This window comes from Osmerus eperlanus, chromosome 21 (assembly GCF_963692335.1).
Source record: "Osmerus eperlanus chromosome 21, fOsmEpe2.1, whole genome shotgun sequence".
Classification (NCBI taxonomy): Eukaryota; Metazoa; Chordata; class Actinopteri; order Osmeriformes; family Osmeridae; genus Osmerus; species Osmerus eperlanus.
In genome coordinates, this window is record NC_085038.1 from 5285427 (window position 1) to 5357515 (window position 72089).

Sequence of the window (72089 nt, forward strand, 5' to 3'; positions counted from 1 at the left end):
ACAGGGAGATGTTAGGGTGGTTCTCTCCCCCTATCATGTGTCTGTCTGCCAGGCTGTGTCTGCCCCAGTGCTCCCTTCTCAACAGACCATCACCCCACCTAATGACTCCCATTCATTATCAACCCCAGGGAACACATATGCTCCTAATGATAATAGCGCTCATCTCAAGGATGTATAACTGTGAGATTAGCTGAAGCACACTATTCCCCCATGGTTGTGTGACATGTTATGAGTGGAGAGGAAGGTCAGACTTTTCACAACAGAGGCAGAAGGGTGTAGTGTGTTGGAGAGGAGTCTGGAGTGTTGTATCTATGTATGTGCCATATTAAAGTGATTAAAGTGACTGCACAAGGCCAAGGTCAGACCCCATGCTACAGTTGATAATTTATCACAAATGAAGTGATCTACTCTCCATTGGCACTGCCGATTGTGTACTCCATAGATAAGCCTATTTTTTTTTTACAGAACAGGTCTGTTAGTTTCTAGTTATAGTAAAATGTAACAAAATATTGAAACCCCTTATCTGGTTCTACTGTAATATTTATTGTAGAATCCTGCCCTCTGGTGGCCATTTTGAAGTAACACTAATCTACTTCTAATGTTTCATATGTTGATTCTTCCACAAATGTATGCTTCTTCATCTAAAGTAGATTTTCTACCTGACCACCTTGTGCTGTTATGCTGATCCTTTACTTCCCAGCCACGTCGGTGACCACTGCCCAAACACCAAAGCAGACCTCTGCATACTGTACTAATTCAGAACTGTATCTGGGTTTCACCATCCATTCAATTGCACATTTTGACTTGTATGATATCACTATTCTCAATGCATAATTGTTTTTAGCCTATGGTCTGCACCTCTCTGTATCTCCTCTGGAGGAGGGATCATCAGTGTTTTCTCTTTTATCCAGGGAGTATTTCCTTGTCTTCCTTGAGAGTTTTAGGTTTGTTTATGTGCAGTATTGCTGTAGCACTACGTCAATGGAATTGTGTGACACAAAATGCTGACACCTAGTGGTGATGGAACATGTTATTTTAAAACCAGAATTGAGCATTTGAAAGAATCAGTGAAAATTATGAACGAAAAACGAAAGACTTTGTTTTACCCAAAACGGTGGAAAGAGCACGGATTAGGCTAATCATGATAACAGAGAGAAAGACTTCTTGATTTTCACCCACATTGTTCCTCTGTGAATGTGAGCGACAAAAGAAAAACTACGCGATCACAAACACCATACATTGTAGGCCTACGTTAGAGCCGATGTGTTATCGAGAGAAGTAGATTACCGCGACACCAATTCGCAACACCAACTAGCTACTTGTTCACGGCGTAATTGAATTCAAATGCAGTTAAACGTCTAAAAAGGCCGCCCCATGTCCCAAGGCAAAACACTTATCTGAGAATAATGTTAACAAACATTCCTTTCAGACTGTTATGCTTTCCACGGTCCTGGTCCAGCTCTCATGCTCCCGCATGAGAGCTGCAGGAGGACACCTAAAAGACACCATCACCTCGGCAAGAGCACAGCATGTAGGCCTTGTTCGTCCCAGTCTCTCTAGAGCTTCTCCCAAGAGGATGACCACCTGCATAGTGAATGTCCAATGTCCGTTTTGTGGCAAATGGTGAGAGAATTAAGTGAAGAAATAGAATGAGGCTTTGGCAGACATTTCCCAATAGCCTACTGGTGACGATCCTGCATAACCTACCCCATATCTGGAAGTATCTTACATATTCCTGAGACTGTACACCCATTCAGTAGATTAGTCATTTACTAGGACAAATTACACTTCTCTAAGAACTTGTGTGCATATCTAGTAGTGGAAGTAATCTAATGAATGTGTACTTCTGTTCCTGCCCCTAGCACCCACGGTGCTGGGAAAGGATTCCACACACACAGAAGACCACAGAGGTAGCATTGAGGATGCATCCTTAGTTTCTGATGTCACTGTGGTGTCAGTGATGATCAAATACCAAATAATATATGAGATCTAGATAGGCCTTTTATTCCAGAACTGTGTGCAGAAAGTCCTTTGACTCTGTGCTCTCTGGAGTGCTTTATTAATTATTTAGCTAATTTCCTCTCTAGAGCTTAGAATCAAGCTTCATTATTCGTTAAAACATCAAATGTGCATGTAAAATCGCACCATGCATATAAATATAAAATGTTCATCTGGGTAATCAGGTTTCTATTGCATGCACATATCAAACAGTTCCACTTTACACGTGTGAATGTGCTGGTCTGTCAAGGCAGATGTATGCCATATGTGCTCTATTTTCTCTCCAAAAAACAGGACTGAAAATAAACAATTTGAAGACCTAAAGCAGCCAATAAGATTATCCAAGAAATGCTTCTGTTTTCTTTACCTTCATTGTCTTAATTGATTTCTTAAGCATACTTAAGAATTATGGGTTAATTCTGACACAGTGTATCTTGCTATTTCAGGGGTAAAGAAATATGGAACATGCTAATTGAATATCAAATATACTGTTTTAAATGGTTTTGTTGATTTAATTTCTACTTACCTGGGTGAAATGTATGTAATATATGCTTTTTAGTGCAGATTCTTTGTCTCTTATGCTTGAATGCAGACACAAAAATGAATAATAACAAGAAATAGACACAATTGAATATTATCCATCGAAAGGAACACATTAAAGTCGTTCTAGGGAGTCACAAATGTTTACAATTCCCCTAAGTGGAAAATAATATATCAGACGGTTTTAATGAGAATGAAATCATGGTTAATTGTTCATTTAAACATGACCACAAACAAGACCAATATTTTCGACACTAGCCCACCTCTCTGTAGGCTATGTGTGGATATCTTGGTGACCTTTATTCATGTTTCTGATTGTGGAAACTGGGCTGTGGACTACCAGTATATTATCTGCCTTTTAGTTCATCAGTCACAAAATGATTGAAATCATTTCAACATCTTACTCAGTACAAATGGAACCAACATTTATTTCCCAACGTCTGAAATCCGATTTCAAGACAGAGCCTGTGATTTATGGAGTGAAAATGAAAACGATCGGTCAAGTGTATCTTTCTGAATGTCAATCTCTCTATCGTTCTCGTCTTTCATACAGTTTCCTTGGGAGAGAGAAGATGTGTGATATGACAGCCTTCAGCCATGCCTGAGCACACAAGCCATCTACTCCACAACGGAGCAGCAACCGTCAGGTATAGAGTGCAAACGTGTTCATTTTCAAACCTCTCGCCAGAGCTCCTGAAAAAAGAAAAACCCAACATGAAATATGAGCCTTGCTACCCGATGTTCTACAATGGAAATGATACTCGCAAAAAAAGGGACAGTACAGACAACCCAGCCTGTCATATCTGAGCACCGCATTAAAAGTGTAATAACAGTTTAAGGATACAATCCATCAACGCTGTCCTTTGTTGCGGCAAAAAAGTGGATCCATCTCTTAGGTCATCATTTTCAGCATATTAGATGACAAATAATTGCCCATTCATCAATAACAATAGATGAAAGCTGAAATGATTTATTGCAGTTTGGCTGGCATTATGATAGAGCTCCCAGGTCACTCAAGCGCTGCCAGAGCAGAGAGAGAGAGAGAGGAGAGCTCCAGAAAGAGAGAGAGAGAGAGAGAGAGAGGGAGAGATATAGAGAGAGAGAGAGAGAGAGAGGAGAAAGAGCTCCAAAGAGAGAGAGAGAGAGAGAGAGAGAGAGGAGGAGAGAGCTGAGGAAGTCCGTATCTAATTTTCCCAGGGCACACCAACACGTGAATAGACAAAGAATAGGAGCACCTCGGACAAGGTGGATGGCGGGCTGACAGACAGGTGATTGGTGGTGTGTTTCTTCATGAGCGGCCGAGCGAGGGGGAGGCTTGCTCAGGCAGCCCCCGTGCCTGCAAACCTCTAAATCACACTGGCCCCGCCCGCTCCAGGGCAATCACTACCTGGTAATGAAGTGAAATTGTTCCACTGATTCGACATTAATGAGGAGTGCAGAGGGTGCTCGGTGAGACTGCTGGCAAGTGGGCTCTAGGTGTCCTCGTTAGTCCACAGAGCCCCAGCACTAGTCCTCGCTCCTCGGGGGCCCCAGCCCCGAGGTCCCCAGCCCAGGCTGGAGCTTGAAGCGTGAGGACCTTAGGAGCCTCAGTAGTTCCCACCTCCACGCAAGCTATGTCTTTGGATAGGTAAGGTTGGGCTGCCTCTTAAAGGACTGTTTGATGATTGCATTTTCAGTCTTGAAAGACGAAAGCTGAAAGACAGAAGTCAATAGCAAACGCAATGTTTATTTATTTCTTTGCCTTGGGTCGCCTTTTATTAATGGTTTGTCGCTCTACCGTCAGTCACTCACAGAGGATATCTTGCACAGCTGCTTGTTGTGCTCATGCAATAACGCTATCGATCCTTTAGTTCACAGCAGATCTGTGCAACTTTTCTCCTTCCATCTTGTACCACAGACAAGTGCATCATTCCATCTCGTGCTATCAGGGCTGTTTCTCTTAGGTGTTTCTTTTGTGTACCGTTTATTATCCATCAGCTGTCCCTGATCCTGCTTGTAATGGCTAAGACTGAACTATTTGTACACCATGAAGCAGCCCGCCTGGCACTCAATTGCAGTTATCAAAACTCATCATCTCTATATTTCTCTCCTGAGCAGCTTAGCTGGCAGGAGCTCTGTCACTGAAGCCTCGGGTTCCTCAGCCAGCGTCTCTCTCATCTAATCAATAAATCCTGTTACCGTAAGAGGTCATTTATCTTGTCATCTTACCAGGAAAGGGAGCCAGACTCCCTCTTGCTCACTCACGGGTGCATTTTGGGAGTCTGATTCGCAGGAGACAGGAGTAGAGAGCCAGCCAAAAGGGCAGGAACTAGAAGGGGTTCACCATCTCTGGCCAGGTGTGTGACAGCAGACAGACCACTGGTAGAGGAGATCTCTGCTGGGATTGTCAGTGCAGGGAATTCTAGTGACTAAGTGTAATACCTTTTGTGGGCAACTTCCCTCAGTTCAGTGCCCTCACTACAGCTGTGTCGTTGGGACTTCCTACGGTTCAGAGTGTCCCCTCTTCTGCTTCTGTGAGTTCTATTATTCTGTTCGCTCTCTCCCTGCTGAGTAATTGAAGTAATTTCCCACCTTGGCTATGATGAATGTGTCCTCGCTTCCTAGCCTGCCCTTCTACTTTACTGAGCTTAATTAAAGAAAACATTTCATGATTGCCTATTTTTCCTCATGTGTGACAACCTATTATTCTTCCTACTACCTGATTAGAGAGTTATTATGCTTAGATTTAGATTGATTTAACAGGGCAGCCTAATAAAGGACTACTTGGTTAGATTTAGAGGGAATTGCAGGTTTGAGACGGTCAGAATGTAATTGTTAATACTGGTTCATGATATGAGTGTGCTAGAGGAGGTTCCAGGCAGCCAGGAGGCTGAAATTGAATTAGGAAATTAGAAGGTCACTACATGGACAACAGGTGACATCATCTCTGCACAATAGAGCTGTCACGGGGGGGGGGGGGGGGAGGGGGGGGTGGGGGGGTTATCTGGTCGATTTCTCCACAGTGATACATCACATCCATCATGCCCAGCTGAAACTGACATATTTCCATCGTAACAAGATTAATCTCCCCATCATGAAGAACGTTTTCACAATCATCTGTAAGTATTGGACTCAATTAGGCCATTGTGTTTTTAGTTGCATGGGGACTAATTTTACTGAATGTTGCTTCAGTGACCCTTAAGAGTTTGTTCCTGGATACAAATAGGTTTCCGTTGTCAAAGGTTTCTACACTTTCTTTTTTTACACACATTTTGGTGGATGAATGCAGGATTTTCAAGGTCATTAAGGTAGTTAGGGGAGCTGGGTGAGTTGTGCAAAATGAAAATGTAAGAGTTAAACTAATGATAGCAATACAGAAACCCAGATTTGAGCTAAATCAAGTTGCACTCTTTTGAATTCACTTGAAGTTTGGCCTAAATGATGGCAAAGCCCTTGTGCCCTTGCTTAAATCTAGTTAGTCTAATCACACATATCAACGTGCTTGAGCAGTATTTTGATAAATGACGCGATTAGAGGTAAAATGAACAATTTCACTTCAGGCGTGTGATGAAAGCATTAAGATTTCACATGTGCCACCCAAGCACACTAAAGTCTATCCTTTTCTCTGAAATAGAAGGGTGTCTTGTAGAGTCAAATATGACCTGGCTTTGACTTATATGCATTTTATAATTTCTTTCCATCTTATCACAATTGTATCTTGATTTTATTTATGTGCAGTTATAGTAAAATAACAGTTTGTCAGGCTTCCTACTCTGTGTAACTCTGGAGGACTATGGAGAATATCAGCTGACAGGATTCGCTTGGAAGTTATAGGTAAAAAATAAAGACACGTTTTGTGTAATAATCTTTTGGTCAGTGTTAAGATTTGCGTTTAAAATTTGGTGTATGCATTATAGGCCCAATACGTTTGATGTGTGCAGTAGTGCGAGGCAAGTACTTTGATAGAGGATGCGAAATAATGCAGATAAATGATAACACGTCAAGACCTGATGCTCTTAAATGAACCTATTATGGTAGTAGATGTGTGTTGTGTGTGTGTGTCATGTGTGTGTGTGTGTGTGGTAGCAGGGGGATGGGAGGGGTGACGTTCATTGCCTCATTACAAAAAGTGTTCAACTTGTCAGTTAAGTGAAAAGACCTGGAATGATTTCCAGTTTATTTGTCATTTCAGTTATTAAAGCTGTCTGCTTGCTGGCATGAGAATGAATGGAGGACTCTATACAGAGTAAATTGTGCACAGGCTTCCGCAGATAGATCTCCTATTTGTCCAGTGAAGCAGCGAAAATAAACCTTCAAGTGGCCCTCACATGAGAGCAGAGAGGATCAGGGATCCATGATGTTTATTAAGCACTGCTAAATGAAATGTTGCAAGCGGGGAGATAAAGCTAAACATTAAAAAATAGATTTAGAAAAGGATTAATAGCGTTCTAACGCCATTGATGATCACTCACTGAAGACTTCATTATTGCAATTAATGGCCCCCTAAGCTACTTGACCTGAGCGTCCAAATGAGTGTGAGGAACCGTTAAGACTGATAGATGAACTGCTGTTGCCTCAACTGCTAATTGACAGTGACAATCAAGGGGTATTATAGACGTGAGACTGAAATATAGGCAGACAGGGAGAAAAATAGGGATGTTTGGCACTCACGGCACAAGCTCAACTGTGTATCAAATAGTGTCGTGTGGCAGGATAAGAGCAATGTTTGTTCGTAGTAATGTGAAGTCATACATCTGGATATGTTATTACACAGTAAGAGCATGTCTCCACCACAGTATCGTGGCACAAGGTGTCTGTTTGGAAATGTTGTGACTCGGACACACCTGCTGAAGCGGTTAGGGAATGACAGGCGTTCTACATTCCTTTTGGATCGCTGGAACGGAAGGCAGCAGCGTCTGTGTGTGTGAGCCGCTGGCTCCTGTGGGTAATATAAACACAAGATGTACGACACCCAGGTGAGCCATCCCTGGGCGATGGGAAGGGGCATGCACAAGCAAACATAAATGATAGCTCCCCGTGTTCGCCCATTGATTCGCTTTTCGGGGAGTGACGGGGGGACGGGGACGGGGGGTAGAAAAAATTGCTGAACACTTTCCTCTCATACATCAGCCAAGTCAGGCATAAAATAGTCAGTGTGGATGGGCGATCATGAACTCTGGCTGATGAGGAAGTTTACCACAGTTAATGTGCGCCCAAGCCTCACTTTTATCTCCCTGACACCTCGTATTGCAACTGTAATTTATGGTAATGATGTCCCTTGACATAATAGCAAAAAGCAGGAAACATAAAGATAAGCGGTGCATTGGTCGTTGTGTTTACATGGACATGACATTATTGTTGAAAGGGGGGTGTGGGGGGGTAGAGGGAGGGACTGTGATGTATTTGAGTAGAATTGATGCAGTCTGCTGAAGCAGAAAGTTCATCTGAAACACTGTGACAGTCATTTCATGTCCACTGAATCTTGCTGGAGGAATGGTTCTTTGGAATGGAACTTTTCCTAGCTAGCATGTGCTAATGACAGCGAAGGCTTCCGTCTCATCTCCATAGTATTAATAATATTGAGTATACACTGTAAAAACTGAAAATTTTACATGTTTACATTGTTTACAATGTTTACATTGTGTAGAATGGAATATTCTGTTAAAAGCCTACTAAACAAGAAAGCCAAATAACAGCTGTGATCAGATCAGTGCAACAAAGACAGGACTCCCCTTGCCGACCCCACTGGTCATGGCAGACACAGTGACTAGAGAGAGTGGAGATGGAGAGCTGTTTAAGATCATTTGCTGTGGCCAGTGAGAGTTAGAGATGGCTCATTAACGCCTGGCGTGTAGATAACGCTGGAAATTGACAAGCACAAAGTATGGGTCTCTCTCCCCGTTTGGAAAGACCACGAGGAGGCCAGAGATTGATGTTCCTACGCTCACTGACTCTACTTTTCTACGTATTCCGGAATTCCCAGAGCTTGGCTATTGTTTCTAAGCGTACCCTCAAGGACAGCCTTCACAATTTGACTTGAGCAATGACAGATGGCCTCGAACATGCTACATGATGAATAACAGTGCAGCACTGGGACTTAATCCCTCTAATTGTAACAGCTACATTATCATGGAGATTAATGGGGTTGTCAAAACTTGACTTCTCCACCCCATTCACCCCCTCCCGCCTGTTTATTTTTTTAACCCTTTTTTAATTTATTTTTTTAACCACTTTTCATCTGTTAAAAAATGCTGCATCAAACAAATTTATTCTAATTATCCCGGCTCCTCTTCAGCTTTTTCTTTCACTCTTGAACCTTTTGCTGCAAATTAACGTAACAAAAAGTCTATTAATTAATGTTTGTGGCTTTTAATTTCTGGCAAGGATTCTGTCTTGAAGCAGCTGGCTGTTTAGGCCCATCGCTGTTGAACCCATGCCAAAGAAGTGCAGATGTAATTCTGTTATCTCTTGCTTAGTCGTTTACGCAAATTAATTTGAACAATTAGCCCTCTACTGGTCTTTCATGAATCATGCAGGAGAAGCTGCCAAAAGGAGCCCACTGCTGACATGGAAGAACCACTTAATGTCTGTCTCTACCATCTCAAAGGTAGATAATGTGCTCTGCTTTGCCACGGTTAGGTAGAATTTTATCTGATAATAACTGTATTTAGAGGTTTTTCTTAATTTGATCTAATCCCGTTCTGATATAAAGTTTTGCAATGACACGGTTTTCAAAAGAAAAAATCCCTAGCTCTATATAATATCACTGCCTTGGTCTCTGTGGGTTTGGATTACTCTGTCTTCCTCCAGATGACTGTGTCTCTTCCTCACCTTATGACATTGCCTGAATGGAAGTGGTTCATAAATGGAACAAGTTGCAGAGAGCATTCCTTTACTTGATTATTTCCTTATCTCTGGGTGTAACATGTCCAGTGCACCGCTTAGATCACGCTGACAGCTAATTTGATACACTAAAGAACAAAGTAACTCAAAATTCTGAGGTTGTGTGGTTTGATTAAGGTCTAGTTTAGGATTAACCATTTTTTGAGGTGTCTTTTCCAAATGTGGTTAGAGACTATTTCCAGTGCTAAAACATTGCCAAATCAAGTCAGTTTGGCTCATACGGTAACTGTGTGTTCTATTATTACCCTTCATCACCAGTAGAGGGAGATTTCAATCTAGGGAATATCCCTTCTACTCTCCTCACCAAGTTCGGTCTGCATGAATCTTCTCCTGGCTGTAGTGTAGGAGCTGGTGCTGGATAGGAAGTGTCGAACGGGCTTGTATGGCGGCCAAGCTAACGAGCTGTTACCAAAATTACTCTAAAATGGAGGTTTAGGATGTTATTGAATAACCAGGTTTGTCCTTTGAAAGGGAAACTTGTACATTATCTGTAAATGCTATGCTAACCATGTTTTAAAAAGATATCACTCCAGTAAGTGCAATAAGTGGAATCCATACCCTTTACTAATGACATGTAATTTCTGTGACATTTATGTGTTGTTACGCAAATGTATCAGGCGCATTCTCCAGTAAGTGCCTGCTAACTCAATTGTACTTGTATATTTCTTCTGTTCAGTGTTTAATGTCCATTAAGAGTTGAGACACCATGACTGAAAACTGAAATGGTGTGCAGTGGCCATACAATACACAACACCATCAGTTTTTCATGGGCTTTTTAAGAGCAATTACTGCACATGTCTTCCTTTTAATTGTATTTCCTGTGTCACTCTCTTATAATCAATTACATCAAACAAGGATAAAATGACCATGTATGGACAGAATCTGATGTTCAGCTGTCACAGGAGTTCACTACATGTATTTAAAATGTTGTTTGATTATCCTACAACGCTATAACTTTGTTATTCAAACAGAAATACGGTTTTATAAATTGCTTATGCTTGTCAACCCCCATATTTAACTTCAGAAGAAAGTCATTGTGATTCAATTTAAATAATGGGAGAGGGGGGGTGGGTGTGGCTTCTTGAAAAATAATTTCAAATCAGTATACCCCACATTATTGTTTAAACATAAAGTATTGCGGGACTTAGGAGATCTTTATGTCTTTAATACGTGGACAGTATGACTGAAACACAGTATTTACTGCTCACATCAGAGTATAATGTATAATGCAGCATGAAAAATGTACAGGAAGTGGATGTGTCTGGGGATATGGTCAGCAGTACTGGAGTGGACTGCGTGGGAGTGGGAGACAGGAAGGAGGGGCAGGGCTTGTGTTTAGAAAGGGACTGCCCTGCATAGTGCTTTAATGGCATCACAGCATCTGATGTGATTTGTTCAGGACTAGTGTGAGTAGTAGCAAGCAGCCACATTGCATTATGTGACTTTGGACAAAAAGACAATTTTCCTCCCCATATCCCACTAATGTAACAGTGTTGTGCTGTGCTACTAGAACTGCTACTTCTACAACTACTACCACTACGACTTCTACTACTACCACAACTCCCTACTGCTACTAATGGACACGTCTAAAAGTATCAGCAGTAGTGTAGTGCAGCAACGTCATTGTTACCCACAACGATGCTCAGCACATTTATATTCTCATTGCCTGTAATCATCTAAATGCAAAATTAGATGAAGTTTCCAAGGCAAAGTGCATTGTCTGAAGCCCTTGCATTTTGTAATGGCGCTGTCATAACTATTCTTCTCTATTAAAAGCTAAATGAATCTGAGGCACATCTTTTAAACTAAAGCTAACAAATGAACACATTTTCCATCATCAAACCAGCCCCGACAGTGATGTATGGATTTCAAGATGAGCTCTGAAAACCTGATGGATTTGTGATCTTATAAATGCTCAGACAAACTAATGCATGTAATTATATTTTCCATTTGAAGTCTATTGCAAGACATCTTATTACAATATTATTAGTCAAAATGGCCAAAAAATGATACAGTTTGCACATTTTTCTTGGGGCAATTATAGGAAGGTGATTTCTTTGACTGGAATAAAAACGAATTCAATTTGTTTTCTTGCTCAGGAAGACATTATTGGCTATTGCCTTGTAAGTGTTGGTAATTGTAGAAAATCTTATTTACCAGACTTTCGTGAATAACCCACTGCCAATAGAGATTTCCTGTGTTGGGCATGCAAGCATACAGATATGCTGTGTATGTGTCTAAGATTCATTGAGCCCATACAGTGTGTGTGTGTGTGTGTGTGAAAATGAGGAGAAAGCTGTAGAGAGAGGCGTGTGTGTATCAGAAACACAGCAACCTACAGAAAGAACAAGAGACACAAAGAGAGCAAGGGCATGTGTGTGGTGTGTGTGTGTGGTGTGTGTGTGTGGTGTTTGTGTGTGGTGAATGTGTGTGGTGTGTGTGTGTGGTGTGTGTGTGTGGTGTGTGTGTGTACGGTGCATGTGTGGTGTGTGTGTGTGGTGTGTGTGTGTGTGGTGTGTGTGTGTGGTGTGTGTGTGGTGTGTGTGTGGTGTGTGTGTGTGGTGTGTGTGTGTACGGTGCATGTGTGGTGTGTGTGTGTGGTGTGTGTGTGTGGTGTGTGTGTGTACGGTGCATGTGTGGTGTGTGTGTGTGTGGTGTGTGTGTGGTGTGTGTGTGGTGTTCCTGAGAAGGCATGGGAAACATGTTAGGAGCGGCAGCAAAGCTCATTAGCTGTGTATCAGGGGACCTCAGGCTCATACCAGTCCCTGAGCTCATTCCTGGGCTTGGGCGCAGCCTGGACAGCTCTTCAACACAATCTTGGTCTCCACCTAGGACGTACCACACAATACATACAGTGCCGTATGCCGTGGGAGTCTTCTGGGCATGCTCCTTATACTATCTTCTGCACGTTCACATGAAATTATCAAGTGTGTAGGCCCACTATCAACTGACAATACGGAATTCCAACAGACAAATTGAATCGTGTGTTAAAACCCACACAACACAAAAACCTTGCCTGCTTCACTACAAAGTAGTTAGAGAAGTAGGTCAATCACACAGAGAATACATTTGTCATAATCCATTGTGCTACAAGTAAAAATGTCCGTGGACGTCAGAAGGGCAAATGTCACGATTGTGAAGGGGAAAAAAGTTGCCGTACTGTATTTGACCCGGTGGCACAGTTTCCCCGCTAGCATTGTGAGGACATCGTAGGCGCTGGTCCTGAATTCAGTCGCAGTAATTCCACTGTTCTGCTCCAATCTGAGTTTAAACTGAGGCCATGCTCTGGTGCTGAAATATGTGGACAGAGACGTGCTCTTTATAGTGCCAGAATTCAAAGCATAATGAATGTATTAAAAGATAATGAAACATACTTAGGTGCCTTATAAAACTTTCTTTATTACAGCTGCATTATTTCACACAGTGAATTGGGAGCTAAATCCATGCCATATTTCCTCCTCCTTTTTGACAAATGAGATGTTCATTGACCAATTATCGTTTTCAGGATCGCAAATGTGTTAATAGAATTTGTCACTGTCTTCTTTGTGTGTTTAAAACCATATTAATCAACTGATTAATTGCCAAAATATTACTCATGGAACAAGCACCATGTTTCTATTCCAGAACAACGCCCTACAACATGACTGAATTTGAGTTGAATTATGACATTTAGCTTAGTTAATGTGCAAGAGCTTGACATTGAAACAGGCCAGGCTAGCTCAGTTAGGGTTTCCCAACAAGCACTATAATTTCATCCTTTTTTATCACTGTTGTATGTAACATCTACTGTACAGTGATTGTGGCAGGTCAGCAGCATCTACTTGTTTGTTATTCATGAGTGTTTGCTTATCCCTGACACACTGTCTAGCACTGACTCTCACGGTCTGCTCATGTTGAGATGATTGAGTAGGAAAACAGGATTGCTGCCAAATTATTAGTTAAAAACTAAGGTTATTATAAAAGGCAAAATAGGATGAATGAATGACTACCGTGGTTATTTCTACAGCAGATCATGTCACTATTTTCATATTCATCTACATATTTTTTTTTTTACCATTGGCAGAGTTAATAATGTGATCAAATAGATTTGAGAAATATTACACTGAAGTTCAATGGTAAATAGACAGTATTTTATTCATGTTTCAGTGTTGCTGGTAGACGTAATGCTGAAGTCCAGCTGGAGCATTAAATGGACACTAGAGGGGGCTAAGCTAATGTGTCATGCAACCTTTTTCTCTATGTCTCGCTTCTCTTTGAACACACTCCAGTTACTCCAGTTCAAAAACAATTCTAATTGGGCCTTTTGCTCTTTCTTGACTCCGTGATAGACATATACGTGTTCTTTCCATCTCAGATGCACAATTTAATTCTGACAAACGTGATGTTTCAGTTAAAATGTTAATGGTGCTACAGGACTTGGAGAAGCAGACATCAAAGAGCATACATTAATACTTACCACTCATGTTATTTCTTGTTCTGTTTAGTCTCCTGGGGAGAGGAATATTTCACAGTGTCTGAGGATCCCCTGTTTTCTTGCCGTTAATAAACTCTGATATGTCTTTCCTAAGGTAATGCACCTCAGCACGCAAATGAGAAGGCTTGATGTTAGGTACTCTCAAATGAGAGATCTCAAATGAGGGGCCGAGCCAGATGATGTGCAGATGTAAGAGGCTGGCTTTGAAGAAAATTCCATCAAAAGGAACAATAAACGAGGGGGTGCGTTTGCGTTAAATACCTTGTGTTTTTGAACTCCTAAAAGTCTCAATTGGCCTGCGAACAGGCATCTCCAGAACAATGGCAGGATCTGCGGGGCGGATATTAAAAGCTTTTAACTCTATACTTTTCCTCCCTCTCAGATAAGATTGTTTCCATTTTTCTCGTTACGTTGAACACCTTAGTGGAAGTTAGTTAGGCTGTTAGTCCCCCCCCCCCCCCCCCCCCCGTGGCTAGATGGCTGTGTTGAACATTAGAGGAGAAAGGCTGAGCGGTGTTGCCTAGACAAGACACCAGCGAGGTACTGTGAGCTCCTGCCTTCGTGCGGCTCATTCTCTGTGTCTCTCCGAACTCCTGAGGCTAGATCATCCAGTATGCCGTGTGCGCTGTGCTCACTGTCTCGCAAAACAACCCTGCCAACTGCGCTAAGTGTCTCTTAACCAGGTGAAACACCGTTGACCTCCACTGCCACCCATCCTATGTGTGATGAGTGGAAGTGGGGAGGGGGGGGGAGGGGTGGATGGGGGTGACATTCTGCTGAGGAGTCTTTCGGCCTCACACGTCTGCCAGAAGCCATTTCACGTCGGTGTAAGACAATGCAAACATTGACATGACCAATAAGGGCCAGGTAGCAGTGAATCTGTCAGTGTGGATTTGTACAGCCTTCGCTCTCCCTCCCGGTGCTTCACTGTGCTCGCAGGAGCCAGAGTCTGTGGGTTGAGTCATACTTCATGAACGCAGCTTGTTTTTCGGCTGCGGGATCCAAACATGAGACGTTGTTCTCTGAGTTAATTGATGGACGTCTAGGCGAATCACCTTCAGACAAGACGAAACACAGGAGAAGGAAAGCATGATCTTGCTGCCCATGCCTTTCCTGTTCCTCCTGACAGAGACACCCATGAAAAAGCCAGGGTTTGTTTCTGGTATTCTTATTGTAACCTTTTTAGCCGTTCCTTCTGTTTTTGATTTCCCCAAAGTATGTGTTTTATGTGTGCTTTTCTTTGGACTCTGGAGCTGGCAGAGTCGAGAGGAGTAGAGACAACTGTCCGAGACGTGGGAGTGAAATGGAATGGCTGTTTATTCTTTCTGCGAAGCCACATACCTTTTAGAGTGGCTTTGGACCAGAGCCTAAAACAACAGTGGAGGCCATGTACACAAATTACAAATCTCGCTCTGAGGGAAACGGAATGGTTCACAGTATAGGTCTACAAAAATAATAATGGTGAAATGTTCAATATGTAAACGATACCCACAACTAAAAGGTTGATGTACAGTGTGAAATCCAAAACATTAAAAAGCTAATTTAGCCCAATGTGTTTTTTTCAATAATCTCAAATGTCCATCTTCATGTATTCATTTATTTTCTCACAGAGTTCATCTTGAGGCCATGCAAGCTATCATAATATCAGGTTTAGAGATTAAAGAGAAAACAATATGTAACTAAGACAAGACACAAGACAAGAATGACTTATTTAAATGATTAAATACTGAACATTTCTACATTCACAAAATGCACAATACTAACACAAATACTGCTACTACTAATGTTGATAATAAAAATTTAACAACAACAATAATATTCCTGAGAATAATGATGAAAGTGCTAATAATAATTAAACAAACTAAATAATCATAAAACTAATGTTGCTACTACTTATACAATAGTATTACTTTTATTTTATTTTAGTATAACAGTAATAATAAGGACGGTAATAATAAAAATGGTGATGATTAATGATTGATCAACGCTACCGTCAATATTAAAAGAACAATAATGGAATTAACAATAACAATTTACCAACATCATCAAACAATGTTCCATATCAGTCAGAGATATTTTAATATTTACATCATGATTCCAGTCCCTTGATAATGTAGCTATGTCAATGAAGCTCACAAGACCCAACCGCTTGGGCAGAGCTGGAGCGGTAGAGTGTCCTGTCTGCCAGGCCACGGTGGTGAGACCCAGGCTGGGCGGGTTGCTGTCTGTTCCCTCTCTGGGCTGGGAGCTGGCCTCTCATCCAGTGTCTGACCCCTCTGGCCTGGGGTGGATCCAGAAGCCTGGAATTGGCCAGTGGCTGATGGGAGCAATGGGGTCAACAGCAAGCAGGAAATGGGGTTACTCAGCACTGGCCACTGATGTCCAGTGGTCTGGAACACTACTGCTCATCCATCATGATCTGGTCTCCATCACACCACACCATGTTGCAGTGGTCTCTGTCAGTAACCTGTGAGTTACTGACATATCGGACAGACAAGCATATTTCTTACCGGTTTCAGTAATTATATCTCAGCTTTTTTAGTTGCTCTCTGAATAAGTGCTTGGCTGGTCGGTTTTTGCGTGAAAAGGTGGAAAATAGGGGCTGATATCATAGCGTCGTTAAGGGTGAGAGAGATGAGACTGAATATTCCCTGCGTTCCGTATTGGTTTGGCAGTCAAACGTTACATTAGTGGTGTTGTGGCCTTCGACACACCCCAGCTGCTCTGCGTGTGAGAACACAGGTTGCAACTATTTCCGATTTTCCATCGAGTCTGCGGTGTACCGTGGACATAATCACAGAGGCATAGCGTGCCTGGTTATTTATACGTTTCAACATTGGTAAGCAAAACCTTTCAATTGAAGTTTTACAAAGGGGGGTAAAAAATAGGACTTAAAACAAAAAGGCCATGCCGTAGAGAGGCAGAGAGAGGGAGAGAGACACACAACCACAGTGGGTTAGGGCAGGCCACAGCTGTGGCTGCCCAGTCAAACACGGCTTTGGCTCTGGGCTCTCTGATGCTGCACAGATGCACAAACCCGGCGGCCACATTAAGACACCCTTAACCTCCCCAATCCAGCTTTTAGCGCCTTCAAGCACAGTTATTTGTATATTTCATCCCTTTTAGAATCTTTCAATTCAAGAGGAACTGGCTCTTGTTTTCTTACAAATGGGAGGGTGATTAACATGTCCATTTAATTTTTACCAAGAGCATTATAGATTCAGAAATCTGTGTTTTGCTTTTATGAAAGCAGATACATAGTGGCAACAATAGGCAGAGCATATTCTCATGAAATGGTTACATATCATGTATTTTCCCCTGACTGAGATTGGCTTGTGGATGGTTCACGTTAATACAGAGAAATATGTAAATGTTGCCTTTGTGAATCAAAAGGAGGACTCAGACGTTAGACTGAGAAAATACTGCCCAAGTGGGGTGTGAGCAGGGGAAAGTACCATGATGGGCAAATAGCCATGAAATCCCTGATGCCTTCTGCCAGGGTAGAGATAGGCTCCGCCAACTGGCCAGATCCAGAAGAACTCCTCTTTCAGACCAGCTCCAAAGCAGGGACATTGCTAAAGCTTCCCAATGTCAAGTGGCAGTTATTAAAAACACTGAGAGGAAATGTTTTTATTTATTTATAAGAATGTCCCTGATGATCTGTGTGGTCCAACAATGAGTGCCAGAGCTTGGGGTTCTCACACGTCTTATCTCCCTCTCTTTGTCTTTCTTTATTTTTTTCTTCGTCTTTTTTTGAACAATATTCCAAATACGGTATTGCAGGTTTTGGTCACCTCTAATCCTTTACAAGCCTCAAACGCAGGTACGCCTGCTACAAATGCTTGATAAGAAAAGAGCGACCGGCAACAAGGACTAAACCATTAGGAATCACAATACATTTGGGAGATTATTCACCAATTCCAAAGAGTCATGTTCCATGCTGCATTCAAAAGGCCTGAGAGGATTTGGATGAAAATCACTTTTTGTTTTACGTTTTTGTGTATGATGGTATGCAGTGAAGAAGGGTGACATATTTCACATGCTACGAATGGAGCCATGGGTGGTAAATCTTCCCCTGTGCAGAAACATGCTACTTAGGAATGAGCCGCGGGTCTGTTGGGCCTGAGATTAATTCTATTTTTTACACACAGGCCGCATGGTGTTATAATGGCCCTGTGAAGTCACTGGATCTTATTTCTCTGTGCTGCAATCTGCTGGTGCAGATGATACTGGCTACGGACCCCAAGTCAACCGCTTATTGTTCATTTTGGTACAGCTGTCCAGCAATCGAAGAACATGGGAGTTCATATCCAAGGATAATCTGTTTTTCATTCGCTTGCAACGTTAATGCCTTGTCTCCAGTGTATTGTGGCTTTTGGTCAAAGAATAGAAATGGTAAAAACAGAGCTGATGAGTGTAGCCCTTAATCCTTAGGTGACCACTGGTGAGGCCCCAATGAAATGTTACAGTACGGGACTCAAATAGTTTGGAAACTACTGGGGCATCCTTTTGTCTTTTCAATGGGTTGTGCCATGGAGAGGAAATGGGGAGTTGAGGCGGAGCAACAGGGAGGCCACATTTGTCAGTTCACAGTTTAAAGGATATTGCAAATCAATTTATTAGATTAAGAGGTCTGCTTTGAGCTTTTTTTCAAACATAATATTTTAAAGAAAACTCAATTTCCAGATTATAGACCACTTTATCTCAGAACCAGGAAGTATAAATTCTGGCCGAGACAATCCTATTTTCACTCCCTCTTATAGTAGCATGTCTTCATCTTCTCAAGGATATTGTCACAAAGAAAGTTGAGTGTGTGCCTTATTGCCCAATATAACCTTCCAACATTGATCCCTGCATAATGCAACATAAGACTTTGTATGGTAATTGTATGTATTATACAATAACCACAAATTAAAGTGGTTATATTACTTTTAGCTATGCAAAACAAACTTTTCAAGATAAACTAAGCACATGCACATTTCAGTTATTTATTTATGTTTTTTTGTTTATTCAATTCATAAACAGGAATGATTTTAGATAAGTATCTCAAAATCAAATTATTGTGCTCCAACAGTAAGATGTACTGCCTTTAGTTCAGTTAGTGTAATTGTCACCTCCGGGACCACCTTGTTATAGTAAGATGCACAGTACAAAAGTCAGTAATCTAATGTTCGAAAATCAGTATTAACGGACTAAGAGATTAACCAGTCATACAGTTCTGGACTGTCTCAACATTTGCACTTCATAGAACTCTGGCCTATGACATGTTTTAAAGTCTTTAATGAGCATAAATGCTGTATATCACATCATAACTAAATTACTATATTTAATTGTTCAGTAACTGATCCAATTATCCAATTGAAGTCTGAATTTATGAGCACATGGCTTGTTATGTATTGAGATAAAGCTCTAAATCCTCAACGGCCAGTGAGAAAGACTAATACGCTATTATCCATGTTTGTTAGTTGTTTCTTACTCAACAGATGTATAGTGTGTGTTTCAAAGGCATTTATGCTTCCCACTTGTGTGAGATAATGTACAATGTTAATCAATCCTCTTTAATTTTGGGGTTCTCTTGTTGGAATGAATTCTCATGATAAAACCATCAAATGAAACCCTGTTACCATTGACAGCTGTCCTTGTAGAGAAGAACGACTAATTTGTGGCTGTAAATTACACCCATGTAGTTTAATGGCACGTCATTGCACTTGTCTTTAAACCTATAAGCTCTGTACAGGTTATGGCAGTTTTTATTGCGATGATGCAGCTTTCGTGCGCAGGGTAACATTTGGGGTTTTGTTTGTGCATTTCATATTAATAGCCTCTCTTAATTCTCGAACTCTTTAGTGCAGTAACTTGGGTTTGTATGATTCCCTAAGCAAACTGCATGTGGTGTGGCTTGTGTGCACCTGTCAGTGCGCTCCTATTAGAGCCGCAGACACGGAGAGCAAAGGCACGTCTCCTGTCGAAATGAGACCTCCCCTGCTGATTCTGTTTATCAAAAACACAGTTCTCTACAGGCCGTAATGGACTGAGATTTAAATCAAATTTGACCCTCAGAATAAAAGCAGGCATTATTAAAACAATAAAATAATTATTTTTTTCTGGCAAAACAGCAATAAAATTGCCAGCGTTCTTTAGCTATAATCTTTTATGCAAGGAAAATGATATTTAAAAAATACATAAAAGGATATTGGAAAGATATGTTGTGCAGGAGATTTGTGTTAAGGTGGAACCTTTTGAATCATAGCTTCTATGTAATTTTTATCCTTGTTGTCAGTACATGATTGTATCAACTTGTAAAATGGATTTACCCACTCACTGTCTTTTTTTGTATACTTTTTCTTTCATAAAGAATAACTTTAACAGTACCTTGCACTTACATAAATAAGGGCAAAAGCAAACACAGATAGTGTTGCAGTGCCTTTTCTCCTACAGGATTTGACTTGAAAAATGCAAATATACATGAAGGTGCCTTGATGATGACCTCATCCATCAACAATACACCTCCTTTCATCATCGGAATGTGGTATGTTCTTTTTGATGAAAAAATAACGCCATGCATGCAGAGATTTCTTTGCAAGAGTACCTTCAACATATCTGCATCATTGACTTTAATCAAAATGACAATGGATGGAAAATGTGTTTGGCTTGTCTGAGGTACAGAACAGGTATTCTGCTACATGGTCAGAACCTACCAAGAACCTGATGCGTTTGATGTGAATCTCAAGAGGGAAGAGGGAAGGTGTGTATGGCATCATTTTACATGACACTGCACCTGGAAACTGTTCCAACCAGTGTTTGAAAAACTTTAATTTCTGAGCTTTTGAATAGTGAGTTGAATGCTTGGAGACATATAATCCTATTACTCACACTGAATGAGGAAGGAAAGGCCTTTGCATGAACCAGGGGTTATAATGTAAACCGGCCTTTAACCCAAATTGCCTATGCTACAATCATGCCCAAAACTACCTGAATCCGAAAATCTGATTCACCAACTGCTGAAACATTTCTGTGCAGAGGTCATCTAACAGTGCTATTTTTTAGATAAACCAACACCAAGTATGATTGTATTTCCGTGTGTTTAAATCAACTTGAAATCCCCTTGACCTCACAAAGAGACCAGGGAAAAGCTCCTCTTTCCAGAGAATATCTCTCAGGCAAATGATGGACTTCAACTTTCCTCTGTTCTCTTACTCTTCGTTGAATTTCGATGGTTTGTGTGGGAGGTGACGTGGGATACTCAGGAAGCGGTGGGTGTCGTTTTGGAATTAGGCCAGCCTTTTGCATTGTAATTTCAAATGGGCAAGACTCAGGAAAGCATTTCAGTATTCGCGGACAGAAAACATAGCCTTTCTGAATCTTTCTTCAACTTTATCTTTGTAAGTTTGTCCGTTCCAGGCAGCTACAGCAGCTCTCTTTGGCACCAGAGGCTGCTCTGAATCCAGCACGTTCACCAAGTCTCCTCTCAATGCCAACCTTCCACCTTAAAGAAAGGGAAGAGGGAGTAAAGCAGATAAAAAGGCGTTATTAGCTTCTCCACAGTCGGAGCCCATTTGTGTCCATTTGCATCTGGCTGGAACCTGCAGCTGAGAGCATCTCTCCGAGGTGTAATGACTGGTTGTCACAACACACGGGAGGTGGCCCTCTGGGCAAAATGATGCCCTGTCACTCCTCTGCTAAGAGGCACACTGGCAACCTGTAATTCCCTCACAGCTCTTCCTTCCTGCCTGGGCTTGGTTAAATGGCACTTTGAAGGAAGTAAATATACAAAGTTGTGTTTAATAACATTGCCAGAGTGATGTTTGATGGGGGGGAGGCAGAGAGTGAGAGGCTCACGGGGTTAAGAGGGATTTGTCATTTGTTTGCACCCATAGGCCCTAATCTGTTCATTGAAACACCCTATCTTTTCAGCTAGCCATGTTGAAGTAAATGAAAACAATTATACGCTGCGTAGGAACTATGGTGACTCCATGAAATATTCCTATGTTAGATGTCACTAAGATCGTCAACAATCCCGAGACTATCCACGTATTTTGGTTTATCTTATGCTCTTGGAGACTACAGTTAATTTCCTCTTTGAAAGGCAGTACCTAATCAATGACAGGTGTGTTACAATGATGCATATGGGTATTACTCCTATCATTACCATAATAAGATAGTTTAAAGTACCATCCACCATCTGAATGAGCTGCCTGGTGATTAGAAAGTACTGTAGGTGTAAGAGTTGTATCTTCTCCATGACAAACTCCATCAAAACAGAGAGCAGATTATGGTTATGGCTTCACTTCCCTTTTCATTAAACATCACAGGTCTTTTAATATTAAATGTATATTAGAAAATAAGATGTATTCATATCATAAGCATATGTAATATTATTAAGTACAACAAACTTATCAGAATAGTTGTGAATACAGTACATCACAGTGCAATAGCTGCATTGCTTGCAATGAATTGAAGAAGCAATGTACCAACCCACTGTTTGGAATTAATTGACATTTCATGAACATCCAGACAAGTGAATATAACCATGCATGTCATCACATTACAGATGTTTGTGTGAAGTGACACATTTTTATGTGAAAACAAACACAAAACTTCAGTCGGAAGACCCCAAAAGGCAAACACATAACTTAACTAAACCTGTGCAAAGTGCAGAGAAAATTAGGAGCAGAGCATTATAATTTGTCACTGATGCATAAATCTTGCTGACAGATTCAGTCACTCTAATGGCTTCGGCTGCTTCTTGAAAGCTGTGCAAACTTGCGCACTTGCAGAAACAGAAAACTATATGTTGAACATCACCTTATTTGCATAATTTACCAAAAGCCAATGAGGCAGCGCAAGGAGTACGGGTGATAGTAATAAGTGTTTGGGAAAGGCAGAAAGATCACTAATGGTTTGCCTATGGGGATTTCTGTACACCATGGGGGAGGAAAATGAGAAATATTTTTCAAACAGCAGGGGTAAAGGTTTTAAAACTAGGAGCACATGTGGAGATAAAGATGTTAATGCCATGGGGTGCAGCACAGGAAAAATGTAGCGCTGGGAAAGACAAAAAGAAGGCCCCCGTAATTTCAGCATTAAGAGGTAATAATCATGTTTCACCAATGATATTAAAACCGTAACCCGCCAAGTCTGGTGAGGGGGTGAAACATAAATAAATAAATAAAAATGTGCTGGGGAGGCTGGGTCATCAGGTAGCAGGGGTAATGAGGTGGTGGAATGTGTGCACTCTGCTTCCTGAGTCTACTAAAGTGCTTATCATAGACTCTGTGTGAGAGTAAACAAAGATGTTACACAGGAAAGGAGCATCTACAGGGATCACCACCAATCCACTATCTTCTCCAGCTGAGCATGAATGGGTGAGAGGTCAAAGGTCGTTGACTTATGTGCTTGGGAAATATGTACTTTGTTTAGATACAGAATGAAGTCGAACATGGATATATCTGTACATTCTGGATATCTCCACAATATCTGCACAATCTGCTTCTCGTTTTAGCAAGCATGCTACATGCTACTCACCCCCTTTAACCAGCCTCAACCTTTACCTTGCCCTTGTTAACGTGATTGAAATTGTGGATGTGAAATGATCAAGTGCAATGTAGTACCATTCAGCTTGTTTACTAGACACAAATTGCAATCAGAAGTGGTTGACGAGATTATTTGTATGTTTTGAGAATGAGTGGGGAGAGGGCTTTGTGAATGTCAATGGGAGTGCCGTTAACTTTCCATGAAGAAATGATAAACAAAGGCTTGGAGACAGTCGTACAATTCATTGTGATAATGACATTTGGGAAGGGATACTGTTGCAAAGCTGTTAAGCTCTTCCATTGCACCAAGAAGATTAGTGTTTAGATGGGCCTGAATGACACTGAAGGTAACATCCCCAGCCTGCAGAGGACTTGGCATCCAAAGGTCCGCTAAAAGCCAAACACTCACTTTACACTAAGGACCAATTGTCCTTCACTCACAAACAAACTATTGCGAAACCCCACATAGCAAGGACATTAGATATTTTCGGCATACCTCAAATAGATACATATTCCAACCATACATTTGTGGTTTTATCAGTTAACTCTGCCTTTCACCTGTTTTAATGGTTGGTTGTTTTCATTTGCAATACAAGAATAGTATTCTATTTCTCTTTGTCTCCAAGCTGTACGTTTTCTCTGTGTGTCAGTGTAAAGAGGATTGCGGTCTTCCGTGCGAAATACAGTCTAGCAGTGAGGCTCCAAAGGAGAAGAGGGTTATCTACCCCGACTGCCCTGCCACATCCCTCTCTCTTTGAAACCCCAAATGGTAGCACTGTATTAGACCTGTATGACCAGATGCAGATGGGAAGCAAGCAACTCTGGACAGCTTTGTGTGTTTGTCCCATTATCTGGGACATTGGCTTGCCACAGCTTTAACTCTTGTCACATTGCCTATTTCCATTATAAGCCTTTTGGGACCAACCCCATATCCTAAGTGTGTGTGTGTGTGTGCCTGTCTCTGTGTATGTGCGTCTCTGTGTGTGTATTAGTCATATCCCTTTAGGTTTCTTCAGATTGTTTGTCCGTCTCTTGATAGCCCTTGTCTCCCAGCCACAAAGGAGACATATTTATTTATTTATTCTCTGACGAAGTGGACTGAGAAAGCATTTTGTCAGTTCTTATGTGTGTGACAATCTGAATGAAGTTTAGCATGCTAAGAACAAGAGGGCATCTTCAATTCTGATGGAAGGGCTGGGGGGAAAAGCAGATGGAAATGACAGAGGAGCCATGGTAGCTGAACCCACCAGTGCATTAAGGAATTCTCATTCTGTCATCAGAAAGCTCTGACTGGAGCAGAGAGTGGCGCAGGAGGACACATCGGTGCTGACCCCGAGCTCGCGCTGGGGTCCCTGTTGGTCACAGTCGGGAAAATGGGAAAACGCGGTGAAACACGGAAGCTGCCAAAGTGACAGCAAAGTCATCTCAAGAGGGGATCAGTCTCCTCCACGGCCACTCCTCGCCTGTCAACGATAACACCCCCTTGAACTTGTCGTTGATTTTTGTCAAATTGTGAATTACATGAAGGACGCAGTGTGACGCATAAGTGGGGAGGACTGCGGACAATTAGAAAGCTTGTTTTTCTCTGTGAGGTGGATTTGTTTGTTGGCCCTCCCTGGACGAGGAGAGTCAGCTAAAACGACATGTGAGCATGGGGGGGGGGGGGGTGTTGATTTCTGAGCATTTTTTTTACATCCCAGGTGGGATCTCACAGTGCCCCTCCAAGTCATGAGTGCTCGATTGCTGTTGGAATCAGTGATTAAGTCCAGAACGTTGTTTCTATCATGAAAAGACAGAGGCACACGTATTCTTTACCCAAAAACATAAACTGTGTTTTCACACCAAACTACTTGCACTTAGGATGGCAATGATAACAACATAAATGCAGTGTTCTGGGTTGGTAATTTGCGGTCAGGGTGTTTAATGCGAATTAGATGTTTTCCTAAACAGATTCACAGGAAAGTGTGACAGCAGTGGAAGCATGGCAGAGCACAGCAGGTAATCTTGAGTTACACTGTAACAAATACCTCTAAAAGAATCTTATTTAAATGCCCCATCTGCTTTGACAGGTGCTGTTTGAAATCTAACCCCACAGGGGACAACCTTGTAACTTTTTATGTGCCTCTTTGTAACTGGGAAAGAAAACACTGAATGTGATCTCTTTTTCAACCCGTCGCACGTCGAAAAATATACAGTACAAGGGGTTTTGATGCTTTCAAACTTATTCAAAAAAGATTTGTGTTCACGCAGTGATTCTCCAGTCCCCCCACTGGAGTCCATATTTGTGAAGAAAATGTCCCAGTGTGAATGCCTTTGTGTGCTTGCATGTGTGTTTTCTTTCAGAGGGTTATGGTTAGAATGATTTGACGTTATAAGGTGCATTGTGACCAACACAAACAAGTATATGCTGTATGGGAATCACTGTGGTGATTTCTAATAAATCAGTATACCTGTTTTCGTCACTTTGGTGTGAAGATGAATTACACATTTAATAAATGATGACACCCAGTGCACAATGACAATTACCTGACTTATTTTCCATTAGGGCTGGAATGGAAGACACCTTACACTGTCACGGATGACAGAGCGTAAACTGCACGCTTTGGCTTTAATTACCTTGTTGTTTCTCCCCATCACAATGGCCCCACACTCAATCATAATGCTGCCACACTAGTCTCCTGTCCACAGACCCTGCAAATCATCCGGTATGGGCATTAAGAATAGATTAATACACAATATTAATACCTTTTTTTCTCTTCTGTCTAGGTCAAGCACTTCTCAGAGAAATACGTGTTTATTCATTTTTTACGTCTCATCATCATTCTTTGTTATCTTAAAAGCTTCACAAAACCATGCTCTTAATTGCTCATTGCTCAGTACCGTTAATTACAAATACACGGCACATACGTGTGCTTGTCATTAGGCTTTCTGGAAGATGATTGTTATCAGTGTAAAGATCACAGACTCTACCTTGATTTGAATTTGGTATCTCACATCTTTTAGACAAGGTTTACTGTGCTTGCTTGACCTGAGGACAAATGGTCGTGTTTCTTGTCGGGATAGAATAAATAATTCCATCATGAGGCCAGACAGAGGCGAGGATTGTTAAGGTAAGATGTCTGTGATATCTATCAACATTTTACTAGTGATGTTAAGCTCATAAGGACACTTTATTGCCTATTAAACATTTCCAATTAAAGCCCACTCCATTTAATATGGTCCCCCTGATACTACCGAAGAAACAATAGTAGGAAGCAAGGCTTAGAATGACATTTATTTTATATTATTAAGGTTCAGTGGAGGCAAATATTGACTTTAACTTAAAGTCCCGATAACTCATACAGTAACTCATTCTGGGATCGTGGTTGACTCATTTCCTAAAGGTTTCTTACCCTGTGAGAACCCTGAAATGTTGTATTCAGGAGTGAGACTGAAGTAAACTAGGAGACAATTATAATAGTATTATTTCAAAACATTAAGAATGCAAGACCTCTCTGAGAAACAAAGCAAAAAAAAAAAAAAAAAAAACTGTAGCCAGACATCCTGGCATCTGTTACTATTAATTTACTGCGCACTGCTTTCAATGTGATTTCCCTCCATATGTTTCAGATGCTGCTGCTTTCCCCTGAAACAAACGGCTTTTCTTTGAATTATTCACTCAATACACAGAGTGGATGGAATATGGTCTCCGTAAAAGCACCATAAACAATTTATCCCCAGCTTTATCATTAAAAGATGTCATTCCTACAGTATGTTCCTCAGAGAAACATATTGTGGTCAATATGTCCCCACCCTAAAAACACACACACCTTCACGCTCAGTGAGTAGACAGGAAACTGTTTTGGGAGACTGTATTTGGTTCCCATTGCACTGTGGGTTTCCCTATCAGATAAAGTGCAGGTGTGTCTTTTGCACTGTAATGTGTTTAGTCTAAAACATATCCAAACGTAATCTGTTACACTAAGACACAATGAGACAGGAACCTCCTGAGACTCCTTTACAGATAGCAATCGCCACAATGCTCGTTCCCTATTGTAGGGCAAATACAATGCAATTTTCAGACCAACCCTAAGGTTGCAATGTCAGTCACACTATATGCAATGTTGACGTCATATAGATGGTCCGTTTTTTAATTATCCTAGTTATACTTATTCATCCGTGGCCATCCAGCACTATATGCAATATTTGTGCAAAATGTTCAGGAACTTTGAGATAGCAAACAGACGTGCAAATGTTAGATATATTGCAGTACTTTTTTCTGATGCTGTAAAAATAGTCAACCTTGAGGTGAACCATTTGATTTGTTCACTGTGAACCCTATTGCAGTTACTGGCTACTGAAATTCCTCAACAAAGGATAGTCACCATCTCTAGGTATCCACCCCGAGTTCACTTCCAGCTCAACTGAACAAGAGCGTCTTTGTTGGTGAAAGGGGACTTTCCTACATTGTCTACACTGATGACTGCATGGTACAATGGTGGTCATGGGAAAAGTATTCAGCTATCCAACATGCACTACAAAACAAGGCCAATGATCGTATGGAGAGAACCTGTCAGAAATACTGCACAGAGACTGAAGATGTACGAACAGAGTGAACAAAATAAAGTGTTGTAAAACGCTAGGTCAATCCTGATGAAGAAACAGGGGCAATACGCGTTATATCTAGTAAACTCTAAATGGATTGTAATACATTACCAGCATTGCTGATGAACTTAGTCTCTTCAATAGTAACCTAATACTTTTGAGTCTTTTGACTAAAAGTCTTCGGTATTGCGTTACAACGTGCTGTAGAAAATGTTTTGATGTTGGATTCTGACCTGTTAAGGAAAACTCCTTAACTGCTTAAAATGGCAAAAGTTTCCATCTCCTTGTAGGCACAGACGCTGGGAGACACAAATCCCTGGCGTTCCTGGCTCAGTCAGTTTCAGACAATCGTAATGGGAAAATAGATCCTTCTTTACCTCAAGTGCTTCTTATGTGACAGCCTGAGTTCTGGAGTCGAATGATGTCATTTATTGATAAGATGATGTTCTCTCCTCCAAGACAAGGATGTCACCGTTTTGCTTCAACTTCTCCACATTTACCGTCACTGCTCAGAGAATTATCTGAAAGATGAAGATATACGACTTCAAAAGAGAACAGATCAGATTTTTTTTTCTGATTAGGATCAGAGAGTATTTTGCTATAGTGACTCAGCCTACCATAGGCTTATTTTCTCATAATTTTTATTACAGAAAATAAGAGAAAATACATTTAACCACACAGAAATGTAATAAGTGGACCACAAGATGGATAACATATTAATTTAGTAACATAGAGCTTAAAGCGAAGAACTTTCATCCTTATCTCGTCCATTTATTGGGTTCCGTTTTATAAAACTAAAGGGTAAAATCACTGGCGGCATCTATAATTTCCCCCCAGCTTCGACTTGAACTGGTCTGATTTACAGAGCAGCTGATTCTATTAGGAAGTGTACTAACTCAGGAAATGAGATCTCAAAATATGAGGATTTTTTATGTACTCAGATTTTCCTCTTCCTTGTGATCTGATCACTGCACTTTGACTTTGTACTCAATCTTTATTAAAAGCTTTGGCCTAGATAGAGCTCCTTTACCAGGGTACTTCTGAATGGCTCCAGTCACACCAGAGAACTGTGTAAGTCACTCTGTAAAAGCCCACTATCGCCACACAATAATAATTGTATCCCCAACTTTTGAGTGAAGCACTTATTGTTTGTTTTCCATTTGCTAATGACAGATGCATTTAAAGATTCGTCAATTATTTTCCCCCTCATTCTGCCTAGATTGAGATCTGTAATTACAGACGAGCCCGGAGCAGTGCTGCCCTCGCAGCGACCTGCAACGAGTCTTGCGTGAGTGTCTGTCCCTTGTTCACCCATTGCTAGGCGGAGCACAAAAGGTTTAACACAAAGACTCGACCCAGTGCCCACCATTTGATTAGGACGGTGTCTGCAGGCCTCAGGCCATCCCGAGGTCACAGGCCTCAGTAAACCCACTCTGGCTCTCTGCCCCTCTAAAAACATCTCTGTCTCAGACATGAATTCAAGCAGTTAATGAACACTATTCTACACACTAACTACTATTCCGATGCTGCTGGTGTATGCATGTGCTGCCAGACCCAAAGATGCAAGTTTGTAGAGGATTCCCAATGCGGATTGTTGCAGTTTATCAACGCTCATATGTGGTCTGTTACCCTCACGTCTGGGAATTTGTGGAACTTTCAGCAAGTAGCACGAGAGTTAGTTCTGACTAAATTTAGACGGTGGAGGCAAAAGGCTCTGGGTATGGTTGTATTCATTGAAGGGCATTTGGGAGATATCAGTACTCAAGTCACCGATGAGTCTTGCTGCTTTGTTACTGACAGGGAGTGTCTATGACTGGCAGGGGTGATGGCAGAGAGCACACGTTCCCCCTGACCAAGGTAAATGCAACGTGACAGGCAGGATTCCCTAGGGATTGCGTAATTGTATTTTCACATATGCAGCACAAAGAAAACTGTTTTCCCCTCAAGCCCCCACAGATGGACAGTGCTGCATATTTTAAGGTGAAGAGGCTGCTATTCTTAAGACATTTGTAGGTTTTCATTTGTATTTGTGTTAACCGAAGCTTACAACGCTTTTCCCTTCACAAGACTGTTACAGTAGGAAAAAAGGTCAAATTTCATCATGAAAACAGTATTTTTTTTGTTGGTCATTCTGTATTTACTGAGGCACTCATAAGGGAATTAGACAAATGTGAAGTCAATGTGGCTCTATGTTCACAGAACAGAAGAGAGGCAAGTATAGCTGGAAGGTAGATACCCGAGGCTAGCATAAATACAACAACAGATGTCTTGCTATTTCTGTCACAGTTGTCCTACTGTATGTCGCTTTTTTGCCATTTGAGAAAAATACATTTCGAAGGGAAAACCCAGTATTGTTATTAATTAACTATATTAGTGTTATGCCCTCTTGCTAAATCAACAGGGTTTATTTTGACAGTGTTAATTGTTGTAATTGTTAGCATAGTACCTTTGACACTGAGAGTAGGCAGAGGAACAGTTATCTATTGATGAAAGCGATCATACATACTTGAGCTCAATGAGCTAATACCACTCTTCTCTTTCTTCAGATTGAGTCTTATGGGACAGTACAGCGTTCATTTTCTAATTGCCTTTAATGAAATACCAGTGAGGGATGGTGATCCACTCCCATTTACATCCCCCCCTCCCCTCCCTCTCTCAGCCTTCACCCCATCTCTCTCACTGTAGCTGGTGTGTAAAACAGAGCAAGGGAACAAGGCAGTGCATATGATTTAAATGTTTGTTTGCTGGCTAATTGGAGGGTTAGTCATGACTAGGATTGCTCTGGATGGTTCTTGACAGAGCGATATAAATAATCTGCTGGTCAAGTCCAAGTTGACCACAATGTACGTTGTTGTACATGCGTTAGTATTGTAGTGGAAACATGACGACACCAGATGGTGCTGTGTAAGTCATGGACAGCCATCATGTTACACTCCCAAGTTTCCTCTGCTCCTTTTCCCTGAGAAACAACTCAGAAAATCTGCCATTCTGACTGATCCTAACAAGCTAGACTGTTTCCAAACTTTGGCATCAAGTCTTGACTTGTTTTACCTAGATAATCATGAAGCAATAATTGCACCAGCGAGGGTCACATCGATAGATAATTAGGTTGAGGGGTTCAAACAGAATAGCTTAACCAATCAGGTTGTGTACTGTGGTAAACAGCGGCAGGATTATCTGCAGAAAGGTTTTTGAAAGCCAAACAAGGGCTGGATAGAGTATAATTTCAGAGAGCACTCAGGAGAGTGTCACACAGGCAGGTCCAGATAAGAGACTTACTGTATGACAAGGAGAGTTTACAGCTCTGCTAAGTCTGTTTATTAGCATCAGCACACTTCATTAGAAACAGGAGATCACATCGATAACCACCCCTCCACCCCCATTAGAGTAAATAAGCAATGAGAAATACACTCTCCCCCTGTAACTTTGGGGAAGCTCTGCTTCACCTCGATTCATTTAATAATTGTCCATAAATGGTAACCATAGTCCAAAAAAAGAACTAAAATCAGCACTTAGGTATTTTTCTTTTATTCGAAAGATTGATAAATATGGTAGAATCTCAATTAGGCTTTAGAGGGAATGCAGATATTAAAAATTTGGTCAAGAATCTAATTAGCTCGAGGTAATTAAACAGTCTCACACGGGGTCATTAATCTTTTCTGTGGACCTTTGATGTTTTGCATACTGTCTTGCAGTCATTAATAAAATTCATAACGCTTTTCTTTGTGGTGTTTTATCATCACAATTTTTTGTAAGAGCACAGAGCAAGTGTCAACACATCACAAGGGCTCTCTTCAGTTAATTTACTTTTTGTGCATATTACATTTAAAGTTGCACTGTCCCCTTTTTTTCGGAGCACAATTACAGCAGCAGATCAAATTAAATTCTTGTGCAAGCACAGCTCATTTGGAGTGTAAAACATCGGTGGCAGTGTGCACCAGAGTGTGTGGCGTGTCAGCGCCTCAGAAGAGGGCTGGAGAAGAAAACAGGATTGTGTGGCCATTGTGTCCCCCGTAATTAAATTCTACAATCGGTCCATCTTAAATCAGTCACGCTATAAATATGAAAGGGATGAGCTTGACTACTTCATAGTCGGCTGCAAACACAATCTACCAAACTAGTCAGCGATAGTTGCATTGCCATGACATCAACAACAGCATTTAAAACGCTACCTTTTCCACCGTGGTCTGTGGGTGTATGGTGTGTGTCTGTGTGCGTGGTAGTGAGCATGTGTTTGTGCGTGTGAGGGAGAGAAACAGGGTGAGTGACAGTAATGCACAGCTATCACGGTGAGTGTGTAAGTGGGATACATAGAGTTGGGGCCGTCAGCCCGGGAGGAACATGTCTTCCATACTGACAGCTCAGAGCAGAGCAGGGGGAAAGGCCATGTTTTGCTTGTAACTATGAGCAAACCAATACAGACTATGTACATATGTGTAGTATGTACACAGGCAACAGTATATCCACATCTTCTGGATCTTTAATTTCTACAAAAAAGTGTGTATCCTGTTTTTCTTTTAACAATCATATTATTCGGAAATAATTAAAAAAGGCTTAAAAATCACATGGGGACAACAAATATATAATTATCTGAAACCAAAACTGTATCTGTTTTAAATGACGTATTGTCTTTTCAAAGCTGAAGTGGTTTCCTGTAAATCTATTTTTATTCCCAACTGAGAAAAAGCACCCTTTCTGCTTGTCACAGCACAGGAACTCTTCACGAGAACATTCTACTCGTACGAGAGCCGATGCCAAACATGCCACCTTACAGCTCCCAGTCAACTCAAAGGTCACACTCAGAGCAGCTGGGCATGGGAGAAGCGCTCAATTCTGAAACCATTATATCATTTCCTGTTCTGTTTCCTGTCAGCCGGAGCTGCCAAAAAACCCTTTTAATGGGCAATTTCCAGAGGGCAAAGGGGGAAGCCAAAAGGGAGTGCTAAAAAGTTCTTTATGCAGAAGGAAAAAAAGCTGTTATGCGAAGAGTACCATGGGGAGGTAGATCCCATTTACATGGTGATTGTACAGCGACCAGAGAGAGAGATAAGCTACGGGACATTTTCGAAAGACCCGTGTTACCGTAACTCGTAGCTCATCTCAATTTTCTTAAAATAGTTACAGTGAAACCTACAGCACAGGACGTACAATGTAGGCGGATTGTGTCACATGCCGCCATAATTCTAGAAGCCTCCGTACAACAGACTCACTTCCTCCTCTTTACCTTTCAACCAAGGCTGAGGATCCTAACCCTGGGGTCTTTATCTGCTGGCCCCCCCTGGCCACTCTGTGTCACCCGCTCCCTTTCTCAATATTGAAAATGAAGTGGCGCACTGCTAAATATAACCTGGTTAATGGAGGAGATCCTCAAAGGCGCATTTCATCTGCACGGAGGATATTCAGTTACCTGATAAACGCAGATTGTCGCTGAGAGCGCTGCAGATAAAATTATTTTGAGAGGGAGCACAATGGCAGAGGTGCTTATGTTAATCCCCCACTTTAAAAAAGCAGCAAATAAGATAAGCTCCTGCCTCAAGGTAGGGCCCTGTTTTGTTGGGCCTGCTGTGCGACTGGTGAATATTCCTTTGCGAATCCTGTCCAAGTATGTGTCAGAACATTTGCATAATTCACACCTACTCCACTACACGGTGACAGCCCCCAAGCCTCCACAAACAGTGTATCGTCTCTGCACAGGGGACAAACAAGCATGTTGATATAAGTTTGACACAGAAAACATTCATCCCTCCAACTGCCACATTCTCAGATAAACTGAGCTGTTTTCCTACCTTGCGTCCACACCTTTTGGTAGGCTGAACATATTATATAACGCTGTGTAATTTGTCGCAGCCCTGGGATTCCTTGTCTTGTTAGTTTCTCGTTTCTTGTGTTTGTCAGATCGTGGGGATTCTCAGGGAAGCAGCCTCATGAAGCCGCTGGTGCAGGTATTTTCAGGAGTGGTATGTTGGTTTTTCTCCCCCTTCCCCCCCCCCCACACCCTTCTCTCCAGTGTCTCTGCGTCTGTGATTAGACAGGGCTCTGACTCTTCCTTTGCAAGGAGCTTCAATGATGGTCCGCTCGGAAGCATAATTAAACGTGCTTGTTAACAATAGCAACTAATGAGGAATACAACACTTCTAAACAATGGGAACTGATTAAACGAAGACGTTGCACGGCCTGATAACGCTTAAAAAAGGAGCAGGAGCTGACAGGACACAGAGGAGGACGTTTCGTCAGGGCTTCAACGTTCGGAGCACACCTTTTTCTGTTTGGCACCAGCGAGATGGTTGGCGTGTTTGTGTCAAGAGTACGGAAGGTGGAAAAACACCAGATCTGCTCATTTTCAAGTTCCAATACAGCAAGGCTGCACCTTGTTTGGTTGTAAATGGCCTGTGAAAAATTGAGTCTGGTTTGCGGCATTCTCCTGAACGATTATGCACTGTACTTTAGATGAAACGCGGAGCAGTGTCCTGACATAGCTCGAAGTGCTTTTTTAAAATCCCTTGAAAGTATGGGAAGGGTGGGCAAATGAAGGAGAGTAAAGATAAGGGTTAGACTTGTAAAACATAATTATATTTCCATTGCCGAGTGTTAAGCCATTGAAAGGAATGCATTGAACCTGAGATTCAAGCATAGCAAGTTGGGAAAAAAAAGAGAATCGACTTCACTTCAAATGGTGTACGAGGAGGGGGTTCCTGAATAACGTAGCTAAGGTCATACCATCTTAACGGGGTAATTTTATTTTGGATCTTTCTCCTCCAGACATTTTTCACAGGGATCAGGATTAGGGCTCCTTCTTGTTCTCTGTCTGCATTTGGAGGAGGTTATATGGCCTAGTTGGAAGTGAACAGACGTGTTTTTTCCTTAAAGTCATATCATTCATCTAATCGCTATACTCATTGTTTTAATCAAACAACTTTTACATGTAGTATTGGTGTTGTTTGGTTTTGGAGTTACAATCCCTAAATGTAAATGGAGATAATTATGACATTGTTGCATTTCTGGTTTTGGAAATGGCAAACATTTGCGGATAGCTTTTCACATGCGTACAGTTTTTCAGACCATGTTTACTTTAGAGTGGAAATCAGTTGCGCAAATGGGAATTTTATTGTGTGATTTCTCCTCTGCGCTCGCACTTTCAATGTCAGAGTTGCTTACCTTCCTGGTTTCCGTCTGTTTTAGAACAATGGTAAACACGTTTTGTTTGACTGGCACAGGGAGAGGTTTCCAGTCATTGACAGATATTCCCGTTACAAATCTAAAAATGACATCCGTCTTCTTTATGCAGGCAGGATTTCAAAGGAGATGGAAAGTAAAACACATTCCCTCTGCCCCTCGTGAGAGAGCTTCACATTGTTCAGGAAAAAATGTGTCACTTCATGGTTGCATTATTGTGTCCTTGAGGAAAAGGCACAAAGAATTGGTGATACTGGACACTAGGTAGATTGTTACAAAGTTTGTTTTGTAATTGCTGTAACCTGTAGAACTATAAATCTGGATTCAACACTACTGCGATTATTAGCACTGTGGTCACAGTAGGACACTGTACATTTTGAGACTACACGACGAGACACACTTTGCCAAATAAATTCTCAGTGAAAATCTATGTCGTGCCAAAAAGTAAAAATAAGACATTCGGAAGTATTTGCAGACTGATCAAAGTCTGCAAAGTCAATTATTCCAGTGCATGTGAAAGGTGATAACGTTGCCTGTGAGTTTCTTGCCCCCACTGCGCTCTGGTCAGAGGCACTTGCCTCTCAAACTTCTCCAACCAGAGACAGTCCACGTCCTAAGCCGCAGACACAGTGGCGTTCCAAACAGTAATTAAAACTGAATAATTATTTCTCTGCGGTTACAGTACAAACAAAAAGACAGACAGCTTTTTTTTGGTGAGGGCCCATGGTTAATATCTCCCCGGTGACTTCATTCAGTGGCTTTCTGAGGCTCCCGCTCTATTTTATTATCTCTGTCCACAGCCACGGCCCTCTGTCCCCACGCTGGTCCTGTTGGCTCCCCTGCCCCGGGATCCTCTGTTCTCCGCTCAAGTTTTAGCCACATGAAAGTGGATGCCTTCTGAGAGTGTCACGTGACCTGGACGTACCTTCCACTCCCAAACTTTCCTGACCTAATTAGCTCCAAATTAAAATCGGACAGAACACATTAATTATTCATTTTTGACAGAGCGGGGGGGGGGGGGGGGGGGGAGAATGTTGATCTTGAAATAGACACAACCGCCTGACAGTTGGGTTTGCTGCTTTTTAAACATTCGTCTCTTTCTCTTTATGTTGTGACAGATGAGTTGTGGTGCTTTTAGTTTTCTAACATTTACTCAATTACAGATCCAAAAGTAAAATGCTCTGTCACTTTTATCTTTTAATGGCCAAAATAAGAGGGATTTGTGACCCCAACCTCATCCCCTGATTAACTGCAAAATTCTGACCAATTGGGCGAGAAATCAGAAAATAAATAAAACTTAGCAAGCAGGACCACCGAGGGTTCAATAATGTGAAACACCTTGACTATAATGGCCTGCGTTTTACGTTGAGACGGTTTCATATCCATGTGTGGGCTTCTTACAATATCAACATCCACATGTTTTTGTGTAAGGGAATATTAGAACCAGCGACCAAAGAGATATGAATCAAGTCGGTCATGTCATACATAAACAAACCAAACTGCAGGTTAAAACTGAAGACAAACACAATTGGTGGACAGCTGGAAATATGATCGCTGTACACGAGATGGGTGAAAAAGACATAAAAAATACTCAGCCATATTCCAGCACTTTCATTTCACGCATGTACTCCGAACATTGGGTTCTTTTTTACTCTGATTCTGTTTAGTAAGGCGGTAGACAGACTGCGCTTGGTCCTTCATGTAAAGATCAGGGGCTGGCTTGTAACAGCTGCAGGCTACCTCCTCTGGCGAACAAGATGAGAGCAGTTGACTTCCCAAGCGGTGGCCTGTCAGTGTTCAGGAGAGGAAAAACGCGCTCTGGGATTTGCTTTGCTACAAAAGTGATGCAGGCCCTAGTCATGTTGACTGCATGCTCCATGCGTAATGTGTTGCTCCTGTACTATACAGAATATACTTTTCTTTTTTACAGCTTTCCTATGTAAATTATTACCATTAGTTATTATTTGTAGATAGATATGAGAATGCAGCCTTTCTTTGTGGCAATTTAGAAGTTGTTTATTTGTTTTGTTGCAAAAGCTATAATGCAGTAATACACTGTTTATAGAAATTGACTACTGAAGACATTTAATTTATGCTTCTTTAGGTTAGTAACCTTCAATTTCTAAAAGCCTAAAGGCACTACAAGGACTGTAGGATATTCCGATCTTCAAATGTAAACACTCTTTGGTTCTGTGAATACATTTAAGTACTATGGAGGATGTGCTTGAGAGGCCATTATTGTCTGATATTGATCAAGTTACAGCAGTCCGCTGAACGTCTATATCAGTGCTTTCTTAAGGTGTCATCAGAATGACAAAGTAAAAGAGGATGGAAGCAGAGGTGTCACACAAGCAGAGGTGAGAGCTTGTCCAAGTTCTGGATTCCCAGTTTCAAACACAGCGCACGCTCCTCGCAGAGAAAGAGCGATATGTAAAAGAGACAGATCAACCATACAGTCATGTCGTTGCCCTAGGCTACTGCTGCAGATGTAACAAAGATGGCAGGGTGGATTGTCAAGAGGCATGGATAATGATAGCTTTGCATGTGGGTACAAGGCAAACTTCAATGCCGAGCGCTCAGTACAGGGTGCATGGGAGTAAAAAATTGCCCCACTGGCCCCCAGTGGCCCCCTGCTTCAACTCTGATGGCCAAGGCAGGTAACCTGGAACAAAGCAAATTAGGCTGGCAGTGACGACTAGGCCTTTTTTGTTTTGTTTTGGTCTTGTGTTGGAAAAAGTTCAGAAGAATTCTTTTGGAATGGTAAAGCAGTGGATGCCGTAGTCAGCCAGAGAACAAAATGTTACTCTGACAGACAGTGTACAAACCAGGGCAATAGCACAATCGACGGAATTCTTAGATTTAGCCTCTCCCTGCTACTTACTTAAATTTAAGCCATATGGTTTGATAGTAAAATTGTTGTTTCTTCTTTCAAATTATGAAGTCTGTTCCGCCCTTCAAGACTCAGCCAATATACACACTCTGTCGATGCCTTCAAGGCCATGATAATGAACTTGTGTCAGTTGAAGTAAGTTGAATGAGGGGTGCAATACCGAGTCTTCCTGAGAGTCATGTCTTGTGTTGTGGGTAATATATTTTACTTTATCTATCTCTATAATGCTGATTATTTCAGCTTATGCAATTCCAGTGTAACTTTGTACTTGGCTTTAGTTTTCTAAATGATACACTGCCAGTATTTTTGGCATTCACAGGAATACATTTTCTGTGGGGCGATATTTTTTAATTTGGAGACAAAAATATGTATCCAAACATGTCACATCCAATTATGAGGTTCAGACAGATCCAACGCTCGTGATTGATTGTGATATTTTTTTTGTTTTTCTATGTTCAAACCAAACACAAGCCTACCAAGTGCGGTTCCCTGAACTGTGCAATGATGGACAGTGCAAGGCGACAGAGGCGAGTGTGTCTTCGTAGGGGATGAAGGTCCGGCCTCTGGGGGAGAAAGGGTGGGATAGAGTGGGGGACGTGGGTGGAGGGAGTTGAGCAGCTATGCTCGGTAGGGGAGCATTTCCCCCTCGGGCCATTGGTTGATGGGGATCTCAGTTAAAGCCCAGCAATGACGGGCTCGAAGTGGCCATACTCTGACGTCGACCGGGACGTGTCTTACATATCTCGTGTTCAAAGGTCAACTACCCTGTTAGGAGTTCTACTGCTGTCCTTGGCTCCTGCCACCACCCTCAGGCTCTATGGCATTTGTCGTTATAGGTTGAGACTGACATAAACGTGAAGCTCTTTCTGAATGGAGCTCCTAACGTAGGCTGGGATGGCAGTGACTTAATGCGATACATTGTACAGTGTACTGTGTCTTCCTTGAGTTGTATTATTTTGTAATCACTATTTAAAACATGTCTGGGACAGTTAGGACAACATCTATAACGTTTTAATGGTTTCTGAAAGCCTGGGAAAGGTCTGGCCTCTCAAGGTTGATCCTTTCCTGACTTTGGTGCAGGATGTTCTTATTAGCTCCAAACTCTACTGTAGATGACCTAACCCCTTAGCGTCTCGTGGTCATGACCAATGCAGTCTAGTATGTCACCATGGAGCTCCTGTGTGGATCCCCACACCCTGTTTAGGTCATCAATCTACTGAAGTAAGAGGCCTGCCATTTGCTCATTCAAACAGTGCCGTCAGGTTCAGGAAAAAACGTGACGCAAATGAATGCAACAGTTCTCAGTGTTCTACAGGAGAGACCCAACCTGGTATGATCAAGCATCCATTTGTCCAGCCACTGGCAACAGTCCAACATAAATTGTAACACAGATCCCCATGGTCATGGCGTATGTTTTCTAATGATGTAGGACCAGGATCGGCCATGCTGTCATTTCCCTGGGAGTGTGTGTGCTCATCTGTGGTGGACTGGGGCCAGCCTGGGTGAAGTGCTCTGGATTTCCTGAACTCCTTAAATCAGCCCCTGACTTGGCTCTTCCTGATGACCATCTCTCCCCCAGATGAACAGGCTCCTCGAGGAACTTGATCACATACTGGACCTGCTAGCAACCGTCTCCAGCTGAGCCCACCATCACTGTGGAACGTTATCAGGTCCATCATGTTCATGGCACAGGTTCTATTGAGCTTTAGCATGTTCCTCTTCGGTAATGTTTGTCAGGCCCTATTAAACCCTATTCGATTTCTTTTTCAGTGTTTCCTGTTTTTAACAACTCTAATGGGTCATTTTCAAACGTGATTTATTTATTACTTTCATTGCAACTATTTACTGTAGCTGTATTGCAAAATTGAATATGAATACATTTGACTAAATAATTTTGTCAAAAGTAATCCATGCACTACCCTCAGTTTTTTTTCCATCTTTCCCCTGTAATACCATGATTGATTTCACCTTACGGGAATGGATAATCTTCTGTTAGGAGAGTTAAGACCCGCCCTTCAATGACATAAATTAAAATATGTCATACAGAGAGTGTGTGACTTCTTAGGAGGTGGATTGTAATGAAGTTACCAAACCTTCAGCAAGGCGCAATGCAGCTGTATCAATTTGTCTAACAACTTTCCAATTATGCAATTGGCAAAGAGAAGGTTCACCTAAGGTGAATGTGACGTTAACATATTTATGGTGCATGGACTGTTTACACTGTAGCAAATATTACATATCTTATTTGTGTATATGGAAAGACCACAATATCACATTTATTTATTTAACTAGTATGTATGTGTGTCTATATATATCTATATACCAAATAAAATAAGTGAGAGTTCTTCCAAATTTGTCATGACAGTCAAAGATTTGTAAATTTCTCTGTTTGTTTACAGCATGGCGTTAGGTTGCTCACTTTTCAAACCCAGTGTAAATATTTGGTAAGGCCATTGGTTAAATCAATAAAGCAGACGCCCCAAGTCAAGATCTTTTAATTGGAGACATTATTTGAAATGAAGGCATGGGACAAAAGCAAAGTTTCTCATTGTTGATAGAAAATCCCTAACCCTGAGTTTGTGACAAGTTCCCTTGAAAGAAAGACCTTGTTTATCAATTACTTTTAACATCACAAAGATGCGATTTCTATAGCCGAGGAGCGGTTTGTTTTATCTGTCTTCTTCAAGGCTTCTCTTTTTTCTTTTCCATTTCAGAGAAAAAGTAAAGGTTTGCGTAAACATATGCAGAGTATCGTCTCCTTGAAGAGAGAGCAAGCCATAGATTCAAAAGCATGTCTGATTCCTCACCCTTTCCCTTTCTTGTCTTTCTCGCATTCAGTCTCTTTTTGAAAGGAGGATCCCTGAAGGCATGTGTATACACTGAATAACCCTGTGTTTTGACAAACCTAGGTGGAACCTAATGTAACAAGCTGGCTCTGTGTTGCGTATTCTGAGGGCCTTTCTTTGCTCTGACAGGGACTGCTCCCTGCACATTTGATGTGTGCTCGACGGTCAAGGATAATAGTGCATCGTGGGACCCTTGTCATCTCTGTCAATAGAATGGCCAGGGGGGAGCCCATGCAAAGCTACCTTTGTAGGCACTTTTCTTCTCTAGACATTTGTAGGGTCTGTGTCAGCTAGGTCACTTTATTTCAACGTGATGTGTCCTTATAATGGCGTCATGTATAACCCCAAATTTCTGACAGGCCACCCTCGACTGTCTCTCTCTTTTCTTCTTCTTCTTCTTCTTTTGAGTTTCACTGCATGTGAATGTGAGCTTCTCTCTCTCTCCCTCACTCCCTTTTTCATTCATGTCTTCTCAATGTCAAACAAAGCCTTGAAAACTACTGATCATTTTTTTTTGTTTGGATTGAATTTAACAAGATTCCCTCTCTTTGATGTAATTAAGCTCCTGAGGGTTGATCTGGGAGTTGGAGTTAATTTTTTCGAGCATTGCGGGGAGCTATCAGAACACTTCAGATGTCAGACACTCTTTCAAGCTTCACGGCACCTCATTCTGCGCTCCACATAAAAGAACAAAACAAACGGACTGCCTAGCACCGAGCCCTGGTCTAATAGACCTGCTTATCTTGACGGAGGGATCCCCCAGGCCCTTTTCCAGCCGTCAAAATTGCCCACCTGTAGCTGCCGAGGCTTTGCTATGTTTGTAGAATCGGTCTCTGTTGAGCGCGCAACCTGTGTCACTTTTCCCCCTCTAATGACATGTCAGAGATATTTACAATGGACTATTTACATTCGACAAGGCAAGATCCCTGCCGCCCCTGGAAGATATATTGATAACATTTGTATATATGGTCCAGTGGTCACATGTAAGAAACTGTCTTCTGGGACGTAAATGCCTCATGTGAGGTGACAGTGATGGAAATGAAGCTCATCATCCCCTTCTGAGCTGAAGGAAGGATGAGCACACTGTTCTCGTGTGAAAATCTGTAAAAATCTAAAACGGTTTTCATTGTGTCTACCAGTGTCTTATTATGCTAATAAGTAGGTAATCAGAGTATGAATTAGTCTTGAGTTATGATGACTTGGGAATACAGTTGGCTTTAGAGAATGAGAAGTTACGTAACTGTAAATTAAATATAAGCCGTGTTGCATGTTGGGACATAACTTGTTTGGCCAATTTGATTGTCGAAGAAAGTCAAACCTTTTTTAGATATGGAGAGGAGTATAGCTAGCTAGCGCTGCAAGTGTTTTGGGGGGGGCACTCCGGTTTGAGTACATGTGTGTGGTTGTGTATTTTATTCTCTCCACTTTCTTCCCCACTCTCTGTGTTTTTGACAGCTCAGTTAAACCTGGTTTGACGGACCCTCGTCTGATACAAAGAAACCTCCAACAACAAGGTAAAGAAACTCCAGGGTCACAAATCAATCACTAGGAAGAAGAGGAATAAAGACACATTAGAGGAAGGAGGACAGTTGCTCACACTCTGTGACTGAAACAATAAGCCCTATTTATTACCCATCTGAGAAAGGTTTGATATGTCATCCAAACAGTAGGCTTTCATCTTCCGCCATATTAAACTGTCACAGTGCTTAACTTTAAATGAAGGTGACACATCAGTGACTTGGTTGTCACTAATAGAGCTTTGGACGACCTCCTAATAGAACCAAAGTATGACACGTATGCTTTAACTAAAACCTAGCTGTCAGATTACTTTTGACATCTTCAACTTTTGCACATTAATAGGACATTTGGAACAAATGCAATTTAAAGAAAAAAGCCAAGCAATTCAAAGGAATGTGAAGGGTTTTATGTGGTTCTCTTTGTGTCTTATCATCGAGGGCTGACATGAGGTGAACATCATATTTTAGCCCAGTGCCACTGTAAGTCCTGTTAGAGGTGAAATGGTGTTAAATGTCTCCTTACAAACGTAGGATCCTGAGAGGTTTAGGTGAACACAGGATCAGCAACGTTTCTACTTGGGTGCTTCAGTCACAGTCCCTTAACCACACACTCTGGGTGCAAAAGACGCCAAAAACCCTCACTTTTTTCACATGACAAAGGCAAAAAATCTTTTTTTCTGAAATAAACAATGACATACTTAACTTGTTAGTACTTTTTGGTCTGTGTTCTAATGGTTCAGATTGGTCCATGACCTGGCTTGGAAAGGACAGGAATTGTATGCACTCAATTTGGGTCACCCATGATTTAAATTTTCTTCAATAAAATCTACTTAGTTTTAGAAACTCAGCCTGATTAGACACTAACATTGGCTGAGTCGACAATGTACGTTTCCAATTAACTAGGGGTGTGCTGGGAGGCCATGGGCCACTGCTCCTTTCCACACGCGCGCGCTACTCTCAACCACATAACCTTGGCATGAAACATCAGGAACTTTCAACAATACTCAGGCTCAGTAAAACAATCAGAACAAAGAGAAAGCAGTTTAAGAATCTGTAGTTTACTTTAAAATGGCACTATTTAGAAACAATAATGACAAAAAAAACTTAAACACTAACACATTAAATCAGTCTTGATAATCAGTGATTCCAACCAGAATAGCTGCTTTGTGGAGTTGACAATGTGACATTTAGATTTTTGATCATGAGTATTGGCATGTGTTTAAACAGGCAAGGTTTTCTCTTGTATAAAGCAGCAGTATCACAAGTTAGACACACAATTTTCAAGTGGCCTCAGCAATATATTGTTGGTTGAAGTGATATGCATATCATACCATCTACTGTATACCACTCAGTGCAAGAGGACAACCCTTTCGATAGCACATAGTCTGACACATCAGTAATTTATGCTTGCCCCAAACCTTGAGCCCATCATCTCCTCTTTTAATGCCCCAGCTAATTGGAAAAAGTAAAACCTAATTCTGGATTATAATTTAAAATATTCCAAAATGCTAATGAGGGAATTGCAACCAACAAAGGGATAACAAGACGGTCACCCAATTACAACGTCTCCCCCTCTTTGAGAAGCTGGAAGACCTGTGCTTGAATGCGCTGGAGTTTCTTTTAACCCAGGTCTGAGAGACACAGCTCAAGCTGTGAACATACACTGATGCTATAAAGCCCTGTCTGCCTGTCTCACAAATATGTTAATTAGAGTCCAGATATTCACACACTTAATTAGTGAGGGGCTAGGTTTCATTTGATTGCAGTAACCGTGGAAAAAAAGGTTTACTTTTCAATGGAAATTTAAATATGGCCTGAAGGTGATTGTGAGGCATTGTTGAGCTACTGTACTCAAAGGAAGTTTTTTTCTCCCCCCAGCACACAATCCACCTAGCTAAGATTAGGCTGTCATTTGCTGCTGCGATTTCTCATTTTCATGTTGAATGATTGCTTTAATTGAAGTGGCATTTATTAAGGGACTCTCTCATTAAATGGCATGAATATATTCATTAATACATACTATATACACTGTATATTATATTTACATACTGCATATATATATACGTATGTGTGTATACCCAAAAATGTACCCTCTGACACGTGCAATCAATTATTCATTTTTTTTACATTCAATGAAGATAACTTCCAGTAAAAGTAATCTTTGGATAAGGGCCTAATATCAAATGTGACAAGAGCTCTTTGCTTGTACCATAGTTGACTCTATGAATAGGAAAAAACATGTATTATTTTCAAGTGGTGGGAATCCTAATGTCTGAATTAGGAAATGAGTCTTCAGTTCTGTGCATACAATTTCCTTACAATTGAGGATAGTCTTAATTCAATTTACTGAGGACTTTTCTACTACACGCGAACTAAATATCAGTTACATTTCAGAATAATTTATTACTCCTCTAAATCTCCCCTTTCTTCTTAAAAAAAGCAGCTTGGCATATTTATTGGTGAACTGAGCTCAGCCTCACCCGTTTCCCCTGAAAGATAGTCCCTCTGATCCCTAACACAAATACAATGACCCAAATATGAGGGCTAAAGGGTCTAGACTTGTTTTCTAAAGAACCCTTTAGGGACTCTTCCAACTCTTTCCTAACTGAATAAAGCAATACATTACTATAAACAGTTATTCCTGTTGTTTTGTATAAACTATCCAGGAGGTCTACTTCGGTGGACAAGGTGATACTCTATGATTTGAAAGTCCTCATAACCAATGCTTTAACATGATGATTCTACTGTGGCATTTACATTCAAACATACAGTAGGCAGTAATTTACTTATAAAACTAAACGTTGAGCTGCACTGTACATTATGTATTATGTATTGAGGGATACAATCCATTTTAGCACAATATTTGTAGAGCATTTGACCAATGGCTTTTTATAGATCTTTTTATTTTAGCAAAATACTCATTGGTTTGTGTAGTCATTCTGACAAAGGCTGATTCCTGGTATTCTATGAACTCACAGTATAGTAACCCATTGTACATTATCATCATTTTTACTCTGTTTACCAGATATGCAGTGCCGTGGGCTTAAAAGCTCAACTATAATGAATTCAGTGATAAAAAGGACTAGTACCAACACAACTTTGAAACATGGCAGCAGTTTTAAGTTAGACCTCGAAATTCCCCGACTTGGCACAACAAACCTCAAAGAGAGGCCTTCACTGAAAGCTTGTGAAACAACCAAGCAGCGGGTCTGTGTGCATATTGAGAAGATTTATTCCTACTTTAAATGTGAAGATGTGAAAGTAGAGATGCGCTTGTACCTCTTTTTTGGCTTGAAATACGCATGTGATGTGATCGGGCAGGATTTATGTCCGTCAGACGTGGTAGTAAAATAGTGCAAGTGTCTTTCCTCTTGTCAAACTGTAAGGATATTTGACTTTGATGGGGTGGAATGGAGAGGAAAAATCTCCTGTCAGCTATTCCTATATTAAATATTAGAATTCTCATTGTTATGAAGACTTGTGCTGAGAAAGCCTAAGCCTCTTGACTTATGAATCTTTTAAGTATTTAAAGAACTGAGAGGACTCTTTTTCGACTGACCTTAATCTCGAATAGGTCTCAGAGACAGGTAGACTGATAAATGTACTGAGATGATTGTGCTAGAGAAGAATGGAAGCTAAAGCGACTTCCCAATGGCTTGTGTGCTTATCACTAGCTGCAAAACGGCTCTTAACTCAGGTTCCTGGGGAGCATGCAGGCTCACTGTGCCAGCTGGGCTAATGCATAGATTAGTTTACAAGTTTGGCTCCTATGCCAATTGGATTAAACACCATCACATGGGGCATTGCCACATTGTTTGACAGCCTACATACGGTCAGCTTCGGAGAGAGCTAGAGACTGATGGACTGATTCTAAGTTGTGCCATTTTGACTTCCATCTGAAGGATTATGACAGAAGTGTCAGTAGGATGAAGGGTTTTTATTAAAGGTGTAAGCCACACATGCAGCCTCCCGTGTTTGACACAGTGCAGCATGATCTCTTAGCAGTGTGTCTCTTAGACATATAACAGTAGTAGTACATTGTTGTCTCCTGAGACTGGCATACACCCTTTGGCGTGGATTTGAAATTCTTCTTCTGATGGAATATATTTAGATATATTCAGGAAACACTGGGGGAAACACAAGTGAAGGATTTCAAATGTGATACATTTAAATAGGTTTGGAAAGGCAATTGTCATGGCTCTTTTACAGTCTCAGGTAACCTCAGGGTTGAGTTTAGGCTAAGGGCTAGGGATAGGGCTGCTCTGTAGGTTGAGGTCAGTAGCTAACACTAACACTCTGCATAAGTGATGCCCAACATGAGAAGTGCTGGTCTTGAACCCAGGTCACACAGATTACATGCACTGCACATGGGCACACCTAAACCCAACCTACCACCTTTTCTTGGGAAAAAAAGAGAAAATGTTTGCTTTTATATGTGATGTGTTATTTTACTTTCTGATTGCCATAGATCTAGCTACAATTGCCATACTAATGCAAGAAACATTCCTTGGATTTCACCCTTGCCTGCCTTTTGAGTTTGTAAGAAAATGATCACAAATCAGTTATTTTAAATATTGTTTAGAATAACATTTCATAAACATATACATTAGAATGAAATATTTATGTTTACATTGTACTTCATGTCCATCTGTGTTGATATTTCAAGATAACTTTATGAAGGTCAATCAAAATTGTGGTAACACTTCATGGGTACACAGAGTAAACCAAGTTCTCCTACCATTAGGTTGACTTATCTGGAATATCCTTAAGGCCATATTTAACCTCAAACAATTATACAAACAAGAATAAGTAGACCATGTCCAGCTCAAAATAATGTTGAATCAAGCTGTATCTAATGTCTCAGCACTGAGTGATAATCAAAGCAATCACTTTGAACTACTGCACATCATGATATTTTATTATCTTGCAATGGCAGTGAATGAGTGGGAAGTGAAATTGGAATGGTTCAACATCAGAGTTGATGGTTTATTTGATTTAGACAGAACCAAAGCATCAAAAATCAAGGGGAAACTCCATGACATTTCTTGCTAATATTTATGAATCTCCTCTTTTGTATATAATTTGCACTTTTCCCATCAACCCTTTCATCGCCTCCCTCTGTGCACGAAGGCCCGAGTTAAGAGTGAATTAGGCGTGGATGAAATAAACCCAGTCCTGTCGACAATTCTGCTTCATTTTACAATTCACTGCTGCATTGTCTCAGTCAGATCAGAGAGCGAGGGGTCAAGAGCAACTGGCCCGCCAGGGCCCCCCTGGGAGGCCCCCAATACCTCCAACAGCTCTGTGGTGGGATGGCTGAAGACCTCTTTAATTGTTGTTTCAGTATTCCCCCTTGCGTCCAGGCAAACAGAATGGGCTGATGGCTCTGTAATGAGAGCCACTGTCCAGAGGGAGCTGGTAGTGACTTCCAAATACATTGCCCTTGTTATCCATGTTTGGCTCAAAGCTCAGTTTCTACACATGTCAGTAATAGAGTTTTAATAGAGATCCATTACCCTTAGGTGAGAGCGCAGTGCTAGGGCAGAGAGTCTCATAACATTACTACCCTCCCACCCAACCTCCGAGCCTTTCTGGAAAACAGATTATTTTATTTGTGCAACAAAGGTGGCTGATTCCTGTGCAGTATAATAACTCAAATTAGATTACTTCCAGAGTAGTCGAAAGACAAAGGGTTATGAGTCAGGATGGAGCATTGTGGCAATGATAGAAAAGAATCGGTAAGAAACTAAGAACTATAGAATAACAAATCGCGTTGCCCTGAGGACAGAAGGTAGAGAGAAATGTTAAATTAATGAGCCCATAAGAACTTGTCACAAATGAATCGTGTAAATACATTGCTCTTCTCTCTCTTAAGTTTAATTTCCTTCTTCCCGGCTCCGTCTCCTGCACTAACCTAATGGTTCCCTCACGATTTTTTACATCACAGAAGGAGGAAAAAACCTGTTCTATTTGCACCGGCGCAGCTTCTTAGTAAACACTCTTCCTTCTTATCTGCTCGCTGCCTTCTCCCCAGGCTACGGCAGATTTTTCATTTAGCTAAAAGCTCGGTAAGAGGTCTATGAGAATGATAATCCTACCATGGGCCGCAGCTGGCACTTTCATGGCGCGGATGATTAGTAGAACGCTTTGCATTCGACCTGGAGAAATTCTCTCAGTGGGAAGTTAACATCCGCTTACTGTCTTTAGCAAGGCGAGCTCATCACTCCCCCTTCCGACACCCCTGAACAGAGGAGCGCTGTCTCTTTAATAATGAATGGGGGGGACAGGACCAGTGCTTGCCCCCCTAATAGTATCAGTCCTGGGTGTATGGGCTGAGCTTCATGACCTTGCTTCAGGTTTTTAATTGCCTTTGACTGCGCCTCAGTGCCCGCCGGTGTTGAGGCTTTGATAGAACTTCGTTGCAGGGACTTCCCTGTACGCAGGTGTGGGCAAGGATTCCCTCAGACGGAATTAAGCTGATGAACAGAGGAACAGGTTCTGAATGCATTTATCTCATTTGTTTGACAGGTTTAAACATCTATTAAGGTTTCAACCTAATTCTCTCAAGCAGGTGTAAGCTTTGGTTGAGGTATGAATTATCCAATGGAGCAGATATGCTCAAAATATTATAAACGTGAGCTAAGCTTTTGATGATGGAAATTGAATAAAGCATGCTTTTCTTTCGGTAATCCACATTAGTATTGTCAGAGACAAATATAAAGTAACAAGCTTTTTCCACAGTGGAATGTAATATAAAGTAGTACTTTGTAGAACATTAGATTACTGTAGATTCACATTAAAATCTGTTGAAAAATGAGTAAATTCCACTAACTTGTTTTATGTATATTATGTTCTAAGTTTATATTGCTTTGGGTACATTGTGAGAAGGCATTATCACTCAGTTTCGTGCAGTATGTGTTGCATGCGCTGTCACAGCATTGCTTTGTGGTCTTTGGTGCCCCAGGTTACAATCTGACAGACCAATAGTGAATAGACAATGTTCACTGGTGCAATAAATACAAATGGGTTTTGTTGGTAGAGAATTACGCCTTATCTGCCCCATCTTTATTAGAACTTATGCACAAATTGTATTTTATGATTAACACCAATACTTCAACACTGATATGAGACGGCCCATCTATACTAAGATATTCTTGTTTTGATATTTTCTCCAATGTCGGCAGTCATGATATAGTGTATGCTTGAGGTATCTTTTTGTTGTGACGTCGTAGAGACGGCGATGTACTGTCGGTGCTTACAGAGGGGTTTGAACTGTAACTTGTGGTGTATACTGAACATGGAAGTTATTTGAAGCACATACATAATCCCTGGAGGGCATGGATCTTCACCAAGGCTGCTCTGACCCCGCTCCAAAACATACACCAAGGCACTCAAAAGATGCGTTTGTCTAGACTGGAGGAGCAGCCATGTGACCAGAAATAATGAAGAGCATGACACATTTCTATGATGATAATTAGTGATTTCAGGGCCACAGGGCTCTGACCTCCTCTCATGGGCATGGGGGGCAGAGGGAGGGGGGGTGAGAGGGGGGTGTAGGGAAAACGAACAACAATGGCACTGAGGATGTGCGCTTGAGGATGTGATACAGTGCACTACGTTGTGCGTTTATAGTGCAGGCCTGTGTTTCGTAACGCTTATGGTACATTGTGCTGTGTATAGGATGCTGCATTTGAATATAGTGCAGTCATTTGTCAATTGCTTCTAACGACAATGCCTGCGAACACATTTCTTACTGTACATCTAAATTGTGTGTGGAGATTATGAATCAGAACCTGGGCGGAGACGGTGTAAGAGGCAATGCTGTGCCTCACTGCTGTCTCTCTGTAAGTCTCCAGCAGTTGAATATCGCACCTACCAGGCAGATCGAATTTCAAACATGAAGTGCCAGATCTTTATATGCATCCCTACTTCCAAATAGCTTAGGATTATTCTCTAAGTTAATACCTGTGGAGGATGTAAAGCCTGAAGGATGGGATTACTTAATATGGCATTTTAATGTGTGACACACTAATCACACGAGAGAACAGGAATACTTCACCATTTAACTTTCATCAGGGGAGGAGAGGGACTCTTTTGAAGGCTTACCCCCTGTACCACGGAAACCTGCTGAAACAGGGATGACAATGACACATTGTCGTGGCTGAGAGGAGGGACTGGGAGAGAGCTAGTAACCTACAGTGAGTGAGTGAAGTTTTCTGACTCTGTCGGTGAGCAGGCCACGCGGGGAACACAGGGAGTCTCTCTCCTCAGAAGCGGCACATCAATCCCACGCCCAGACACCAGACAGAATTACCGATCGTCGTTTCCCAATCCGTGCACAGCCCGAATCAGACGTCTGTGTCTAAATCTCCTGGATTGTGGAGTGGATTTGTGTTTTAAAGCTTGAGTTTCTGCGGGGTTCTAAAGTTAGACAAGGTGAAGGAGACAAACAGATCTGGTCACTGTACCCGCATAGCGACTTAATAGGCGTGAGCGTCCTTGCATATCGGTGTGTAGGCTGTCATCTATGCCAAGTCGAGAACAGTGACGTGAGGGAAAGTCGAGGCAGCGTGTGCAGCGGCTCTCTGTCCATGTCCATCATCTGCCAGTGGTCATTAATGGTTAAACATCTGAAGCGTTCTTACTATATCAGCGTGGAAAGTCATTAAAATGTATTTTCACCCCCGCCACCCCCACCCCCCCCCACCCCCTTTTAAGGATCATGCTCTGATAGTGGTGAGGAAATCAATAATGGCCAGAAAGCCTGGGTCTAGCAGACTTGACACGGAACAGAGGAAGGTAAATTATTGGAACTTTAATTACTTTGATCCGTCATGCATTGTAGCATTGTGTCAGGGAAGTCAATGCCATGACAGACGCGGAACAAAGGCCAGAGCGCATTTTCATAACATCTTCACTCCTTCCTAATGGTTGATTAAGGAGGGTGTTGAGCATGCATGCACAAGACCAAAAGGCGGCAAGAGTTTTTCTTCTCCCTGCACTGATTTAGAAACTCATTTTAAAAGCTTTGTTTACTTCTCTAGTCATTAGTGAAGTCAAGGCTTGTATGGTTGTCTATTATGAGTCTATGCACCGTGGCTTACAAATAAGGAGAATACAATGTTATCTCTGTTATCACATTGTACAACAGTAATGTATCACGCTTATTTGCCGTAAATATAACTCAGTGTTTGTAGTGAAATTAAGCATGCTTTCTCCTACAATAGCTCAACTCAAACTTTTCAAGTACTGTTAGGACAAAACATAAAAGCATGATATAACGTAAAGGAAATATGCAAAACTCAGAAATCCCTTTTTCATCAATGGGGGACAAAATTACTCTTTTTATTTCATGAATATTCTGGCACTTAGTCGAGGGATGAATCTGCAGGATTGTTCTCTGAGCTGATAAATGTGCTGCATGTGTGGTAATTTAGAAGCAGGCATTAATCTCAAATTGTGGTCCAACAAGAAGACGGTAGAAAGTAGGAAAGAAAGTAATTGATATCAAGAAAATGGCAGACCTCCCAAAAGTTGTGCAGATATTAAACAGGGTGATCATCTGCATTATTTATTGCTCATCCTGTATACAGAACTGCAATTCATTAACCCATCAGAAAGTAGTCTTTGTTTTGGCCTACATTTAATATGCCCACTCTGAGCCGCAAAGAGGCATACGACTGTTGTTTGTGCAGATAATGAAAAATCTGAGACGCATTGTCAATCCTTGTCAAGAAATAACTGTAGTGTGCTTCTGACTGGGGACTTAATTCACTGGAGGAGAAGGGATTTCTTTCTTTAGTTCTTCTCCTAATCATTGATCAAGTGTTTGACTGATGGTTTTACTTTATCCCCGAGAGTAATTATTCTATTTTTATGAACCAGGGATTATCCACATTGTGTGACGACTCAGTCATGCTTTCTGTTTGTTGATTTTAGAGGACAGTGAGGACATTGGCATTGGCTCCTGATTTCGGCAGATTCACTTGTACAGACCAATATGCAGAAACCCTCCATTTCAAAAGTAGGGTCATGAATTCCCCAGAAGTTTCAATCAAAGTGCCCAAGTACTCTGAAATAAATGTAAGATACTTGCATAAAACTTAAATGTTAAGACCCTCAGAAAATTCATACTTCTCCCTTAATTTGTATTGATGGCCTGGAAGAAACCAGCATACTTTGCAGTTCTGTTAGAGAGAAGATGTTTAAATGGAGATTAATTCAAATTTCTGCTTGCTCAGTACTTGTAAAACTAAAGCAATTTATATTCTTTCTCTTAACGATCCCCTTTCTCTGATTGCAGTAATGTAATCTAATTGTAATTATGATAGTATCTGAATCATGCAGACCTTAACATGATTGGAACTACTCATTGCATTAAAAACTAATTTTTGAATAATGATAAAAGGAGCTGTGGAAAATGTGGAAGTATTACATTTTTTTAATCTCTGTTTTGTGGAGGGATCGTGTGTCCCCCCTACAGCCATCGCTCTGGTGCAGATGACAGAAAGGGGATCCAAAGAGAGGGGCGGAGAATGCAGACCACCCCAATTAAACATATCACTCTCATCAGTGGCTGCGGGATACCACATGGCTACAGCAAGTTCGTCCCGCCAGAATCTTTTTTACCATAGACCTAGAACACAGTCAGAGAGAAGCAGAGTGGCCCTGTTAGAGATATCAGTTGCAACTCGCAGTAACTATTGAGTAAAGGATTTTGGGGGGAAAAAAAACTCTGAAAAGAAAACACTTTCTGGCACAGCCCTGAGTTGCACCCAAGTGTAGGAAAAGAGGTGAAGCTTACTGGCAGCTTACTGCCCATGTTAAATGAGTAAGGGGGTTACCTGTGAGCTGCACTAACTTTGGAGCCATGAGTGGGATCGTTTCTAGGACAGGGAAGAACCTAGAGCAGGAGCCAAAAACCCACTAGTGCACTCCACTGGATTCATGCAGATCAAATGAAACTTGGAGTAGAGGTGAAAAGAGAGAGAGATACCACAGCTCAACCGCTTTCACAGGGCGCCCCTGAAGGTAAAGCACTTAATGTATGAAATGAGTCGGTAATGCAGAGACGTTAGGCCTAGCAGCAGAGGCTATTATGGGCGTCACGTCCTGTGAAAGTCCCCGCAGGAGAGGGCCAGGCAAGCGCAGGCCTTCTTAATGCCTTGGCACCCCCCCCCTTCCCCACTCCTGTACGTGGCGAGAAAATCATTTACCTGACGCTGCTTATCTCTTTAGCCCACATAACAGGTAGCACAGCTTCTGCTAAAACAAATCTGCATCCCCACAGCTGTGCTGGCGGATTGGCCTCCTTCTGAGACTCCCTCGATCTTTCTATTTATAGGCCAGAGAAGCGCCGGGGCATCCCAGCTTCGCTACAGAGCCTGATGCATTGCAAAGAGATTCAGACAGGTTTCAATTCGGAAAGGAAAACGTAAAAATGTACCTGAATTCTTCAACTTTTAAAATTACAGCTAGGGTTGGGGTCAACACAGGAAGTACAGTCAATTGATGTTCCCAATCATGACATAAGAACTACAACTAGAAAGTATAACATAAAAAAAAAAAATATTGTTCTAAAAACTACTATCTGTTTTACATTTTTTATTTGGAAGATGAAAGTCTGACAGTACAGAGTACTGTATCTTTTTCTTTTGGTTTATTTGTTTAAGACTATGGCAAACAATGTGTCCTTAAAGTCATCTGCCATCTATCTTTCATATTGCTCAAGGATATCTAATTGTACCTTTAAGTCACAACCCCCCACAACCCCAAATCCATCTGTGCATGTATTTCTTTCAATCACAGGCACACGTGATTTGTTCATGCATAACTTCTCTGGCTATTCCCTCCCTGAAGCCCTCCTTGCCTCTTCAGTGCCACCTGGGTGCTTACTGGCTTGGAGGCAAAGATGTGCAAGATGTGGCAAATGTGTGTGTTTGTTTGTTTGCTGAGGGCATGAGCATATTTTCATCGAATGAGAGACAGAAAGGAAAATTGTTAAATGAAGAAAAATAAGATACAGACTCCCCCTTCGTGCCAACTTGTGTGCAAGGCGGGAGAGAGAATGCTCTTGTAATAGAAATAGTCCAGAAAAAAGAGTATGGTCTTAATTTGAGTTGAAGGTCTACTTATTGCCACCACTGGTCTGGAGATAAGGCTTGGATTATGTATTTGTTAAGAGTCATATTAGATGCCCCTTCGCTTCTCAAATGTCTAATATGAAAACCTTACCACGGTTTAATGTTGCTCCACCTTTTGCTACGAAAGTTCAATTTACTCAATGTAAATGAGTTGAGAACCTACAGTAGCTGAACTTATGTGTGATTTACTGATGATACCAATCTTAGCTCATTGTACTCCTAAGTACCCGGGAATGACTTAATCTGTCTTTTAGTGGAGCTGTACCAGAGATATTATTCAGGAGGGTCACAGGAGAGCCGTGGACTTGATGAGCCAGGATGATCAGGTTCCGTGTTTAAGTCTCTCAAGATTCTCCCCTTCATGTTATTAAAGGCCTTCTGATTGGGCTCTGGACACCTACTGTGGCCAGCTGGTGAAGAGGGAGACCATGTGAGGTTCAATCCCCAGCTAGAAGCTTTCATTCATGTTCAAACACATACACACGCTCAATTTCTGCCCAGAACATCTATTTCCTTGCCTGCCATGGATAGGATGATTAAAAGAAACCAAGCTTGATTATTGAGTGATGTTCTATCAGATTACATAAAAAAACAATATATATTGGAAAAATGCATGAGAGAGGCATAGAGAAACACATCCGGAAGATGTTTGGACTTTTGAACAGGAACAGATGATGAAATTAAGCAAAATTAAAAGTGAGTTCGGGGGCCCTTGAGTCAATTAATTTCACTCAGCCAGGGCAGTCAGGAGGCCAAGCACAGGGAAGAGTGATTGGCGAAAAAGGCTGGTCTCTTAGCAACAGCACCCCTCTCTCAACATGTCAGAAACTTCTTCCCCTCCGGCCTCTGGAAGCACAGGAAGTTCCCTAGGTGTCTTTTACACAAGCACTGCTTTGTGATAGGTTGAGGGTCTGCTGGCTGTCAACTGCATCCCTTAAGGGAACTTGGCAGATCTAGGAGAAAAAAAAATCAATTTTAAGCTCACATGCCCCACTGGGTGCCAAAGTCACTTTGGGGATCCTGAAGGATGCCTGAGTTGACAGGATTTGACTTCGAGAGGTAGAGAGGTGACAAACTCTATCATGAGAAAGGGGCAGTGTGGGGCCTGTGAGGCCTAACCTGCTCTTAGGATCGCTGGCCTGGTGTTGTATTGAACCTATTTATCTCTTTCACCAGCACAAGGTACCACAGGGATTAAAAAAAAAAAGTTTTTACCAAAAAAATAAGGAAAAAAATCTGGCAGAATTCAGCGGTGTAAGTGATGAATTACTTTTCATCAACTGAAAGGAAACATATTCTGGAACAATACTGAAATGGAGCAGGAGACTCTGACCTCCTGCTTCATAGCGGCCAATATCTTCATTCAAGAAGACAACCATGAAATTACACAGAAAATGGGATTGTCATGAACGGGCCCTTGAAAATCTTGGTATACAGTCATTACTGCATGGGAAAAGAGCCTTCAACCACACATCATAACTCGTAAGAGAAGGGAAGCAGGGTGTGTATCAAGGGGGGACTGGTAGGAACAGAAGGGGTGGAGGGGATTGGTTTAATGAAACAACGATTTTCTCCCCACCCACTTCAACTGTGACAACATGTACCTGCATCTCAAAGAAGCATTAAATAACATAAGCTGTGTTTTGAAATGATCAAGACATGGTTCTTTCATGTTACAAAATAAAAAAATTGCAGACACTAAATGGGTTGTTTACAGAATGGTATGTTTAATGATCAATCAAAACAATAATTAGAAAGCCAAAGTAGAGAAGAAGAGTGAAGCTTGGAATATAAATCATTCAGGATGTTTTAACAGAAAAATAACTTTTTTCTTTCTTTTATTGATTGGTTGTTAACTAGACAAGATGCATTCATGGCCAGCCTCACTAAAGCTAATGTTTAAATACAAAGCCATGCTAAACATACTCTGTACATATTTGACATACATTGTCTGTGCATGAACCAATACAATTGTTTGAAATACATGCAGATGTACTGTTTTATTTATTTAGATTAAAGTGTTGCTTTGCAGTACTAAATACTATCCATACCATACACACTGTTTTTGATGTCACTATATTTTTGTGATTGAAACATGCACTATTAACCTTGTGCCATATTGTTCCTTTTCATTTGTGGATGATGACTCCTCAAAAACGCAACCAAGCTTACGTCATGATGCCTACCATCAGCAGGTCTTTGGTAATAGCTTCCCATCCTTAACCAAAAGTTTAAAAACGTCTTCTAAATTGACACCAGCTTCATGCAAAGGACTTTCCCTGAATAACTAGCCTTGACTGTAAACTGGAAAAGTCAACTGAAATGAAAAATGACTTTATAAATGAATAATGTCAATTATGTGTCAAAAAAAAGATTTAGAGCATCAATTTAGTTTCACACCAAAAAAGAACAAACTTTGTGAAAAAATATGTTTACAACCAGAATTAGGGCACTATGAAATCACTGTTTATTTCAAGTAGGCTCAACAGGCTGGACTTGCTCTCAAAGCATGAAATGAACAGAATGAGTTGTAGCAGAAAGGACTGCATGAGCCAGAAATGGCTGTTTCGATGGAAAGTATTTTGAAGGATCTGTAATTTTCAAAGTGCACTGCATTTAAATGTCCCCTTTATCCCTAAACAGCCTTAAGACACTTTTCTAACTACTCGATTCACATAATTAGATATAGTAGACAGATGACATTCTCAATGTGCCATTAGAAAGAGGTCATTCTCTGTTCTGAAATGGCTGCTGTCTGTTCTCTTCTGTCATTAATGTGTCTCTTCAAAGCTTGGAGCATGTGACACCCTGGCAAATGAAATAAGTACACTTATCTTAAACAGACATGTTTCCCAGTTACAAACGTAACTTTTCAACTTCATTTGACTTATAAGTATTCTTCGACAGAAGAACTTTTGCTTTTCATTAAAATGCTATGTATATATACTGCATGCCACAAAGCACATCAAAGTCAACAAATCACTACACCTCAAATGTATTTCGAATGCAGGCCACCTTTATGTATTTGAAATAATAAATGCAGATGTGGGAGTTTTCATCAAAGGTCTAATCCAAAAGATGTCTTTGTCCGTGCTCTTGGACTACTCTGCACTGAAAGGTAAACAAGTGTGAAAAGGGACACGTGTTTTTAATTATTTCCTTTGTTACAAATGTTCTTTTAACTTGATTACTAACATTCCCTCCTGCTTTAGCTTGAGTTTCTGAGTCATGGCTTCATACAGGTCGAGGTGCCAAAAACACTCCCTGCCTGAAATGGCAGCCCTTCAAAGTGTACCTCTACTTCCTGTCCATCTGAGAGTCATTGGTGGTGTTTTAGGAACTCCAGTGTAGATCAAATGAATCAGTCCTGAAGAGGATTATGCTGAAGGAAAAAAAAAAAGATCTTTGATGAAATTATTAAGTCTTCTATTTTTTGTGAATGATAATGCATTTTTGGAGTTGTATTCAAAATCCATAGTTTAAGCAGTTTTACTGTTGCTGTTTCATGGCAGCACAGGGTACATTTGGTAGAAGGAAATCAGTAAAAAACAACAGTTCTTCAGACATGGAAATGAAGTCCTACCCGACAATAAGTGTTTCTGTGCCAGTTTCTACAGACGTGATGCCAGTCCAAACTGCTTGAAATTTCCCCCAAATGTTGGCAATAGGCAAATGAAGATGCCTGCTCTGGGCCTAGACTTGGCACAGACAAACAGCTGTCTGTTTTGTTTACCTTCCACTCAATGTCCAAGAGACATTTTGTCAGCGGTTTACAAAACCAATCTTCTAATGCTACTGGTGCTGGAGTTTTGGCATGTGGATTACATTTGGGACTGTATCTAAATAACTCCAGACAGCCAGAACGTTTGAAGGGCATGAGTTACATTTCACAGCAACCGGCCCTGAAAGCTTATGATTTTCAAATGGCATTGATGAGATTATTACAGCACTTTGGGGTGCCACATTGACATGATACAACAGTTGCACCTCCTTGGTGAAATGAGATGTGGAGATTGGTGGCATATTTAGGTTCAAACATCTGTGGACTATATTGCAAATTGTCATGTGGAAACCTTTACAGAATAGCTTGCATTATATTATACTTTCCTATATTAACAACCCATTAATGTTTTTCATAGACCTTTTTATTATGACCTTGAGTCACAGAATATATTGTATATTCAGTTATGTAATTGGAAGGTAGCCGAGCTCTGTTGCCTTTGGAAACTCACCTCCATGCTATGAGTCCTTCTACCCAAGTGCTTGGCAGGCCTGTCCAAACATATGGCATAACTAAATGTTGATTATCAGCCCATCTCATACATCACACACACATTTGATGAATCAGGGCATTCATCACTTGCATGGCTTGTTCAGACAGTTATGTACTTTCTTTGCTCATAATTAAGTGGTGAGACACAAATGTTGCACCTTGTTTTTTAGTAAACCAGGACAGCCAATTACGTGTTGGCTGCTATTGCCTAAACCATAGTTTTGGCTTTTGTCCTTGCTACTGAAAAATATTATCCAGAAAAATAAGTAATTTTCCACAATCCTTCGTTGGTGTTCTGCAATGATATAGTGTTTTAAATTGCATCATTTATGACACTTGTTTGTTCAAAAAGCTTAATTAGTGACATGGATATAATGTTTGACTATATGTTTATCAATTTACAACAATGAAAAGACTCATGTTAGGTAACAATAATTTATGCAACTCTTAATTAGTCATAATATACGACAAGATATCATAATGTATTCAGAGTGCATTAAATAATCATAGTTTGCTAATTACAATATTATGTAAAACTCTTTGTTGGATTGTATACACACATATCCCATTGCACACTGAAATGAATCCTAGTCAAGGTATGCATATGTTAATTACTCGTCATGAGGCTGAATTTGTTAGGTGACCTATATTGCCTTAGGCATTACGTATGATGAGGTTTTATATTTACATTTGTACATACATTACGTTGATACTTCACATATTGGCAAATACATGTGCTTACACACAAGAAAGCATGCATTGCGCACACAAATAGTTGCATGTGGGGAATCTTTACCTTGAGTAAGAACATTTTCCTGCAGAATTCATAAATAGCACAAGGCACTCATGCAGGCAAGCAGTAGGACAGTGCATTAATGAAATGTTAATGGCTGAATTAAGCCTGAAATAACCATTCTAGCCTGGACTGCTGTGAGTCCATTAGCATTAGTGTTACATGCTGAGGAGCAGCAAACGACAGTGTTTCTCAGGCCAGGGGGCTGGGGCCAGGCAGGTGTTAGCACTGGGGGCAGCGGCAGCTCTCCATCACTCTGACCTCTGGATGGTTTGGATGTGCATCAACAAATTATTCGAAATGGATGGTAGAGGAGGATCATCAGAGCACCGTTTCTGTGATGGATGAACAACATCAAGGACAATTTGAGCAAAGCGCCACAGTGCCATTGCTGTGAGTTGCTGGATAGATAGAAACACTGATGCGTTATTATTCTCTGAACATCCCACCTAGGTGTACTGTAACCTTCGATATGAGTTTTATTTCACGCCCCTAGCATAACCCTCCCCTTATTGGTGATACATAGAGCCAAGTTGGACCTTGTATTCCAACTTAGACTGAAACAACTTTTATGTCCTCCGCCAGGACATTTGTGGTACAGCACAGAACACACATGAAAAGCACATCAATTAAACAAAACAACAGGAAACCTAGGTCATCAAGGTAATATATAGCAGCCATCATAAATATCATCACAGTCCAGCCAGACATGTAAGGTGCTTGTCAATAACTGAATGCCAGCAATTGTAATAATGAAATAATACAAAAAATAATGAGTGTTCTTCACATCCCCTAAATGTCCATGTATTCCACGACCCTAAGTTGTGTACTTCCCAATAAAACTGGTCGAGATACAGCAAGCAGTAACTTGAAATTAGATTCATTCAATTACACGCATATGAATGCATCCCTTGTTGCCTTAATGCTGTTATTTCACATCATGGAAACTTTCAATTGAGACCACCCAGAGCATTATACACCAGCATTATGACCGCGCTGGTCGAATAGCTAGTTTGAAATGATGGGGCCTGGTTTGAAGTGCTCTGTGACTCTTAATTAGCAGCACATACAGTATCATGATGTCCGTTTAAGGATCAGGAGGTGCTCTGTCTTGATCTAAGGCCTTCAGTGGTCCTCAGCAGATATTGGAAAGGGAGACACCACAGTAAATCAGCTTAGAAATGTCCACTGATACTTCATGTAGAAATTCCAAAGCAGATAAATGAAGGCGCTTAACCTAGTAATGTCCTCTAATTGGAGAAATTGTAATTGGTTTTAACATTAATTAAATTTTAGTTGACAAAGAAAGTGTTTTGTCTCTTTGAGATTTCCTGTGTAAGTATGAAAAGAGTTTTTGTTGGCCATAAATAAGTGTTTGTCCCACTGGAAGCTTCTCTGGTCCTTATATATCATTATTATAGACCAATCCCCTGGAAACCATAGAATGACAAAATATGCTCTTTCTGGTTGTTAGGGTTATGTAATGTGTTTTGACTGGTAGCTAGGCAATGGGCTGGTCTCTCAAAACATATTTTACAGTTTGTAAAATGACTTTTTTTCTCCCTGGTTATTTCCCATTACATGTTAATGTTAGTTGCCAACTTGAACTGAACCTATGAAACTATTTTTGGGGATCAAGAGATTGTCATTGTATTTAATTATGGACGTTTTTTGTCAGTGCCAATTAATGTTATCAAGCTTCATTTGATAATAATCCTTGAAACCTTTTTCCATCAACATTGAGTCTACTGAGCACACACACATACACACACACTTTGTAGTCCCTGATAAATAGGCCTACATTATGAGTACTCTTGGATACATTTTGAGTACCCAACAGAAGCAGGTTTATACGCTTTTTAGTACTTTTGATAGTCATGTCAGTAGTAATAGATTGTTCTTTACACTACATAATAGATTGTGATGAATAATGGTCACACTGCTTTTTAGAAAACAAGGCCCCGGAAAAACAAAAAAAATCATGTAAATGAAAAGGTTGTCACCTTCACCTTGCCTTCCTGTCATGTGCACAGCTTCAGGTCATTAAATTCACATTAGGACACTCCAAAGGGATTTAGGATGCTGTGAGTGCAACTAACCCACCCCCTGGAAAAATATATCACAACTTGCGTTCTGGGTTGAAAAAAAAACAAAACATAAAACGACCATGTGGCATTTTGTATTCTGTCACAGGGTCATTACGGCCTTTGATGCATTCTGCTCTGGTTGATAATGGAGACAGGGGCAACGGGAGAGGTACTGTGTCCATTTGTCCATCCCAGGAGGATGGAGCTGGATACAAGTCAAAGTTTGAGATCCACCACCATGATGGCATTAACTCTTAATCCCTGGGCGAGCTGCTTGAATCATTTATTAAAAACCTGCGACGGCCGTTCTAAATGTCACATCATGTTAGGCCTCGCCCGGACCATTCTGGGCCAAAAGGTAGCTCTTGTCGCGCGTTGTCACACGGGGCGCCCCACCTCGGGTCTTGCCGGATGTTTTTCCGATGGAGAATGGCAAGAGACAATCTCAGCTGCTCACTGACACTGTGAGCAGGGACCATGGCAAGGGAATGACCTTCGAGGTGTATGTGTGGGCACGTCTGTCATTGCCTACTCATTTGCTTTCATATTATTGTTTATGAGTTGGAGGTTTTTATAGGTTGTGTTGGATGGACATCTGCTCTGGTTGGCCGTTGACCAGGACTATGTAATTTAGTTATTTGATGGTGGATGTGCATCCTATGGCAAAACTCTGCTTTCTCTGCCCACTGTTGTCGTGAAGAGATTTGTCTCAACCATCTTTAAGGAAATCCATGATTGTGGAAAGATCTCACGAACTGAGATATTCTAAAGTGGTTAGACATCTACCAGATAAGATTGGAATGCTTTTGGTTTTGTAGTGTGAAAAGCCATGATGTTGTTGTTTTTTCAAAGACACTTCTTTCTTTCTTTTTTTACCATTTCTTTTCACTGTTGTTTGTGTCAAATGTTCAGTGTATTGGTTTATCCCTTTGTTTCTCATTTCTCATCTTTACACTTGAGTTGATCACAGCAGTTTTTTTCCCTGCCTCCAACTATGGCCACATCCTGCGAGTGAGACAGCTGTGAAAGCAGTGTGGAATCTGCGCAACCGACAGAGAAAGTGGCTCACTGCAGTATCGTCGATTTTAACCAGATTTTCCAGGGATATTAGAGAAACAAAAGATGTGACATCCCAGTGTTTCCCTCTTTAGAGCACTCAATAACTTTGATGCGAGATCCGGAGGAAAAGAAAGAGGCTATTTTGGATGGATTCCTTCCATCTTAAGAGAGCCAGGTGACACTTGTTCCATAAATTTACATTCATTATTGTATCTTTAGCATACATTATACTGAAACTCATTTGATTTGCCAGTGGTAACATTGCATCTAGTAGCTGACAATCTCTTCTTCCATGCTGCTACTGTAAAAAAAAAAGAGAGAGCATGTTTTCAGAGTTCTTCACACTACTTAGCATTTGGTGTTCTATAGTGATGTCACATAAGTGCATTGAAATGCATCCACGCACTTAACACATTTCTCAATACACAAAAATGTGTCATAGGTAAGCTAAATGAATAAAATATTGTCTGACCTGCCTTATTCCTTCACCCGAGTGAAAGTAGAAAAAAAAGAGAACTCACACAGTGCTTCTTCCCACCCAGTTGATGGGCACCAACCCCTTCGTTTTATTCCATCGCATGTATAAAACACAAAGAGGGAATAGGTTTGACGGATCTATCCCATCTAATATGCGACTCTTTTTTTTGCTCATAAGTTGCAAATGGCTTCATTAAAACAAAAGCACCACCATAGGGACCACATAAAATATGCGGCTGCTACCTAATATGGTATTTATGACCTGGCTAAATGTAGAGTGAATTAAACTTTAAAGGATTGCAGTCAGGTACACTGCCGACATTTGTAAAGGAATGTCCATTAACAAGATGAAAGAAGGGGTGCATTCCCTGGTGACTGAGACATGTCAACATGGTGGTTGGCTGATGCCGTACCTATGGGCACCTACAGCTGTTTCGAATAAAAAAAAACTGGCTGACAGACACACCCGCTCAGGAGCTGCCCTCTGTATTTACTGAAATCGTTCAAATATAATACCATCAAAAGCAGCTTCTTTCCTTCTTGCCTTCTATCCCTCTGCCTCTCTCTCTCCCTCTCCCTCTCCTTTCGGTGAAAGTTTCATCTGTTAGCGAAAATAAATCAATTAATATGTGATGCAGTTGAAACATGGCGAAAGAGGTTTATAGCCAACCGAGACGTGATACAGAATATATAGTAGAACGGGTCTAGGTCTGGATAATCATGAGACATGCAATTTTACATTAATCAACCCTGTATTTCCCAATGGAAGGGAGCTTGGAGCAGAGCCTTTTCACCCTTCCTGCCAGTGGCTTTGAATATTGAAGGTAGATGAAACAGGCCTTAATGCTGACGTCTCTACTTGGATCTTTCACTTGTTAGGGGGTATCATGAGACAAGCTGCTTCCTCTTGATACCTTTGATGGTTAAGTCTATCTCTCATTATACCTGATATTCTAGGGGTCAAGGGACAGAGGCGAATGTCTACCACATGAAATGACCCTGTAACCGTTGACATTTACTGTACCATGTAAAAGTTAGTTTTCTTTCGTTTTTGTGAGTGACACCTTCCCCCCCGCGCCGCCCCCCCCTTCCCACACCTCCCCAGACTCATCCACCTTTTTAGCTCAAGGATATCACAGATGGGCTTGATCTCCTTCCTGTCGCGTGACCTCTGTTGAATCTAAAATTTTGTGACACAAAGTGGTACGGTTTCATATTTGTTTAGTCGTGACTGGCTTCTGCGCCTGCATAATGACACGGTTAGCATCACCGGAGGCATCACATTTGAGACAACCTGAGATCACCATTCTCCTGATTAATGCATGAGCCATGTGCTCGCATTTCACAGACAGACAGACTACACTAAAGGAGGAGAGACTTTGTAGAGAAGACACCCCTTCTCACTGACGGACGGACGGGGGGGGGGAAGAACAATGTCGACAAAGGGAGGGGCAGTATGTCTTCACAAATACCCCTGGTGTATAAAGGACGTTGCTAATACCGTATACATTCTACATGAGGCATCGGTTACGTGTCTATGTTATAGTGGCATATGGATGAATTGAACAAATTGTAAAACATTGAACAAGTGTGAAACACTGCAGCGTTGTTGTGGTAATCCTAAGTGCATAGAGGATATCACAGCGTATGGAGATATTTTTGTGCCACAAATCCCACTGCACATTTGTCTGTGGTCTGTGGCAAGTACTCTACAAGATGATAGGATGTTTACTTGACCTATTGTCTCACGTGAAGTGTCACGGGATCTGGAGATGACCACAGCGAGTCAGGACCTCCCGAATGAAATATGACCGAAATCCCAAGGACAGATGGGGTATTCCTAAATCACTTCATGCGACTATTGACTTCCCTGAAGAGTTGGAAAACATATGTAAGAGTGAATCATTTCAACAGAGCAGGCTGTATTTAGCACTGAGACCATAACTTTCTTTTTAGATTTTTTTTTGCATTGGAAGCTCCCATTGCCTACACAACTATGACAAAAGCCAGTGAGTATGTCTCCATGTTTCAGAAACCACAACAACAATAAGGAATGAGTAATGATTATCGGAAAGAGTTATATTTTACAAAGCAAATCATTTGCTTTAGCTAAATGGCGCTCACTCTTAACATTTTAATATAAATGCAACAACAAATGCACATTAGCATTCAGCCCCTAACCATGCCTGCACCCTTATGCAAAGTATAGTCTATTCTTTTTCGAAACTGTGCTCCAAGTGAACAAACAACATATCAATGTTTGAAGACACCATTGGCTACATAGGTAAAGATGAGAACATGTAGTGACAAGGAAAGCATCAGGACAACAAAAGTAAGCACGAAGAGACAACCTCTCCAAGCTAAACCAAATGAGGCTTGTCAGGCAGCAGTTGGTGCTGTAATTATAATGGGTGTGCTGAATTTCCAAGGGATTAGAGAAGAATCGCATAATGGAAGAAGCACTAAGAATTTTATAAGCCAAGATGGGGAAAAAGGAAAAATAACACATTCAACCATTTTTACCCTAACAATAACAACAGGAACAAAAGTACAATGGTGATAGCCCAAACAATCTTGATTTACACATTACTTTTTAGCAAGACATATTTCTATAAGACGGAAAACTCCAGTTAACTTGTGGTGAAAGTTGTTGCTGTAATACAACCAACTAGCCAATGCCTTGAAATGTGACTTGTTTTTGTATTTTAATCTCTAGTCTGGTGTTTAACTCCACCAACAAAAGTAAGTAACCAACGAAATACAGACTTTTTATAAATACTGTTAATTTAAATAACCTTTCTTCCGTCTTGAGATCTGCCTACTTTGCTCAAAGTGCTTTTCCCCTGGTTTTCCGGAGGAAACCGAAGTAGACCTTCTCGTGTCTTGAGGCCAAACAGTAGTCTTGCAACACATGTGTTCTTCAACAACAATGCGTTGATCTCGAGTGACATCACAGTCAGTCATCAGTCATTTCAATCCTGTCAAGGACTCGACTGAGCTGAGTTGATGGAGGTTGTCCTATTTATATCGAAGTCACCTGATATTATACCTCAAGGGTGGACATATTGAATTGACAGTAGCCTATTCTGTAGATGCAACTACTTTTGGAACTCTTAGCAAAACATCCAACCCTATACGTATTTAGTTAACCTTAATAACACATTTTCAGCACTCTTTACCTTCAAAAATCTCTCTCTATAATCCTGTGGATTTGGGATTTAGGCTGAGAATAAAGCTGGTAGACATCTCTCATTTCTCCCTCCCAGGTGGTGTGGATGTGGTAAAACTCTAATAAATAAATTTCCAATTTTAAACTTCATAACAGGAAGACATGGAGATCAAAGAAAGAGATGTTTGAACCCTGTAACAATTATAATAGGAGTACAGTACAGAAATTCAAATATTTATCAAAATGTAATCCCGATGGTGTATCGGTTTCATACGCAGGGCAGCTTTGAGACAAAGGTTTTCTTGAGCATGCTGACAGTTTTCCTATACATACCTATAGTGGATGTGAGCACATTGGTCTGAAATGGGGCTACATGTGGAGTTGATTAGGGGTAAAGTGTTTATGGAGCGTCCAGATGTATTTAACATTGGCACCCACCACCGGGAGACTTGACAACTCACGGTTCAATCCTCCACACGTTGCTCTCCAAGCTGATGAGATGCAATGTCAAACACTTACATAGGGCCAAGTAAACATCAGCTGATGCCCGTAGTACATTTGTTTTTCCTCTGAACTGCTTAGTATCTCCGTGTGCAGTTACACCGAGTAGAATCCTGCTCTTCCTCTGTGATTCGAGTTCACCTCCTGCTCAGTCTGTCTGCCTTGCATGGCTCACACATCCAGTCCCCATAACCAGTGGGTTGGGAAGAATATGGAGTTAGGACCTTTGGCCTCTGTACTTCTTTAGGGTTTGAACATCCACATAGCAGGTTGTGACTGATTTATACTACTTCAGTGAGATCTATTTACATCTGAGTTTGATATGAATGATCTGGCAATTTGTGTTAGATTGCATCTACCTGACTGTGTCCACCACCAGAGCTTGCTGCTTGGTATGCATGCAACTTCTTCCCTTTCCCTCCCCCTGTGTATGTTTGGGCAGATGTTCTCAATACGGAGATCAATGAGGGCTACATTTCAGTGCCTTTGTTCCCTTCTGTTCTCAGAAAACACGAGCACCATGTGCAATAATTCAACAAAGTAACACAAATGGCATGTAGGCGGCCATGTGGTGCCCCGGCAAACACCCGTGCCACTGACAGAGAGAGGATTAAACAGTGCTCCTACAGGAGGGGGAACCGCCACCACATCACTCAGCTCCCATCCTCTCCAGTCCCTCAGATATGGGGGCTTTGATCTGGCCTGGCATTCCACCAAGTGCCCACAGATAAAAGGACAATGTGCTTATCCACCCGGCCATCTGAAATTTATCATTGTAAAGTATCTCAATTTGCTCCATAATCTGGTCCTTTTATCAGATTAAATTGATTTTTTCAGTTGGGCTGGTAGTGTCATGGAGCCTCTAATCCAGGATAATATACAGTAGGCTTTTCAGTTTGGTCACTGTAAGAATGGTCCTCGCACTCACACCCCGATTTAGTTGGTCAGGCAAAAAAAAGAGAGATTTGCATTTACACGTTTTTCGTACGCTTTTTGTATAGGACTGTTTCACATACATTGGCATAAATATTTGCATCCAAGTTACGTAATACCCCATCCAAACAAACCACCAAATCCCACGATGCATTGCACAAAATAGGTGTGCAGTCTCATCAGTCTTTATTGCCAATGGCATCATCTCAGAGCTCATGTCTGGCGTTGTGTGACACTGATTCGTCCTGGAGTGCGGGCAGGTCATCTGTTAAATGAGATTTCAGGAATGGGAAGATACCGCTGACCCATGCTTTGTCTCCTCTCACCTCTGCTTGGGGAAGGTCCAACCCCTGACCCTGGGTCCGGCATGGCCACCGTCACCAGGAGTCACCTCCCTTCTGTCACCTCTACCCAAGCATGCTTAAACTGGGGAGACAAAAATACGGGTATGGCCACAGTGCTTGCAAACCCAAGGGGGGATGAAATTAGGGACTGTGGTAGTGACTGCATTGAACGTAGTGCTAAAGGATGCTTTGGGATGGTGCTGCAGCCCATGAACTGTCTGCCTGAGATGCTCTGCTTCAACTGAACATGGATGGTCACCTTCCCCTGGATACACTTTTAAAACATTATTCAATGCAGCGGGATCATACACAGCACGTCATATACACATAACTGATGCATTGATTTGTGCAGGACCATTTTGAACCTCAATCACCTTTACAACTACTTCTGCTGGTCTGCTACTTGTACACCTGTACAGGATACATTCACAAACCATGTAGTCATTCTGGTTCTGAGAATTATTGGCAACTGTGAGCTGTCTGGACTCTCTCAGAGTGAGTTGGGTATTGTCATGACTAGTGATCCTGAACTGAGCTGAGCCCTCCAAAGGGACTTCTGGTCCCACTGTAGCCCAGATACTGTTCCGTAGCAACCCATCTACGGTGTCTATGGAATAGCCTCTATAGCATATGTAGAGTACAGCTGTTTTGAGTCCTGTATGTAGTGTTTATCATTAATTGAGTCTCTAGACCCCTTGAGTGGTTAGCCCCACTTGTTCCAGCACTGCACAGAGGGGGATGCTCTCTGTGTAATGCACGTTCCCTCTACATGAGACTCGATAGCATGATTATGCCTGATCAATGTCAAAAGCAACTGCTCAGTGGATTCTTTGAAGAAGGAATGTGTATTCAGGCATTTGAAAATGTCAGACCCTTAGTGATGTTTTATAGAACATAGTTGTTAGCCAGCCCACCGAGATTTCAACCAAAATGTTTACATGCTTTCTTTTCAATTTTTTTTTCTTGATCCATTTTTCATATTTTGTAGTTTTTGTTTATAACAATGATGTTCATCCTTAAGATCAATCCCTATTTTTAGACATCCAAAAAAATCACAATAAACGTTAAATGAAAATAAAGCTTGAAATCCAGTTTGTGTTTCGTTCTTCTACAGTACAGTGTCTGCCCCTTATTGTGCTCCATTGTGCAAAATCGCCACTCAATATACTGACATGCGTCGACGGGTCGATTTAAAGAGAGCCAAAATGTGTGTTTTCCAGCGCGTCCAAGGAGCAGTGTTCGGGAAAGCATAACCCAATCAGAGAACTATGCTCGTGGCGGGGTGGCCCTCGCCGCGGAGCTCAGTGCCAAACACACAGGGTAAATATTTGTATCTCTGTGGTAGACTCGCATCACTGAGGTCAGCCGTCTGGAATCCTCCATTGTTTAGAAACCACTGTTGTTTCAGTTGCGCTTTTGGGAAGAGGTATGAGAGAGAGAGAGAGACTCCCTGAGGGAGAGAGATGAGAAAAAAATGGAAGAAACAGTGAGAAAGTAGTGTGAAGTACAGATAGATCCTAGATATGAGCACCTCCTGTACATCAGATAAAACAATTCTTATCTATCACATTGGAATGTGGCGCTGACATCTAGTGTGGACGTCTGTGAGAAATGTGTGTATTTAGAGGTATTTTAAAACCTGTTCTGCCTTCTAGGGATGGAGTTGTGAAGGGTATTAGCGGGGTGTTATGAATTGTCATGTTTGATTGGGCTTTATTAGCGAAGCCTGTATTGTTCCTGTTTGTAAACAGACTCCCAGGTAATGTGCTCATAATCGCTCCGGAAGCCTCCATCTGCTCTGGGGGGAGGTGCCCTCATTTCAAATCCATTTTCCCAGGTGCTGATGGGATGCCAGGGGGCAAAGAGCTTGGTTTCATTTACCTAGGAACCTCTGTGTATTCACCAGGTTTTGCCTGTATAGCTTAATGGGATGAACCCAGCTGTTTCTGAATCAAGCCATTCACTTGAGCAATACATTTGTACTCTGGCTGACTACCAACCTGTTATGGTTGGCCGTACAATGGTTTCATAGCTCAGGTGGTGAACAGAATACCTCTGAATATAAACAAGCCAGCCCTTATGTTGGGCACTTGGACATCTTCCAAGACATTGTTGGTTGAAAGATAGGGTATGTCATGTTGGGGTGGGGCGTGTTTCCGGCACGACCATTTTTGAGGGGCAATTTTCCATGGTTGTAATTACAAGTCATTAATTGATAAGGTGGAAAAGCGGCATTGATCTGGTGTCAGCTATAGGAGCAGAGCACCTCAGCCCTAATTACTTCTCAGTTCTGCAATGTCAGGTTTGGTTTTAGCATGCATCCACACTTGGTTTGCCGCCAATTCTCTCCACGGTGCAATTATACCTGCACAGTCTATCTGACGTTGGTCAGTGCATTAGACTAATAGACTGTAGTGGCCTGCAAAAAAAACATATCACACAGTAACATTGGTTAGATGTGACATTGCATTGGATTTCCCCCATTCGATATTCTTTTGTATTACGTAAGGATAGGTAATTAATGAAGCCTATTTTTTTTTGCAAATAAATTACTTTAAAAGAGGATGCCCCACCATAACATGAAATTACCCTGTTTTAAAATTGACTATGAAATATTTAGGCGGTGTCTAGGGAGTGTGCAGTCAGAAGAATGAAATAAAGTAAAATAAAGTTGACCAGCTTCATGGACTGTTGATTTTTAACCAAGGCTTTTAGCAGAGCTATCATTGTGAATTTCCTTTTGGGCTAAATCATGTAAGGGGAAAAGCAATAGACCACAGCACCCACCATTATGAACTGTAGATTGTTGCCGAATTCCCATTTAACGCAGTTAATTTCTGAACATGCAGAGAGTTCTGTCACTGAAGTGATGACAGGGCAGACTTAACACAGTTAACATGGAATTCCCCAAACAGAAGAACTTCACAGTGGAAGAGCAGCACTTGAGACCGGCGGAGAGAGAGAGGGAGAAAGAGAAAGAGAAAGAGAGAGAGAGAGAGGGAGAGAGAGAGAGAGAGAGAGGAGAGAGAGAGAGAGAGAGAGAGAGAGAGAGAGAGAGAGAGAGAGAGAGAGAGAGAGAGAGAGAGAGAGAGAGAGAGAGAGAGAGAGAGAGAGAGAGAGAGGAGAGAGAGAGAGAGAGAGAGAGAGAGAGAGAGAGAGAGCAACATAGAACTTTTTCCTCTATGGACCACTACAGCAATGATAAGAGAGACGCTACCAAACAGACCCGCATTCTTTTTGGATCAATCTAAACAAACAGTTGAAGGTTACATCTGAAGTTTATTTATCTTTATTTTGCTTTGCTTTGAAGGTGGTTATGAGTATAAATCATGGGTTTGAACAGTTTATCTCAAGAAAAACAAAAGAATAGAAAAGGAGTGCCAATACCACTGTTTTCCGTTTGGTCTAACATGTTTGAGACATAGGGCCAGAGTGCCACATACAAATTGTTTGTGCTTGTGTGTGGCTATCATGTGTGTGTGTGGGTGTGTGTGTGTGTGTGTGTGTGTGCGACTGGCCTGTAGATGGAGCTGTGCTCTACACTTCTCTCCCCTTGTCCTCGTGTTCACAATGAGTCTATTGTTCCCTGACCCAGGTCCTCTCCAGCATCCCCTTCCCTCTCATTTGGTATTTATGTTAATGTATACCTCGGTGTAACTCCTGTCTCCCAGTGGTTAGATGCCCTGTTGATATGTGGCTCCGGTCAGGGGTGGGGGGAGGAGGAGAGAGGGGGTGGAGGGGAGGGGGATATGGCCAGGCGGCAAAAGAGGGGGGAGGGGGGTGGGGTGCCGGAGCACACAGACAATTCCCATGACATTCTCTGGCTTTGTAGAGCCAAGAAAACTTTCTTCTCAGGAACACCTAATCCTTGGG

At 41.4% G+C, this 72089-nt stretch overlaps 2 long non-coding RNA genes across 2 annotated transcripts; one reads left to right on the plus strand and one right to left on the minus strand.

The window, feature by feature from the left end:
• Positions 1-1495: 1495 nt before the first annotated feature.
• On the plus strand, positions 1496-42686 carry LOC134007185 (uncharacterized). The gene is made up of 3 exons (XR_009928017.1): positions 1496-1623; positions 3092-3185; positions 42376-42686. It is a non-coding gene; the product is annotated as an uncharacterized LOC134007185 (long non-coding RNA).
• Positions 20590-33929, minus strand: LOC134007795 (uncharacterized). Its single transcript, XR_009928081.1, has 3 exons — positions 33798-33929; positions 28389-28532; positions 20590-21380 (listed from the first exon to the last, which is right to left on the minus strand). It is a non-coding gene; the product is annotated as an uncharacterized LOC134007795 (long non-coding RNA).
• Positions 42687-72089: the final 29403 nt, after the last annotated feature.